Here is a 72,089-nt window from a genome sequence, read left to right as displayed (position 1 = left end):
CTTACCATAAGTGTATTTCTATCAGATTATAATTGAACATATATCTCCATATATCTTTGGAAGATTCATGGAATGGTATTTGTCAGCCTCCTTCACAGATATAAAGATGAAGTTATGATAATTTATTAACTAAAATTTCTTTGGCTACCAATGCTAATATTATGTAATATACATCCTTCTCCTAGTCATTCTTACATTAACGTACACCCAAAAGGGTTACTTAACCAAATAATTCCAGTTTTAATAGTTTGTTTTGTTTCCTGAGATACCATAACCCAAAGTATAAATGTAAATGTCCTGTTTATCTTTTGTTCACAGCTCTGCCAAGAGTTTTTTTTTTTTTACTATTCTTTTAATTTTTCCACTTGGTCATTGAATGCTATCTATGAAAATTATTTTAATACTAATGCCTTCCAGATTCTTTGACAAAATGCATTATTAATATATAATAACACAAAATTGACTTGCCTGTATAAAAGTAAATTAGTTACATATGGAAACTGACTCAGAAACAATTTTTATGTTACCAATTAAATTCATAATTATCTTATTTACAATACATGTGGACCCAAATGGCAACTTAGGGAAGCCATAAATAACACCTAATTAGCACAAATGACAGAAAAAGTGCATACTTTGCACAAATGACAGAACAAGTGCATACCCATATAAAACCCACCACCTATAGGTATAAGTAATTCAACCCTCATATAAAATGAATGAAAATTATCACAAAGATGGGTGTTATCATGAAACTAGAGCATCTTAGAGAATAATGTAGGGAAAATCTAGCTAGTATAGGGTTTTTAGGTGACTTAGGACAATGCCAAACTGATGATCCATATAAAAATGTGTATGATAGACTTTAGTAACTTGCCATAATTCATAGTGAAAAACACTGGCAAGAGACATGGACATTTTCAAAAATCTCTTTTATAAATTACTATCATTTTTAATATTCAACTAACTCTTCAGTTTGACAATGATTTTAAATAATCATTTTATTCATATTTACATAATGTACTTATTTTTAAATTATAACAAATTTACATTATTTTAGAAAATGATGCATTGTACTCAGACAACACCTCATAAAGGAGAATATGCACATCATATCCTCACAATACAGCCTCATTACATCACATGCATTATTTTAGTGTGAGAATTTACATGATAAATTATATGATACTGGTGCAAGCCAATAAAGAAAGTTATAAACTGCTATGTATCTGTAAGAATACTGAAAATACAGAGGAATGAGAAAACAAAACGATGAGGATGGGGAATTCAATTCTAAGGTTCTCTTCACTATTTATGAAAATGCAAATTGTAGTATGACCATACAAGACAGTCTGGTGATTTATTACAATATAAAACAAGTTCTTTATCCTGTCATTTAGCAGATAAGATATTTAGATGACCTGGTCTCAATCCACGCTGTTGTTTTTCTTGAAGACAGAGTCAATATCGCTTGCCATGCCAGTCTGAAAACAAGGAAACTTTCTTATCCATTAGTAAGACATCCAATCTTCAATCAAGAGTATCTTCAGGACTCAGTAGCAGTGGATCTGGGGCAGATTTCACTAATACATCAGTTCCTCACAGCTTGGGAACATGGTTACTTAATTCTTACAGTCTACAGCATCTGATTTGTTGACACAGCCATAAAAGTCATAAACCAAACCTCCCAAAAGTTCAGAGAGCAGACCTGATTTGGACTAGCTGCTCCCTCTAGTGACCACACCTCTTAATAATTTGTTTCATGCTCTGCTTTAAATGTCATTCATAGAATTGGAGAGGACTGTCAATATATCTGCACTAAATCTAACTGTCCTCTTGGGCCCAAGAGTTGACATATGACAAATTTCCTGAGTTTTCTTAAGAGATAGTGATCTTTTATGTATGTTTATGCAGAGAGTAATCCTGTAATGGACTAGCTGCTCCCCATAGTGCCAGCACCAGGTAATATTTTGTTCTTTGAAGTTCCGCTGTGCTTTTGGTCATTTGGCCTTTCCTTCTCCCCAACCACATTCTTCCAATTTCATCAGGTGTTCTTGTCTCTTTCCCCTTTCCAGGCAGATATATGGATGTTTTTCCTAGGATTCAGATTGTTACTTAGCCTCTCAAATGTCATGGACTCCTGGTTCTTTGATTTACCACTGACACCCAATCATGAGTGAGTACATACCATGTATATTTTTCTGTGTCTGGGTTACCTCACTCATGATGATTTTTGAGTTTCATCCATTTGTATGCACATTTCAAGATCTTTTTTTTTTCCATTGAGTAATACTCCATTGCGTACATCTTACACATTTTCTTTATCCATTCTTCAATTTAGGGGCCTCTAAGTTGTGTCCAGATTCAGGCTATTACAAATAATGCTGCTGTAAATATTGTTGAACGAATGTCCTTTTAGTATGATTGAGCATCTTTTGGCTATATGCCCAAGAGTGGTATTTCTGATTCCTGAGGTAGGTTGATTTCAAATTTCTTGAGAAACTACAATATTGATTTCCAGAGTGGTTATACAAATTGCCAATAGCAATGGTGGAGTATTCCTTTTAATTCACATATTCTCCAGCATTAGCTATCATTGGTGTTTTTTATCTTAGCCATTCTAACTGGCATAAGATAGTATCGGAGATGCATTTTGATTTGTATTTCTCTGATGGCTAAGGATGTTGAACATTCCCTAAAGTGTCTTCTAGTCATTTGAGATTCTGCTGTTGAGAATTCTTTGTTTAGTTCTGTACACCATTTTTAAGCTGATTATTTGAAATTTTGTTGTCTATTATCTTTTTTTATTTTTTATTTATTATTATTTTTTATTGAAAAAAAATTTTCGCCTCCTCCCCGCCTCCCATTTCCCTACCCATCCTCCCACTCCTCTCCCCCTCCCCCCTACTCCTCTCCCCCTCCCTCTCGAGTCTGAAGAGCAGTCAGGGTTCCCTGACCTGTGAAAGAAGTGTTGTCTATTTTCTTAAGTTTTTTTTTTTTTATATATTTTGGAGATCAGTCCTCTGTCTGATGAGGAGTTGGTGAATAATTTTTCTAAATCAGTAAGCTGACTTTTTGTCTTATTATCTGTGTCCTTTCCTTTACAGAACCTTCTCAGTTTCATGTAGTCCCACTTATTTATTGTTGTTCTCAGTGTCTGTGCTACTGGTGTTGGAGGGGAAAAAGGGAAGGGGGAGAACTTGTGGGAATGTGACAGTTGAAATGACAGATGTACAGAGATGAGGGCAAGGAAAGAGATAATTTGTTTGAGGGAGCAATTATAGCATTATGGGGATAGCAAGAAACCTAATACTAGAGAAATTCCAAGGAATCCACAAGAATGAATATAGCTAAAACCCTAAGCAATAGTGGAGTGTGTGCCTGGACTAGCCTTGCTCTGTAGTCAGAATGATGAATATCTTAAATGTCACCGTAGAACTTTTAACCAGCAACAGATGAAAATAAAAGCATAGTCCCTTAGTGGAGCATTGCATTGGACAATCAATGTCCAGTTGAAGAGTGTGAGGAGTGAGAATATGATGGGGACACCCACTGGAACAGCTTATCTGAGCTTATAGGGGTTCACTAACCTCAACCAGACAGGGAAGGACCCAGCATGTGGGTAACAGCAATATGATTGTGGCAGACTGCAAGACCAAGAATTATCCCTACTGCTTATACTGACATTTTGCGAACCTTTTCTCTTTGGATGGATACCATGCTCAACCTAGATAGGGTAGGGAGTACCTTGGACCTTCCCCAAAATAATGTGCCTTACCATTTCTGAGGAGTGAATTGGAGTGGGTAGTAGGGGAATGTAGAGGGAATGGGAGTAGGGGAGAGAGACGGAACTGGGATTAGTATGTAAAATGAAAAGAGAAAGTTTATCTTCTTTTTTAAAAAAATAAAAGAAAACAGTTTATTTGGAGAAATGATGGAGACTGTCATTATAGCCATTCTAAATCTAACTGTCTCCCTCTTAGGCCTAAGAGCTGACATATAAGAAATTTCCCCAGATGTTGCGCAGGAGCAATAATGATATTTTATTTATTAAAACATATAACATTTTTTCTGTTTTAATTTTAGACAAGAAAAGGGGAATATAGTTATATTTATTCAATAAAATATAAAAATAATTATAAAGAGCAATCTCTTTTATGACTTAGTAATCCTAGCTGTGCTATCCTTGTAAAGCATATAGAAAAACAACAGCTATAAGGATACTGCAGGAATGACTGTATTAATCCAAAAAAACTACTATCAAAAAATAACATGTTTATGGTGAGAGTCATACTATGATTTGATGACACAGTGTCTCATAAACTTTTATTTTAAACAATTAATCACAATCTTTGAAAACTATAGTTTTGTATTTCTTAATCATTATTTGTGTGTGCCTCAGATGGAAGAAATAGTTCAATGAGAGTTATATTGCCACTTTCAAATCTAGCTCTTGTTTTTATATTCACTGTGGTGTTAATGGAGTGATTCTAAGTGTCGTCCCTCTTTTATATCTTTCAAATTCAGAAATGTGGGCCATGATGAATCTGGCTTCTTTGATTTTTATTTCTGTTCGAGTGTGTGTGTGTGTGTGTGTGTGTGTGTGTGTGTGTGTGTGTGTGTGTCTGTATGTCTGTGTGTGTATGTGTGATGTTTTGGGTTTTATTTGGGAGGGGAGGGCTTTATGTTTTTGTTTTGTCTTATTTTGACCCAGAGTTTTATGTGTAACCCTGCCTGGCTTGTCACTCACTCTGTAGACAAGGCTGCCTTAAAACCCATAGATCCACCTACCTCTCCTCATGAGTGCTACGATTAAAGACACCTATTTCCATCACCAAGTTTTGTTGGTTATTTTCATCATGGTAATGCAATGAAAACAATCATTTTGAATCAATCATTTTAAGGAAATAGATATTAGAAGTACGGATTTTTTTAGTGCTCTTTCATAGTACATTGATCCACACCATCTTCTCTCCAGAAATGTTCAAAGAAACAAACAATGGCATCTTGATGTTCTTTTATCATTGAAACAGAACACTGCATTTTTCCAGCTTATACTCTAAAAGCCCTAGACACTTTTTGTGAAAGATTAAGAATTCCATGTTATGTACCAGGGGAGTGAATTGAGATTATTATAGAAAACAGGGTATGCTTAAATACAGTATTGGAAGTACTAGTAGTGAGGAGAGTTGAGAATAATTGATTTTTTTGATGAAGTCAATGATCATTTTTTTCTCATATTCTGCAGAAAAAAAGGAATTACTTTTATTATATGTATGACTTTTATAAATTTTTTATTTAATTAAAAGTGGCTTAATATTACATAATATAGCAGAAAGAATTCTTGTTTTTATTTTTAAAATGCTCACTCTTTACATAGATTAAAAGGTTTAGATTTATGGAATAATTGTGGGAATAAATTTGTTTTAGGTGTCATTTAATTGCCAATTAAGGAGCATTGTAATATGATTTGAGAATCACAAATCAAAATGTAAGTATGCAGTATCAATCAGTAACTACAATTCCACACCAGTTTGGACTTATTATTCAAAGGGTTATTTATTTGAGGGGAAAAGACTTAAAGAACACCGTCCTACATGACAGCCAGGAAAGCAGTCTAGTCGCTGTAACTGGAGACCTGAGCAAGAGTGAGAGAGTAAGCCTGTTGCTGCTTTTTAAAGAGAACGAGACCATGGCCCAGTGGGCTGATATCTCAGAGGCTATTGGCTGAATGAGTGGAAGGAGCTCCTGCAGCACATCCCCCTTTTGTTTAAGTAAGAGAGTTCTAAACCTACTACAAAATTATATACAATAAGAACAAATATACTATTCTAAATAGCTTGAGTCTTATATAATAAATAACTTGGCCATGTCATGAGAGAAACGTAACTACATTTATCTAGTCTTCAACCCCATCAAAGATCCGAGAAGGAAAATAGTGTGACCTGAGTAATTACAAACTGCAATCAAACAACTTCCAAAACATACAGCAAATCACAGAGACAACTGGCTCCCTAGGAAATCACCCAAAGTCACATATGCAATGTTGAAGCAACCAACTTTGGCTTAGGCCTACAATAACTGACAGATTATTTTTAAAGGCCAGAAATTTTTCAAACCCATTTCACTCTGTCTTGACATGATTTGACAGTTCTGCTTATCCATTTCTGGATACTATATATTTTCTCAGTAGTTAAAGTGTGGGCAGATCCTTGCCTAGAGGCTGATTTTTTCAAAAAGAAGACAGGCTCCAAGTGGAGTTTCTTTGGTGCTCAACAATCTCTTGGGAATAGATTGGTGTTGCCAGGAACGATTGTGTTTCACTATCACAAAACTCTAAATTAGATTAACTGCCATTTTCTACAGTTCTTTGAAGAAGCTGAAGATTATCTATTTATACAGAATATAATCTTTATGTATCTAAAGAACCTGATTAGTCTAAGTATAACTATGACAAACATAGATGACTATTGATCTACAAATCTTAATACCTATCTAACTTAAAGACTAAGAAAATAAACAACTGTACAATAATTGAGGATAATGACCTCCAAATGTAAACAATGTATAAGTATCTTAATCAGAGGTAGAAATGTACACTGCAATTTGGTAAATATATATATATATATATCAATACATAAAAATGTTTTAAACAGAAGTAGAAGCATGCATGCATACAATACTCAATATAATTTAACTTTGGATCCAAAGTAATTGACTATAAACAATAACTCACAAATATCAATCTATTATCCCATCATCCAATTTTCCTTTTATTCCCCCAAAAAGATCCCCGAGCTTCTAAATTTCCTCCCCCAACCCTCAAACGTATACCAATATTAGTAACCCCTAAATGATGTCCCTAAATCTGAGGACAAACTGTGCTGGGAGAGGGGATGTCTTCCTCTAGAATTCTTTCCAGCTGTCAAGGGGGTGACGTTCTTTCTAGGTGATCGCTTGAAAGTAAAATGATGGTTAAATTTCATGATCAATGTCTTTTAAAATTGCTAAAAAGTCTCTGAGTATTTTGTGAAGGTCCGGCCAGAATGTTGTACAAGATGTGCACCATTTCAGCTATCCAAGTTGGAACCATCTTGTGCAGCTGGTACCCGAAACAGGTCTTGTAGTAGTGCTATCAGTATCATGACATCATATCAAACAGGTGGAGTTTTTGTTATGGGACCCCATCTTCTTCCTGGAAACTTCAAATATCACTGCAGAATAAACTCATTGTTTATTATGGAAAACTTAAACATTATTTATTATGACATATACAGACATATATATTCAAGGAAAGACCTGAGAAAGACAAAAATTGATATGAAGAAAAGCAAAGATGATTTCTAAATTCAGTTTTCTTTCTTTCCCATATCATGGCTTTTGACATGAGACAGAAAAATACAGAAACTCTGGGTTTTTCTCTTAACAACAGGCTTGGAATTAGAGATTGACTGAGTCAGAGTCCAACTCCAAAGCCAGCTCTATAAATTAAGAAATATAAACATATAACTTAGATTTTTATAATTACAGAACCTATCCAGTTTTCTTGATAGTTCGTCTTGGGTAGTTATTTTTCCAACTGTCCATATTCAAACATCCAGGGTCCCTTGAATTTTCCTGCAGGGATAAGAACAGAACCCTTCCCCCATCCTATATATTTTTCTTACAACCTGTATGGTTATCATCATTGTGGATGAGCTGTCATTTTTCCTTTCCAAGTGCTTTCTTCTCTTCAAACTAAAATTTTATTAATTTTTATGGTATCCACAATTTTCCTCTTCTGTGGAAACAAGAGCAAAACCCCTTCCCCAGTGTAGCACATCTCCTGTCTTCCTTTGAGAGGTTAGCACATCCTTGAAATAAACCAGTTGATTTAGCTCAGCAGATTTTTCCATTATCCAATGTCTTTCTGCTACTGTTGTCCCATTCTCATTGGTGGTAAGAAAATTCAAGATTAAAAGGAATTATGTAATCTATGTCTTGGGTCATTTTCCACCACTTTTTGTTGTTTAACATATCCTTTATAGTTCGATTTGATCTTTCTATAACTGCTTGACCTGAAAGATTGTGAGGTATACCTGTAACATGCTTTATATTATAAGCAAAAAGTAGTCTCATTTTCCTAAAGACATAAGGTGGACTGTTATCTCTCTTTATTTGTGCAGGTATACACATGATGGCCATAACTTCTAATAAATATATTATTACTGAATTAGCTTTTTCTGAGCTTAACCGGTTGCCCACTGGAAGCCTGAAGAAGTGCCAATGGTTTGATGTACATATTTTAGTTTTCCAAATTCTGCAAAGTGGAACACATTCATGTGCCAGATTACATTCCTTTGAGTACCCTTTGGGTTAGTTCATGCAGGTAGTGGTATTTGGTTATATAAAGAGCAAGTAGAGCATCTCTTTATAATCTCATTAGCTTGCTGCCATGTAATAGAAAACTCTTTCTTTAAACCTTTGCTATTGATGTGATATTTTTTATAAAATTCTGAGGCCCATAACACTTTCAATCAATAACTGATCAGTTTCTGTATTTCCTTGTGCTAGAGGACCTAGCAGACACGTATAGGATCAAATATGTGTTATGTACATAGGAAAAGGCCTGATTATGTCTTCTACCTGGATAAACAATGAACTCATTTCTGTATCATCTGGTATAAATTCAGCAGTTTCAATATGCAAGATAACACTTTCTGCATACTGTTAATCAGTAACTATATTAACAGGTTCTTTAAAATCCCTTAGTCCTATAAGAATGGCATATAATTCTGCCTTCTGGACAGAATTATTATGTCTTTGTTCCACCTTATTCAATTTGTCTGATTTGTAACTTGCCTTCTCTGATTGATTAGCATCAGTATAAAATGTATGTGCTCCAGTTATTGGATCATCACACAAAATTCCAGGAATAGTACAAGAAGTTCTCTGTATAAGCTTTTGGGATAGATACTATTAATTTCTCCAAAAAAATTGCACAAATCCTTTGCCAGGGTTCATTGTCTTCCCATAATATTTTTTTTCATCAGTAGTGCGAGGCACTATAATTTCTGCTGGGTCTATACCTGCTAGTTGACAAAGTTTCACTTTACCTTTTATAATCAATTCAGAGACCTTCTCTGCATAAGTTTTTAATTTTTTACTAGGTTTGAGTGGTAAAAAGATCCATTCTAAAAGAATATATTCCCTCTGCATTAAAATTACTGTAGGATAAATTCTGGAGGGCTATATGTTACAGACACTTAATGACATTCAAAGATTGTTAGGAAACATTTCCAGGCTATGACTGGCTGTTGGGATAACACCTGATCTAGTAATTCATTTAAACTAAACTTTAGAGGGTGACAAAGATCTGAATAGTCCCAGAGATTTAACAACAGAAGCAAAAAGGAACTGACAATGGTTGAGGAAAAATTACAGGAGGCACATGTGGATAGCGTGAATCTAAATATTAGTTGTATTCTAGTCTTTGAATGTCATTAAGAGTCTGTAACTGGTATCACCTAGTTTGTGCCTTTAGTGTCCTAATTTTCTGTAAATGTATTCTGTAACCTAGATATTTAACAGAATCCCCTGTTTGAATCTTTTCATGAGTGATTTGTAATCTCCATTTAGGTAAAACTATCTTTAATTTCTTAAACATTCTTTCTAAAGTATCTATGTTTGAATTGGAGAGCAAAATGCCATCCATGTAATGGTAAACTATAGACTTAGTTAATTGCTTAGGTATTATTTCCAATAGCTGACTTACAAAGTATTGACACTGGCTGGGGCTATTGAGCATTCCCTTTGGTAGGATACTCAACTGGTATCTCCTAGTAGGCTGAGAGTTATTATAAGTAGACACTGTGAAGGCAAAGTTTTCTCTATCCTATTTTTGTAAAGGTATAGTGAAGAAGCAATCCTTCAAATCAATAACTATAAGAGGCCATTCTTTCCATAACAGTGAATGCAGAAGAATTCCAGAATGTAGAGTGCCCATAGTTTGAATTACCTTGTTGACAGCCCTTACATCTGTCACCATTCTCAATTTATCAAATTTCTTTTTTACAACAAACACAGGAGAATTCCAAGGGCTAGTTGACTCCTCAATGTTGAGCATCTAATTGCTCTTATACCAATTTTTCTAAAGCCTGCAATTTATCTTCAGCTAGAGACCATTGCTTAACCCATATTGGCTTCTCAGTTAGCCATTTTAAAGGTACGGCTGTTGGTACCTCTAAAGGTTTGTTAGCTACTTTATGTTCCTGCAAAGCATGAATGGCTAGTAACTTTGTGCATAGTACCTTATTACATCCTTCCCAGAGTTATGAGTTCCTGGGACTGCAGGAATGTTAATCTGGGTATTCCATTGCTGTAGCATGTCACGGCCCCATAAATTTATTGCAATATTTGCTACATATGGCCTTAGCTTTACTCTTTGACCTTCTGGCCCAATACAGTTAACGCATCTCATGCTTTATTTAACTCAAGATATGGTTCCAATTCCTAGTAATTGAACATCTGCCTCTTGAAGTGGCCAATTTGGATGCCAAGATTCTGGAGTGATGATACTCACATCTGCTCCTTTGTCTATCAAGACAACAATCACAATTACATTTATATGTACTCTCAGCTTTGATTTCTGGTCATTTTTAGAAGTTTACCAAAATATTCGCTTCTTATTGCCTAATTGAATTTCTGACTTATTGTCCAAATTTGAGCCATCATTTATACCTTTTGATTTTGCACAGAAGGTTCTAGAGTTTTTAAATTTTCTGGTGTGATATGTCCTCCACAGTTACTGGGAACAACTGCGCCAGTTTTTGTTTGGGGGCCTGTGAGAGGAACCTCAAGGAATCTCCCGATGGTATTGGGTTGCCTTATCTGTCTCTTGCACCAAACCTCCAACATATACCCGAAAGCCGAGGTTTCCTATTCCTGCCATTCCCAGATGAAGTGAGAAGAGACAGAGACCCACATTGGAGCACCAGGCAATATCTCAAGGTCCAAATCAGGAGCGGAAGGAGATAGAGCACGAGCAAGGAACTCAGGACCGCGAGGGGTGCAACCACACACTGAGACAAAGGGGATGTTCTGTCGGGAACTCACCAAGGCCAGCTGGCCTGGGTCTTAAAAGGCCTGGGATAAAACCAGACTCGCTGAACATAGCGGACAATGAGGACTACTGAGAACTCAAGAACAATGGCAATGGGTTTTTGATCCTACTGCACGTACTGGCTTTGTGGGAGCCTAGGCAGTTTGGATGCTCACCTTACTAGACCTGGATGGAGGTGGGTGGTCCTTGGACTTCCCACAGGGCAGGGAACCCTGATTGCTCTTTGGGCTGATGAGGGAGGGGTACTTTATTGGGGGATGGGTGGAAGGGGAGGCGGTGGCAGGGAAGAGACAGAAATTTTAAATAAATAAATAAATAAATAAATAAATAAATAAATAAATATTGAAACCTGCCATTTTACCTGTTAACCAGCAGATGGCACTGTTTCTGAGTCATGACCAGAATCAATTGAACAGTGTCAGGATAGATCCTGTGATACTTGAGAGGTTAGGTATAAAAATCTAGGGAGCACCCAGCAGCAGATAAACAGCATGGCTCACCATGGTCGCCCACCCTGCTCCTATCTGATGCTAGGAGTCTTGACACAGCTGCTGGGAGAACATCTGAATGCCTGCCCAGCATCCCTATACTGTTCAGCTGGGACAAAGTGTCATGGTGCAAATGCAAATGCTGTTGCAGGGATTTCAAACAGTGCTTCCTCCAGATGTGGCAAAGGCTTACTCCCTGAATTGCACTACCCAAGCGCTGCACTTAAAACCTTCTCAGACTTTCTGGGCCGTGGATCCTGGGAGGCTTGGAGTTTCCACAGCTGAGGGAGGGCTTGTGCCAAGCTTAGCTGGCAGCAAGCAGCCAAGCCAGGGCAGGTAGCTGAACGGGGGAGTAGTGGTTTGGGTAAGGTGGTTATAAAACCAAAGTTTGGGCACCAGATAAAGCGCGAAACAATCCCACACCAGTTTGGACTTATTATTCAAAGGGTTATTTATTTGAGGGGAAAAGACTTATAGAACACCGTCCTACATGACAACCAGAAAAGGAGTCTAGTCACTGGTACTTGAGTCGGGAGCAAGAGCAAGAGAGGAAGGCTGCTGCTGCTTTTTAAAGAGAAGAGACCATGCCCCAGTAGGCTGGTATCTCAAAAACCATTGGCTGAAGGAGTGGAAGAGCTCCCACAGTATAAAATCAGTTGTATTTATCAGTGTAATGATGATGGAGTCACCACATTGATCTATGAGGCAATATCAGCAGTTGATAGGTGAGCCCTGGATTCTAGGGAATAAGCAGACTCTTCTTACATATGCAACAATGTTGATGACTATCCATTACCAACATGTTTTAGCCAGTTAATGAATATAATATCGATTTGCCATCCTTTGTTAGAGTGATTCCAATTACTCAAGTCAAAAGTGTTTTCATTAGTTGTATAAGCCTAACTGATAACACTGTACTTATGCCTGATATACAGAGGCGTAAGTACTTATGAAATCATAAGCAGAATACATGTTTCTCTTCTACTGAAATAGAAAGGAGAAACACAGTGTTCACCTGCTGCTGCTACTAAAACCACGATATTCATTAAAACCAGGTTGTATCTTAGATTATTTTTAACTGATGTAGGTCACAGAGTGGCAGGAGTGGGATAACCTTCCTCACACTTCTGTGTTTCCCATTGTTTTATATTATGATTTGATATTTGAAGAAGAAATAAAACAATAGTGTCAACAATAATAAATCACAACATCTTCAGATTCCTATTTGCTGCTGATGAAGGTAAAATAAGTCCACAAACACTGAAGCTCAATAGAAACACATTTCCATTTGGAGGTATAGCTTAGATCAGGAATTTAGGAGATTTTTCTAGATTCTGCACATACAAGGGTAATTGGAAAGCAATGGCAACTTGCCCTCTGAGGTACAAAGTGGAAAGATTGAGTCTGAGTTACCGTGACATCACATCTAGAAACTGTCAATAAAGATACAAATAAAATATCCACAAGTTTGTATGCTACCCAAGAAACTACTTGAACAAACAGGGAGCCCTAATTGTAATGGATAAGTAAATTTACATTGTTTTCTTTCCTTAATAGGAAGGCAGAACATTAGGAAACCAAGGAATATAGTGACGAGACGACCACATGTCCATGATGTGTATCAAATGGAACTGTTTATCTCAGGGTATGACAAGCCTATGAAGGAATCCTCTTGGCTGATGAATGGATTCCAACACACACAAATGAGCAGCAGCCTGTACGGCTGAGCTCAGCTATACAACTTGTACCCCTCAATAACTCACCCTGCCTTAACATCCTCAGCTGTCCTATACTAGAACTGTGATGTATATTTTTCTACAAAAGAAGTTAATCTTGAATCCTGAGAATTTAGTCCTTTGAAAAACCCCAGGTCAGTGGATGAATTTCTTGAGTTCCTGTGACTTTTTCTCATGCTTTTTTCCCATGCTTTTCTGTTATCACACAGTCATTAACGACTGCATAACCTCAGAAGTGTAAGGAGCTCACAGGCGCTTTTTATTTTGGACTTATTATCCTCTTTGTTCCATTCCCTGCTATAAATAGTTAAAGATTAACAGTGCAATAATAATAGAGACTATCTAGTTAGGACTTTCCTCCTGTTTGATGGAAAAAAGACTAAGGTTCCCTAAGTTGTAGCCATCATTCCTTACCTTCTTGTGACTTAGATCTCTGTCAGATCTCCTCCCCAAATGATAAACATCTTCCATCTACTCTTGTTTTTCCTACATTTCCAGAGAGAAGGATACTGTGTTTCTCAGGCCTGGATACAATGTTTGATCTTCCTGCTGGTTCTTGCCATTCTTTGTTAGTATCTATTCACTGCCACATAACAATTTTCATTCAGTTGCTCCTGTTAGCTAACCTCATTCTTTTACGTGCTCTGAAAGGTTGATTGCTCTTACAGCCCTGTTCATCACCTCAAAATCTATCACAGAAAAATTCAATACCTTACCCAGTCCTGTGATCTAATCAAGCAGGCAACTCTGAAATTATCTTAATAGCCTAAGAGTAAAGAGCATATCTAAATATTATCGTGAGCACATGTCAACATCCTTTATGCCAAATGAACACACTTCAATCTATGCTCTATGAAATCATTGGATCTACTAAACCAAATAAGATGAACCCTCAAATTAGGGCTTTATGACTATGTTCATTCTGGCAGAAATAGAAAATACAGTCCTTAAGACTGGGAACCAAATAGATTTCATTCAGGAAGATAACCTCGTTTTGTCAAATTTGTTACTTGCTTATGAGGATCCATGACTACTATATCATTCTTATCTTGGACATTGATAAGAGGGATTCATATATTCTCTTTCATTTTTCCTGTCAGTTATAATATCACATTTAAAAAATCACCTAAGTATGGAGGACAGTCTTCTCAACTCTTAAGGAGACCTTGTAAAAACAACCTTTAAGGTTTCAAAACATAGAATGGATAATAAAGCTCCAAACCAAAGCAAAAATGGGTGAAACATCAAATGTTGGCTGCAGATTTATAACTCGGTCCTTTGTAGGGTAACACAGACAATGATATTTGCTTAGGTCTGGACTACTGGAGTCTGTTTTAATTGTGGCATCATGAGCCACTAGGAATATCTGTACAAAATCATAGTTATTACCCCAGACCTGTTCATTTAGAGAGAAAGGTTATGACATAAAAAAATAGCTCATGATAAATATGCCTACATCTCTCTATACACTCTCTGGGCTCAGATATTTCAGATTGTCAACATTCAACAACCAATAGAGACCAGCTGGCTCTGTTCTGGTCACCATCTCTATCACCATAACCATCATGATACTACAGCAATGTTGCTGTGTTAGTTCAAACTAAGAGCAGTATACCATTCTGATGGCTTTATTAGACTTTAATGAACCTCCCAATATAATTGCTGATTCTTAATATGCATAAGGAATTGTGTTGCATATAGAAACTTTTGAGCTTATTCCTGAAAAATCATAATCAAACTTTCTTATTTGTACAAATACAAAAAAAATCCAAGAGAGAAATTGTCCACTTAATATTACCCATGTTACAAATCATACTGAGTTGTCAGGGCCATTAGCAGGAAATGAAAGAAAGGAGAGAAATTGATCAATTATTAATAAGAAATATGTTTCTAGCCTCATAATTTTATAAGAAACACCATAATAAAAGAAGGGACTTAAAGAAAAAATTCCCATTACTAGAAAATAAGAAAGGAAAATTTAAAAGGTGATGGAGGAAGGTCATTGGTTAAAAAATGAAGAAATTGCCTTGGCCCTGTAGGTTAAAATTTAGACAGGCAAAGTAAACAGAACAGAATGCTGGGAGGAAGAGGAAGTGAGCTCATACTTGATAGGTCTCCTTTCTGGGTCAGACTTGATGAAGCTCTGACCCAGGAGTGGATGTAGGCTAGAATCTTCCCGGTAAGTGCACCTTGGGGTGCTACACACATTATTAGATATGGGCTAGTGCAGGTGCGAGAGTTAGCCAAGAAGAGGTTAGATATAATGGACAGATTCTATATTTACACATTTATTAAAAAAATGCCTATAATGGACATGCCAGTCCACATTAAGTCTGATATTGCCCTAGTTTATGTTTCCAGTAAAATATAGCAATTATTATACTACTACAACATAAAACAAGTTTTATCTGGAGATAATGGAAAATCTTAAGATAAAACCAGTTTTATATTCTCTATTTACAATGACAATGTTTTCTTAAGAATTGACTTACTAGGGGCTGGAGAGAGGGCTCAGTAGTTAAGAGCATTGCCTGCTCTTCCAAAGGTTCTAAGTTCAATTCCCAGCAACCACATGTACAACCATCTGTAATGAGGGCTGGTGCCCTCTTCTGGCCTGCAGACATACACACAGACAGAATATTGTATACATAATAAATAAATAAAATATAAAAAAGAATTGACTTACTAGAAGTAATTTTACAGACACACACACACACACACATTCACACACACACACAATTAGCTTAGAAAACAAAGAACTATGTCTTTCCTAAGAGGTAAATCTAGCTGTCTGCACCTCACTCAACACAGTCTGTCTCCTCATCTGCTAACACTCTTATTTTCCCACCACTTATGTCTCTCCAATCTGTCTGCACCCTGACCAGACACTCCATTTAAAAAGCACAATACAGTTTAAACACCTATGGTTCATTTTCAATGGCCATCACCACACTTAAAAAACATTTGAGTTGCTAGCAATATCACTGTATATTTAGTTCTTCGTCTAGCATCATTATTCTCTTCTTCTGTAGCTATAAATTAGTACAATTCTTCTTGAGCACTGGTTGGATATTGGTAATTTATATACATTGGTTCAGCTTAAAACATTAATATGCGATTATAACCTTGATATCCTTAATTTAAAATAATTTATAAATGTTATTCATTTTTCCTTTTCAAAATATATGTCAGACTCTTGTCTATTTTGCTATATTTTTAAATGTATTCAAAATGTAATTTTTAAAAATCTAAGGGGATTTCATATTGTGAGTAAAATACTTCTTGAATAACTGACATTTTTTTCTACCATTGAGTGGTATTTTCTTTAAGAATCTGGATGATATTTGATAATGATAATATATGCAAGTTAAGTATCAAACTACATTAAAATGTATGAATGAATGTTTAGGAGATTACATCAAGTTATGAATATGATAGTTGATCTAACATGATAGAAAAAAGCTTGTATGGTGAGGCATCAAGGAGAACATCATATATGTATATGTTCCTGGAAAGATGTTTTATTTTTATTTATTTTATTCATTTTAAAAAGAAAACAAACTATCCATTTTCATTATAGACACCAATCCAAGTTTCTACTCACACCTTCCCCACCCAACCACACAACCAGTTCACTCCTCAGAGAGGGTAAGGCACATTGACTCTCCCTACTGTATCTAGACTAAACAAGGTATCCATTCAATGAGAATGTGTTCCCCAAAAGCTAGCACTAGCAGTAGGGATAAGTTCTGGTGCTACTGTCATTGATTCTGCAGTCTGGTCCAAAAATACAAGGGTCACCCATATTCAGAGGGTCTAGTTTGGTTCTATGCTGGTTTCATTCCTGCTTGATTGCAAATGGTGAGTTCCCATTAGCTCAGGTAGTGGTTTCAGTGGGTGTCTCCATCATGATCATGACCATTTAGCTCATAGTCTCACTACTGCCTTCAGCTGGACTTTTGAGCTCAGCCCTGTGCCTTGCTGTGGATCTCTGCCTCTGTTTCTATCTGTTGCTGGATAAAGGCTCTATTATGACATTTAAGTTAATCATCAATATGGCAGCATGCCACGCCACGTCCAGTTGCTGGCACCCTCTCCATTATTAATTAGGATCTTAGCTGGGGTCATCCTTGTCCATTCCTGGAAATTTTTCAAGTGCTAAGTTTGTTGCCAGCCCCATAATGGCTCACACAATTAAAATACCTCTTTCATTGCTCTCCGTCTCTGTCTTTCCTCTATCACAACTCTCCCATTTCCTCAAGTTCTCCTTGCCTTCCCTTTCACCCCTCCTCTTTTCCTTCTGTTTCCACCCCCAGCCCCACGCCTCCAATTTTTTAAGAGATCTTGTCTATTTCCTCTTCCCTGATAGTCTATATATGTTTTCTTAAAGTTCATCTTGTTACTTAACTTGAGAGAAGCTGTTTTACCTCAGGTAAGAAGGGAGAATATGTACAAGTTTGTCTTCACATTTCAGAATTGGAACAATAATAATGGAAGACTCAGACTGATTACATTGCAATAGAAATTACAGGTTTGGCATGAAAGATCTTAATCAAAAATACTATGATGATCATGACTTGCTTTTATCTCTTAACTTATATACTTATACTTTACAGGACACATAGATATTTTAGGAAAAGGAATTACCACTGATCACAGAATTATTATTAAACTGTGCAGATTCAAGAGTTGTTAACTTTATTTATTGTGGTATTTGTGATTTTTGAAAGAAATGATGAGACATATTCTCATCCTGGAAGAGATCAGCATAATATTCTACTCATAGACACTAGTCAGATTGCTCTACTATTCACAAAAAAGGCATGTTCCCTGTGGAACATACAAATTATAAGAACTTCTCTTTGCAACTTTCCAAAAGCCGGATTGCACTCTGTTATCCAGACAGTGCAGTCTCTATCCTCCCTGTCTATGTCTCTGGAACAGTCACCAGCACTTTCTGAAACTAGTCAAAATATAGAAATACAAATGTCTTATTCAGCAAAAGCAGGGAATGCTCCTAATCCCCATGTCTGAAAGTCATCCAGTATACAGGACAGAATCCATCAGCATTCAATGATAGTGAGTCTGGAAAGAATAATTTGTCACCTTCAGCTGCCTAGGACCTGAAGTTGTCGCAACTTATTACTGTGTACCATGTAAAAAATTCTCTCTTACAGTGATGCAAGTAATAATATACATCATTCAGGGCAGCAGATTTATGAGCCTGGGATACCTAAGTTGCAAAATTCCTTTTTCCCTGAGATACAGAATTACTGGAATTGCAACAATGTATTTGTGTACCATGTGATATTTGGTATACACAATCAAGTGAGTGTGCCTCATTTGTAGGTACTTTTATTGAAGACTAAGAACGATTTTCTTCATTTTTTCATCTAATGAGCCCATTCACAGTTCTTTTCTCTAACAGAATAGGCAAGTCAAAATGATTAATTTTTTGACATACAAATGAGTTTAAAAGTGTGTATTGTAACTGTTGTGCTCAGGAGATTTGTCTCCACAGTTAAGGTAATTCTGTAACATAAACCTGAATTCTTTTCTCAGCACCCATGCTGAATATCTCAAAACTGTGTCTATAACTCCAAATCTCCTTTTACATTCTTGGGATGTATATTCTCATGCACACACTTAAATATTCACACACACACACACACATATACACACACACATAAAATTAAAATACTTAAGGTGAGCATGGACTGCTCTTATATAAAGTCTGAGATTTATTCCCAGATAATACTTCTACTTAAATATAAACTGCACAAAATTGAAAATGGAATAAGAATTTAAATATTAAAATAAACATACCACTGTACTCAAAAGGGTCCACACATGGAATGTAATAAGAATCATACTCAATCAAGCATTGTGATAGTGAAATATCATTTTAAGACCATGTTAGTTAATGCCATGAACCAGGGGTGAGAAAGTACCCATTATGGAATTGGGATGGCAGACATCAGATTGTTTGTTCTGGGTCTCTGAAGAAACACAGTGCTTTGGACTCTTGATCTTTTTAAGGACTTATTTTAATATTTTGTTTATATGCAATTGTAATAATGTATTGGGCATGCATGCAAGCATATGTATATATATATATATGCATGTATGCATTTATATATAACATGCATTCTCATGGATTATGATGATACCAAGGGATGGTATCAGATTGCCCACAATTAGGGTTACACAGAGTTGTGAGCTGTTGTATGAGTGCTGGAAATTGAATTCAGATCCTCTGAAAGAACAGTCAATGCTCATAATCACTGAATTATTATTCTTTCAATCTGGTCATATTGGTTACAGCTCAGTGTATATTCTTTCAGTCCATAGAACATTCATATGATCACATTGTGTTCTTTGAAGGTACTTGGGCTTTGGAAATAACTTATGACAACAATAGGGGATAGATACAAAGGAAGAAATTGGGTCACTTCTTTTCCCACAAAATACTTCACATTATTAGTTTTGTGTGTTTCGGCAGAGTAGTTTTACTATAAGGAAAGTTAGTGCTTGAGTTTTGTTTAGTTATGATTCTCTTGATAAGATGCTTTGATTAATTCTTTATATATTATCTACATAAAATCTTAGGATCCTCTTTTATGGCATCTGAGCAACAAGGAGATCTTGGCTAATTAATTGAATATTTATTTTCTTATTTGAGAAGCAGATTAGACTGACATTAACTCTTTTTTTTTTGGATATCTCATAGAATTTTGCACTAAAAAACTGTCCCTTTTTGTAGTACTTTTTGTTTGCTTGGAAGAATATTAATGCTTGCTTCTATTTCTTTATTTAGCAGATTCTTTTACATATTATTAATTGTTTTTTAAAACAATATTTTCTCATTTTATAAACCTTGTACAGTTTCCATTTTCTCTCCTCCTTCCTCTCTCCCTTCCTTCCCCATACCCTAGAGCACCATTTAATCCTCAGAGAGGGTAAGGCTTTTCATAGGAACTCACCAAATTCTAGTACAATGCCTTGACAGGATGGAGACTTTTCTCCACCATATCCAGAGTAACCAATGTATTCCCCCAAATGAATTGGTTCCAAAATGCCAGTTCAAGCATTAGGGATAAATCCTGATCCCACAGCCAGTACCCCACAGACTTCCCAAGACACAACTGTCACTCATATTTTGGGGGCCTAGTTTATTCCAATGCAGCTTCCCCTGCAGTCAGTTACTTGAAAGTAATAAGTTGCATTATCTTTATTCTTCATGCTGCTGATGGAGAGGGGAAAAATACCTGTCTCCTTTCCACTGTCACTGAACCTGGAGAGGACCCAGAGATGATCTGGGCCACATTCTGGATGCGTGGTTTACTTGAGTTTGTTTCTTTTTTATGTCTGGTAGCAATATGAGCTTGTTTAAAGCTCTGTAATGGATAGTCTTTACCCTGGAGTCAGAGCAGGAATGTTAGAGATGGGGTCACCACAATGTCACCCCTTGAGACTGAAGTGACAATATCTGGGTTTTGTGTAATTCCTCATTAAAGACTCATAATATCAACCCATAATCCTCTAGTCTAACACTGTGTAATCAACAGAAAATAACAACTCACCTTTTCTCCCAGGCCAAGAATTCTTGCTAGACATGTAGAAACTTACTTAATTGGATTTACTGATATCCTACCTACTTTTGATGCAAAAACAATGGTTGCTTTTCTTGCCAAAATACATTGGTAGTTTGGACACATTAGAGATCGTTGTTAGGATGGATATGTTAGCTCTAGTATTGGAACGTAATAGATGGACTTCATGGACAGGTGTGAAATCAAGTATACCTGAGTATGAAAGCATCTTTATTCCAAATAATAAATAACTAATACATATTCAGAATATGAAAGAAATGAAGATTTTCAGTAAATTTAGGTTCTGAGAAAGTATAGTTACCATCTAAATATAGGTCATATTTTGGAATTAGTAAAAATTGATTATTTTACACCTCAGCTATCCTCATGGTAGTCTACAGAGAAAACAAATATTAATCTAGTGGATATTCCAAACTGGTTTATTATCATTAGTCTCACTTAAAAGGAGAAGTAGAAGTGAAGTTACTTGAGCCTTGTATTTAGAACTAAGCTTTCAAAAGGTGAATTAGTGATTTCTGGGATTTAGTTATTAAACAAAAGTATATAACCACTGTGTAGCTATAGCACACAGAAATTTCACATGAACAAAGAGGTGTCTTTTTCACAAATCCTGATTCAAGTGTTCTATCCAGAGACTGACTTGTGCATGCTTCAACATGGGGAATGAAAGGTGATGGAGAAGAGGTTTCTGTGTGTTGGTGATGGAAAACTGGGTACATCACAGGTATCCAAGAATAACAGTGGGATTTTCATCTCCTGAGACATTTCTGTTGACATTAATATCACTAAATTTTTCTCAGTTAGCAAATAAAATTTTGTGTAATAATGAAAAGACAACATTAGATCCATTTTAAAACATAAACTGCTTTGCCTATCTGAAGTTTTTAATGACAGCTTAGATGTAAGCCACACGAAGGCTAATTCATACTGACAGGTTTTTAAACTGTCCTTTTAAAAAATGTTATGGATATGAATATTCTGTCTGCTAACATGCGAGTGTGTTATAATGCACTTGGAGGTCAGAAGAGGTAATTGTGTTTTTTTTATTTTAATTTTTTCAATATATTTAAAGAAAAATGTAAAACTATTTTTTTCAGAAGGATAGATGTGATTTTTTTCTTTTTTTAATTTATTTATTTTTTTATTGAAAATTTCCACCTAGTCCCCTCTTCCCACTTCCCTCCCCTCCCCCATTCTCCTTCCCCTCTTTCTCACTTCAAGGAGCAGTCAGGGTTCCCTACCCTAAGGGAAGTCCAAGGTCCTCCCTGCTTCCCCCAGGTCCAGGAAGGTGAGCATCCAAACAGACTAGGCTCACACAAAGCCCGTCCATGAAGTAAAATCAAAACCCAGCACCATTGTCCTTGGCTTCTCAGTCAGCCTCCACTGTCAGCCACATTCAGAGATTCCGGTTTGATCATATGCTCCATCAGTTCCAGTCCAACTGGCCTTGGTGATCTCCCATTAGATCAGTCCTGCCATCTTAGTGGGTGAACGTACCCTTAGCGGTCCTGACTTGCTGGGTTATGTCCGCCCTCCTTCTGCTCTTCATATGAGCCTTGGAAACTCAGTCCGGTGCTCCAATGTGGCTCTCTGTCTCTATCTCTATCCATCACCGGATGATATGCAAGATATTCATCAGTGTGGCTATATGATAAGGCCAATTCAGGCACCCTCTCCTCTGCTGCCCAAGGAACAAGCTGGGGACATATCCTTGGACATCTAGGAACCCCTCTAGTGTCAAGTCTTTTGCCAACCTTAAAATGGCTCCCTTAATTAAGATATCTACTTCCCTGCTGTTGATTTTCTCCAGAAACCAACTTTTTGTTTCATTGATTCTTTGGATTGTTTTCTGTGTTTCTATTTTGTTGATTTCAGCCCTCAGTTTGATTATTTCCAGTCTTCTACTCCTCCTGGGTGAATCTGCTTCTTTTTTTTTTCCGAGAGTTTTCAGATATGCTGTTAAGTGTCTAATGTGTGCTTTCTTTGTTTTCTTTATGTGGGCACTTAGTGCTATGAACTTTCCTCTTGGCACTGCTTTCATAGTGTCCCATAGGTTTTTTATGATGTGTCTTTATTTTCATTGAATTGAAGGAAAACTTTAATTTCTTTCTTTATTTCTTCTTTGACCCAGGGGTTGTTCAGGGCTTGACTGTTCAGTTTCCATGAGTTTGTAGGCTTTCCGGGGTTAGAATTGTTGTTGAATTCTAACTTTATTCCATGGTGATCTGATAGTACACAGGTGGTTATTGCAATTTCTTTTTATCTATGGATGTTTGCTTTGTTACCTATTAAGTGATCAATTTTTGAGAAGGTTCCATGAGATGCTGAGAAGAAGGTATATTCTTTTCTGTTTGGGTGGAATGTTCTATAGATGTCTGTTAAGTCCATTTGTTTCATTACATCTGATAGTTCTCTTATTTCTTTGTTAAGTTTCTGTCTGGTTGACCTGCACATTGGTGAGAATGGAATGCTGAAATGTACTAGTATTAGAGTGTGTGGTTTGATGTATCCTTTGAGTTTTATTAATGTTTCTTTTACATATACATGTTCTTTTATATTAGGGGCATAAATATTCAGGATAGAGACTTCCTTCTGATGAATTGATCCTGTTACGAGTATAAAGTATCCATCTCCATCTCTTCTGATTGTTTTTAGTTTGACATCAATTTTGTTAGATATTAGTATAGGGACACCAGATTGTTTCTTTGGACCATTTGATTGGAAAACCTTTTCCCAACCCTTTACTCTGAGGTAGTGTCTGCCTTTGAGTTTGAGGTGTGTTTCTTGGGACAGCAGAATGTTGGATCCTGGTTTCGTATCCATTCTCTTAACCTGTGCCTTTTTATAGGTGAATTGAGTCCACCTATATGGATGCTTCTTGTACCTTCATAGGAATATCCTTCTTTGGGTTGGGAAAGTTTTCTTCTATAATTTTCTTGAATATATTTTCTGGGCCTTTAAGCTGTAATTCTTCTCATTCTTCTACCCCTATTATTAATAGGTTTAGTCTTTTCACTGTGTCCCAGATTTCCTGGATGTTTTGTGTTAAGAATTTGTTGGATTTGTTTTGTTCATTAAACAGTGAATTTATTTCCTTTATAGTGTCTTCAGCATCTGAGATTCTTTCTTCTACCTCTTGTATTCTGTTGTTAATACTTGTCTCAGTAGTTCCTGTTCGTTTACCCAGATTTTCCATATCCAGCCTTCCCTCGGTTTGTGTTTTCTTCATTGTATCCATTTTATTTTTTAAGTCTTGAACTGTTTCCCTTACCTGTTTGATTGTTTTTTCTTGTATTTCTTGGGAATCTTTGAGAGATTTATTCATTTTTGTCTACCTTTTTGTTTGTCATCTCTATTTCTTTATGGCAGTTTTTCACCTCTGGTTAAGTTCCTCTATTATTTTCATGATGTTCTGTTTAATGTTGATACCTTCTATTTCTTCTGGAGTAGGGTGTTCAGTTCTTCTTGTTTTGTGATCCCTGGATTCTGGTGATGTCATGTTGCCTTTCAGGTTGTTGGAGGTGTTCTTGTATTGGCACCTGCCCATCTCTTCCTTCAAATGGAGCTAGGAGAGTCTTGGTGTTTTGGTACAGTCTTTGCTGTGACTGACTCTCTGGGTGGATCCCCTCAGTGCAGAAGCAGAAACTGTTCCAGTCTGGATGGAACTCCTTAGCACAGACACAGGGTCTCCTGGTACTCCAAGGACACTGCAGACAAAAGGGCGAACATGGAGGCAGAGGAGGGTGGAGTCGAACACAGAAGACCCTGGAGCAGGAACTGGCGGGAAGGGCCTGTGCTCTCTTCTGGGACAGTCCACCCATGGATAGCACACACTCACCCCTCTGGATGGAACTTCTCACCACTGAAACAGGGATACCTGGTAGTGCAAAGATGCCACAGACAAAAGGGCAAATGTGGGGGCAGGGCAGGGTGGAGTGGAACACAGAAGACCCTGCAGCAGGAGCTGAGGGGGAGGGGCTTTGCCCCAGGATAGCACATACTCACCCATCTGGATGGAACTCCTCTCAGATGTGATATTTTTAAAGTTCTATCTTATTCTGTTATTCTGGACTAAGCATGTTGATTATTTACATATTTAATTCACTCACACATGACATTAATTAATGTCTTATTTGATTGTTTTCTGGTTATAGTAGATACAAAATATAATTGTATTTTTTGTTTTTAAGATTTATTTTGTGGTGTATAATACTTTATATTTTAGACCATGTCTCTTTTACTAATAGGAATAAGGTATTCTCTAAAACAAATGTGAAAATTTTGCATAAATATTTGTTAGGAATTTTTGGTCAGTAGTGTTCACTTACACAACCTTTATTTCTTGGTGAAACTTAATTAAAGGGAAATACCAGACATTCCTCTTCCATTGTATGGGAATCCGTGTCTCACCGTAGATTCTGAAATATTTTCCTTACTGTCAATTTTGTAGTTGTGCAAAGTATGTAAATATCCTCATAAAGAGTCTAGAAGTACTCTCTTAACTTTTTATATTGACTGCTTAGTTGTAACACACTAAACACAATGTATCACTTGGATTTTTCCTAAACCTTAGAAAATAATCCAAGTGCTTCCTTTTAATTGAATCTCCACGTAGCATCAGTGAACTTCATGCTGTAGTGCATTTCATTTGTATTTTAATAAATGAATGTTTCCTTGAAGATCAGACACTTAAAACAGTTACATTAGCTGGACTTACAAACCAGAAAGCAGTGGCACAAACCTTTTATTACAGTAGCCACAATGACCCACACCTTTAATCCCAGTATCCACACTAATTTGTCATAGAAGCCAGATCATAGTGGTGAATGCACTTAATGCTGAAACTATACAAATTATAAAATGTAAGGAGATGGCTCTCATTCTCCATCTCTTTCTGAGGACTTGAGGATTCCTGTAAGTAGGATCACCATTTCTGGACTGAAGTCAAGGTAAGAGCCAGAAGTTGGCTGCATTGATTTTCTGGTCTTCGGGTTGAATCCCAATATCTGTATCTGAATTTTTATTAATTTTACTTCATTATGCAATTCAGATGACCTCTTGTGGATTATAATTATCATTATTCATAAAAATTCATGACTTATATTCCATTTTCTCAATGTTTGTTCCTATGTTTAATATATTTTGGAGGAACTGTGAATCACCTGTACAAGAAAACATTACTTTCTTTGTTTTCTTTTTTCTTTTTACTTTAAAAAATATCAATCCAAATTCTCACTCCCTCCTCTTCTCTTAGTCCACTACCTTTCCCTGCACAGACCCTCCCCACAACCCCTCCACTCTAAGGGAGTGTCATACACCCTCCCTTTGGAAAGTCCAAGGCCTTCCCTACTACATCTAGGTTGAGCAAGGTTAACAGCCAAAGAGAATAGGATCCCATGAAGCCAGTATCTACAGTAGAAATACATCCCAGTGTCACCATCAATGGCAGCTCAGTGTGTCCCACTTGTCAACCCCCCTACAGAGAGGCTTGGTTGTTCCCATGCTCCTTCACTCCCAGTGCAGTTGGAGTGGTGAGCTCCAATTAACACAAAAAAAAAAAAAAAGAAAAAAGAAAACTGTCTAAGTGGATGACCCCCTTCATGGTCTTGAATTCCTTGCTCATACTCTCACTCTTTCCACTCTTCAACTGGATCTTGGGAGCTCAGTCCAGTGCTCCGATGTGGGTCATTGCCTCTGTTCCCATCTGTTGTTGGATGAACAGTTGGAAGAAAACATTAATTGAAAACTTGCCTACTTGACTCTTATTATTACTGAACAAAACCCCATATTTCACCATCAATCATCAGAAATATGTAACAGGGAAGAAAACTACTATTTAAAATTAATGATAGAAGGGAGGAATGGATGGAGATGGAGTAGAGAGAGAATTAAAAATCTTTTTAATAGATGACAGGGACAACTTTTATACAGAAATGAATTCCTAAAGGCGAATGACAACCTTGCATTAAGGTTGTGATCATCAAAGTCTGTGGCTATCTAAAAAACAACTGCATAAAAGTGAAGATATGAAAATAGGAGGGTGACTTGTTGGGGATAATTAGGTCAGCATTTTTAAAAAGAGTGTAAGATGGGACTTGTAAACTTGTATACATATGTATAATTGTCAGGAGAAAGACGGAGACAAAGACTATGAGATAGATGAGAGATCATAAAAGATGAGTGATATGTAGATAGATGGATGATAGACAGATAGATAGATAGATAGATAGATAGATAGATAGATAGATAGACATTGATTGAAGGTAACAGAGAGATGACTTACAAAGTTTCTTGGCGTCCTCCAGGATAATGACTGATGCCATCTCTGCTTACTAACACTAAAGATGCAGGACCAACAATAAATACTGTCCAACTATATATATATATATATCATTGAGATAAAACAACAAAGTGAAATAAGACAGCATCAAGATGCTAAACTACTTAAACAAATCAAATGTTCTTGTAATGATATGAAGTACCTTGTATCTAATAACCCATTGTCATATGACCTCAACATGAAAGCAAATGTGCCTTTTGTAGTTGTAATACATAAGTATAATAATGTATAAGTGCATTCTGTGACAGTCTCTACATCTTCCTCAGAAGTGTTTGTTGTGGCACATCTTTTTCACAGGCACTGCATGGAACTGCTGCAAAGTTCTCACTCTTTACTTCTTCATAGAAAGCATGAAATCAATATTGTTCTCTTATTTTTCAAAAATTATTTCCATGTGTAATATCAGGTTTACCCTAAGGCACAGAGAAATAATGCTCTTCCACAGATTGAAAATCATCAAATAAACACGAAAAGACTGTGGTAACACTGACATCCTGGCCCATAACTACTTTTAACAGGAAAGCAAATAATACACCAGACAGAGAAGACCCACATACTAATAGGTATACAAGACCTCAGTGTTCAAGCTCATAACATGGTAGCATTTGCAGGTTTTGAAGATGTTGAGTACAACTAAAAAATTACGCAGATTGAAAAAATGCACACTGTAAACTAAGCACAGCCTACAGTAGACAGGTTAAATCATAGGTATATTTTCATGAGAAACTCAGTACAGAAACCAGAAATAAAATTTCCACAGACAACATTTACAAATAGCAATATCTATCTATCTATCTATCTATCTATCTATCTATCTATCATCTGTCTATCTCTCTAAATGAGCATGGCTATTATCTGGTTGCATGTCCCTAAGAAAACACACAAAAAATTATAAAGATATCCAAAATAATCCTCTCAAGTCTACCTAGAAAGAAAAAAGAAATTATGGAAAGACTTTTAAGGATTTTAAAAGTGGAAAGAGAATATAATAAATTGGTATACATCATTAAAAAGGAAGCTTTAAAAATGAAGCTCAAGAAAATGATGAAAATTTATAAATGCATACAAATTGGTAACACTAAACTGAAATAATGATATGAACTCATGACTACACAGACGCAATACCATGGCTGTTACAGAATGAAAGACAAGAAATTTGTGTCACATGAGGACTAGCTAAACCACAAAACCAACTAGATGAGTTTAGCTAGAGTTCTCAGGTGCAAACAATTGCACTGGTTGGTTCCCTTGCATCTGCACCTCACAGTGATGCAGAGTGAAATGTTCTTCTCTAGTCAAGCAGAACATTGCAGCTGAACCTCTCCAAGCAAGGAAGTTTTTGTTAGCATCTGTATCACTGTGAGAGGAACATGTGTATCTTGGGAGCAGTAATAAACTCCTAAATCCTCAGCCTCTACTCTGCTGATTTTGAGTGTGAAATCTGTCCCTGATCCACTGCCACTGAACCTGTCAGGGACTCCAGAGTTACGTTTGGACACCAAATAGATTAGGTTCTGTGGAGACTGGCCTGGCCTCTGTAGGTACCAACTCAAATAGGTATTTCCACTACTATGTAAGAGACTCTGACTTGACCGGCAAGAGATGGAGGCTGATTGTCCAATGGTAACCGACAAAAGGAGTGGAGTCTGGGTCATCACAACATCACCATTGGTTCCTGAAATTAAAATAGAATAGTACAAAGTCCATGTAAATCAGAATCTCCATCTTAGCACAGATTATGTTTCTTTAGTTTCTCATCATCACATAACTAAGCCTCACATTCCCATCCAGAACAACAGGACCTGCCTAATTACACATGGACAGCACACATAGGCAATTAGATGGTTCACTTTAACCTCATTCTTGCTTTCATCTAACACTTTTCTTACCTAGAATGCAGAAAATTAGCAGAAAGAGGGACTGAACAGGAAACCTCATTTTGACGAGATAAACTAAGTAGAGTTATCAGTGAAGGCAAGACTACAGTTGAGCTTTTATTTAGTCCAACAAGGCAGGGACCTCCCTGGGGAGCAATATGCAAATAGCATGGACTGCATAATAGTGTACATAGAGAACACAGTTGTGTGGGCTTCTTAAATTTAAAGATGACGCAAAGAAGTCTTCTTATAGAACAGGAGTGAAAATATTTGAAAAAATGTGGTGACCGATGGGAGACAAGCAGGACGATGAAAAAAATGATAAAGCATTTCAAATCAGTTGTAAATATGGGTTAACAATGTAGTCTTGTCCAATTTGAAATTTATTTAAAATTTGTATAAACACACACAGTTAAATTGAAAGGAACTATGGGAATTTAGTGAAAATCATAGTTTATTATCCTCCAGGATGAAATGAGCTCCCAGAACTTTGTGCTCATAGTCTCTAGTGCACAACAAAAATACAAGATGGAAGCAAATCATTCAACTAAGTCTTCACATTATTGACTATGTTCTTATTCAGGTTAGAATATAGACTTCTGGTTACATTCAAGGTGATTCAGTTAGGTTATATATGTTTTACAAATAGACAAGTATACAATAATCATTACTGTATGATTACTCATAAATACTATACACTCACATTGAAATGCATGCATAAAACCATCACCAAACTTACCCTATATAAATATACACCTTGTTTTCATAGCATTGAAATTTTTTATTAGATCAAATTCTCTTAACCTTTCATATCAGAAAAAAAAATCTGAACTTACTATTTAAAGCACATGTTATGTACTTTTTCACTCTCCAATCTCATTAAATGAAATCATTGAGCATATATCATTCATTTTCTTTTGTTCATCTTTAAGACATAAATATTTCTTTAATAGTTCACTTATATTCTGTGAGTAAAAATATCTCTATTGCTGAATATTCTACTAATGATAGCATTCATCCTTTCATAAAGATATTTATATTTTTAACTGTAAGAAGTTGAAAACAAACTTACCATAAGTGTATTTGTATCAGATTATGATTGAACATATATCTCCATTTATTTTAGGCAAATTCATAGGATTGTATTTTTAGCCTCCTTCTCAGATATACTGATGAAGTTATTATAGTTTATTAACTATAAATTTCTTTGACTAGCAATGGAATATTATGTAATATACATCCTTCTCCCAGTCATTCTTACATTAATGTATACACAAAAGTGTTACTTAACCTTTTAATTCCAGTTTTAGTAGTTTGTTTTGTTTACTGAGATACCATGGCCCAAAGTATAAATGTACATGTATTGCTTATCCTTTGTTCACAGCTCTGCCAGTAGTTTTTTTGCTATTCTTTTAATTTTTCTACTTGCTCATTGAATTCTAGTTATGAAAATTATTTTGATATTAATGCCTTCCAGATTCTTTGACAAAGTGTGGTATTAATAAATAAATGATACAAAATTGACTTGCCTGTATAGAAGGAAATCAGTTACATGTGGAAACTGACTCAGTAACATTTTTTATGGTAGGAATTAATTTCATAATTCTCTTATTTACAATACACAGGAACCCAAATGGCAACTCAGGAAAGCCATAAATTACACCTAATTAGCACAAATGACAAAAAAAGGGAATAATTTGCAAAAAGACAAAAGGGAATACCAATATAAAACCCACAACCTACAGGCATAAGTAATTCAGCCCTCATATAAAACAACTGAAAAATATCACTAAGATGGATGTAATCATGAAACTAGAACGTATTAGAGAATAATATAGGGAAAGTCTAGCTAGTATAAGGATTTTAGGTGAATTAGTACAATGACAAATTGAAGATCCATGTATGAAAGTATATGATAGACTTTAATAACGTGCCTTAGTTCATCTGTAAAAAACACTGGCAAGATACATGCACATTTTAAAAAATCTATTTCATAAATTATTACCATCTTAAATATTCAATTAACTCTTCAGTTTAACAATGATTTCAAATAACCATTTTATTCATATTTACATAATGTACTTATTTTTAAATTATGATAAATTTACAACATTTTAGAAAATGATGCAATGTACTCAGACTACACCTCATAAAGGAGAATATGCACATCATATCCTCACAATACAGCCTCATTACATCACATTCATTATTTTAGTGTGAGAAAATATATAATAAATTATATGGTACTGGTGCAACTAAATAAAGAAAATTTTAAACTGCTATGTATCTGTAAGAATACTGAAAATACAGAAGACTGAGAAAACAAAATGACGAGTGTGGGAAATTTAATTCTGAGTTTCCCTTCACTATTTATAAAAATGCAAATTGTGGTATGACCATACAAGACAGATTTATTACAATATAAAAGTTCTTTATCCTGTCTTTCAACAGGTAGGATACTTAGATGACCTGGTCTAAATCTATGCTATCTGTTTTTCTTGGACAGAGTTAATATCGCTTGCCATGCCAGTCTGAAAACAAGGAATCTTTCTAAATCATTAGTAAGGCATCCTATCTTCAATCAAAGCATCATCAGGACTCAGTGGCAGTGGATTTGACACAGATTTCCCTCTTACATCAGCTCCTAGGAGCCTGGGAACATGGTCACTTAGTATTTGCTGTCTACAGCTTCTGAATTGTTGACACAGCCATACAAGTCATAAACCAAACCTCCCAAAAGTTCAGAGAGTAGACCTGATTTGGACTAGCTGCTCCCTCTAGTGACTGCAACTGCTAATATTTTGTTTTCATGTTCTGCTCTACTTTCAATGTATTTCATATAATTGGAGGGTACTGTCAATATATCTGCTTTAAATCTAACTGTCCTCTTGTGCCCAAGAGTTGACATATGATAAATTTCCAGATTTTTCTGAAGAGATTGTGATGATTTATATATGTTTATACAGAGATTAATCCTGAAGTGGACTAGCTTCTCGGTATAGTGTCGGCACCAGCTAATATATTGTTTTCTGAAGTTCTGCTGTGCTTTTGGTCATTTGGCCTTCTCTTCTCCCCCAACCACATTCTCGCAATTATGTTAGGTGATCATGTCTCTTTCCTCTTTCCAGGTGGATATATGGATGTTTTTCCTAGGTTTCAGATTGTTACTTAGCTTCTCAAATGTCATGGACTCCTTGTTCTTTGATTTAACACTGACACCCAATCATGAGTAAGTACATACCATGTACATCTTTCTGGTTCTAGGTTACCTAACTCATGATGATTTTTGAATTTCATCCATTTGCATGCAAATTTCTAGATGTTTTTTTTCCATTGAGTAATACTCTATTGTGTACATGTTCTACATTTTCTTTATCCATTTTTCAGTTGAGGGTCATCTAAATTGTTTAAAGATTCAGTCTATAACACATAATGCTCCTATAAATATTCTTGAACAAATGTCCATTTAGTATGCTTGAGCATCCTTTGGCTGTATGCCCAAGAGTGATATTGCTGGGTTTAGAGGTAGGTTAATTTCCAATTTCCTGAGAAACAACCATACTGATTTCCAGAGTGCCTGTACAAATTGGCATTGCCAATAGCAATGGAGGAGTGTTCCCCTTAATCCACACCCTCTCCAGCATTAGCTATAATTGGTGTTTTTGATCTTAGCCATTCTGACTGGTATAAGATAGTATCTGAGACTCATCTTGATTTGCATTTCCCTGATGGCTAAGGGTGTTGAACATTCCCTTAAGTGTCTTCTGTCTGTTTGAGATTATGCTTTTGAAAATACTTTGTTTAGTTCTGTACACCATTTTTAAGCTGATTATTTGAAATTTTGTTGTCTATTTTCTTAAGTTCTTTGTATATTTTGGAGATCAGACCTCTGTCTCATGTGGGGTTGGTGAATAATTTTTATAAATCAGTAGGCTGTCTATTGTCATGTTATCTGTGTCCTTTCCTTTACAGAAGCTTCTCAGTTTCAGGTAGTCCCATTTATTTTTTGTTATTGGTGTTGGAGGCAAAAAGGGGACAGGGGAGAACTTGTGAGAATGGGATAGTTGAAATGAAAGTTATAAAGAAATGAGGGCAAGGAAAGAGATATTTTATTTGAGGGAGCAATTATGACATTATGGGGATAGCAAGAAACCTAATACTAGAGAGATTCTAAGGAATCCATAAAAATGAATAGAGCTAAAACTCTAAGCAATAGAGGAGAGGGTGCGCTGGCTATCATTGCTCTGTATTAAGAATGATGAATATCTTAAATGTCACCATAGAACTTTCATCCAGCAACAGATGGAAATAGAAGCAGAGACCCTCAGTGAAGCATGGCGTTGAACTCTCAATGTCCAGTTGTAGAGAGGGAGGAATGAGGAATATGATGGGTACACACACTGAAACAGCTTATCTGATCTAATAGTGGTTCATTAACTTCAACCAGACAGGGAAGGAACCAGCACAGAACCAAACAAGAGCCTCTGAATGTGGGTGACAGCAGTATGGCTGGGGCAGACTGAAAGATGACTGGTGCTGGCACCAGGATTTATCACTACTGCTTATACTAAGCTTTTGGGAACCTATTGTCTTTGGATGGATACCATGTCCAACCTAGGTAGGGTAGGGATTGTTTTGGAACTTCCACAAAGCAATGTGCCTTACAATCTCTGATGAGGGAATGAGAGTGGGTAGTGGGGGAATGTGGAGGGAATGGGAGGAGGGGAGAAAGAGGGAACTGAGATTAGTATGTAAAATGAAAAGAGAAAGTTTTTTTTTTCTTGTTAAAAAAATAAATGATAAAAGTTCATTTGGAGAAATGAAGGGGACTGTCATTATAGCCACTCTAATTCTAACTGTCTCCCTCTTCGGACTAAGAGCTGACATATGATAAATTTCTACAAATTTTGCTCAAGAGGTATAATGATATTTTCTTTATTAAAACATAAATAGAGTATCAGTTATTTTATATTTTTATTTTACACAAAAGGGGGATATAGTTATAATTTATTCAATAAAATATAAAAATCACTATAAAGAGCAATCTCTTTTATGATTTAGTAACCCTAGCTGTGCTATTCTTATAAAGCATACAGAAAAATAACAGCCCTAAGAATACTGCAAGAAAGACTGTATTAAATCAGGAAACTGCTATAAAAAAAAACACATGTTTGTGGTGAGAGTCATGTTATGATTTGGTGATACAGTTTCTCATAAACTTTTATTTTAAACAATGAATCACAATCTTTGAACAGCATAATTTTGCATTCTATACTCTTTATTTGTGTGTGCATGAATGGAAGAAATTGTTCAATGAGGGTAACACTGCCTCTTTCAAATCTAGCACTTGTTTTCATATTCACAGTGGTGTTAATGGAGTGACTCCAAGTGTTGTCCATTTTTATATCCTGAAAATTCTGAAATGTGGAGCACAGTGAATCTGGCTTCTTTGTTTTTTTTTTTATTTCTGTTTAAATGTGTGTGTGTGTGTGTGTGTGTGTGTATGTGTGTCTATGTGTGATGTTTTGTTTTGTGTTTTTTTTTGTTTTGTTTTTTTTGGGGGGAAGGTTTTCATGTTTTTGTTTTGTTTTGTTTTCACCCAGAGTTTTCTGTGTAACCCTGCCTGGCCTGTAACTCATTCTGTAGAAAAGACTGTTGTAATATGCATAGATCCACTTATCTCTGCCTCATAAGTTCTGGGATTAAGGCCACCTTTTATCATCACCAAGTTATGTTGGTTATTTTCATCATGGAAATGCAATGGTAACAATCATTTTAAGGAAATAGATATTAGAAGTAGGGAATTTTTAGTGCTCATTCATAAGACATTGATCCCCACCATGCTCTCTCCAGAAATGTTCAAGAAACAAACAATGGGATCTTGATGGTCTTTGCTCACTGAAACAGAACACTGTATGTATTTTTCCAGCTTATACTCTAAAAACCCTAGAAACTTTTTTTTTGAAAGATCAAGAATTAATTAAGAGAGTGAATTGGGAATAGAAAACAGGGTATGCTTAAATACAGTATTGGAAGTACTGGTAGTGAGGAGAGTTGAGAATAAATGATTTTTTGATGAAGTCAATGATCATTGTGTCTCATATTCAGCACAAAAAGAAGAAATACATTGATTATATGGTTGAGTTTTATAAATTTTCTTTTATTTAATGAAACATTGGCTTGACACTCAAATAATCTAGCAGGAAGAATTCTAGTTTTTATCTTTAAAATGTTTACTCTTTACATAAATTAAACGATGTCGATTTATGTAATACTTGTGGGAATTAATTTGGTTTTTTGGGGTATGACTATTAAATTGCCAATTAAGGAGCCTTGTAATGTGATTTGAGAATCAAAATAAAAGTATGCAGTATCAACCAGTACCTGCAATTAAAGCTTGAAACAATCCCACACCAGTTTGGACTTATTTTTCAAAGGGTTATTTATTTGAGGGGGAAAGACGTACAGAACTCCGTCCTACATGACAGCCAGGAAAGGAGTCTAGTTGCTGGAACTGGAGTCATGAGCAAGACTGAGAAAAGAAAGAGAGTAGTTGCGTGTGGTGATACACACCTTTAATCCCAATATTTGGGAGGTAGATTGACCTCTGAGACTTCAAGGGGAAGAAGGAGATTGACCTCTGAGAGTTCAAGATTTGGTAGGACACACCTTTAATCCCAATGCCTGGGAAGCAGAGACAGAAGGATCTCTGACAGTTCTAGGACAGCCTGGAATTATAACTCTACAGAGTTATTCCAGAACAAAGATATACAAGAACCTGTCTCAAAAAATAAAAGTAAAAGTAAAAGAGATAAAAGTTAAAATAAAGCTGCATAAAGATGGAAAATACAAAGAGAATCTTGATACTATATGCTATTATGCTCTCTTTCTATTGTTGGAATGCTGAGGAAAGAGCAATAGCTGCTAAAAGATATTTGTTTAGAAATTCTACTGAACTAATCCAAGATAGATATTTTGAAAATACCTTGATTTTAAAATTTGGATCTAAGGACATGATGCTTTTGGAAAGGAGTTTCTTCTTTTGTTTTCACAGAGGATAAGACCCTGTGGATTGCTTTTATCCCAATATGGTATGAAGGACCATGCCCTCCTGAAGCATCGAAGAGGCTCCTTATGGAGTTTGATAGCCATTTGGGCAAGAAACTGCTCTTGCCTGGACTATTGCATAAAATGGACACAGAGATGCCCATCTTCCTTTTGAGATAGATTGGTGCTGCCAGGAGCAGATGTGTCTCACTGTCATGAAAAGCCCTAAGTTATTAAAACATTTAAAATCCCATATTCTGTAGTCTTTGAAAGATATGAAAAATGCCTATCTAACTGAAATATATCTCTATATATCTAGAAAATCTAACTACCATGACTACAAGCTTGATTATTATTGATGGTTATCCATTAACAACCTATATTTCCTAATTAAACAGTACATTCTTAAATGAACTACACAATCACAATACCTTAGTCAAGGTCAGAAATACATATACATATAAAAAGATTGACCTTAAATTAGTACCAGTAAACTATGATTCTTATCAATACAAATTATTCATATCTATATCATCTCCCCCTTTACATGTAAAAGAACATTTATAAACAATATTTGGGAATATGGGTGCAGTTTTTTCTCTCCAAACTGCTTCATGCTGAATGGGGGCATTGTTATTTAGTTCTTTCATGGTATTATCTGTGTGCTAGATTCCTCTCAGTTGGCAGTTGAGCAAAGTAATTTTTTGAGGGTGTTCACAGCAACCTTTTAGGAGGGTGTGGTCTATCATACCATTTTGGGATAGAAGCAATCCACAGCGTCTCATCCTCTGTGAAAACAAAAGAGGAACTTTTCTGAAGCATCATAAACTTAGATCCAAATTTTGAAGTTAAGGTATTTTCAAAATATCTATCATGGATTGGTTCAGTAGCATTTATAAACACATATCTTTTAGCAGCTGTTGTTCCTTCCTCAGCATTCAAACAATTCAAAGAGAGCATAATAGCATACAGTATCAAGATTCTCTGTGTATTTTTCATCTTTGTGCAGCTTTATTTTAACATCTATTTCTTTTATTTTTACTTTTACTTTTTGAGACAGGTTCTCTGTATATCTTTGTCCTGGAATAATTCTGTAAACCAGGCTGTCCTTGAACTCACAGAGATCTCTGTCACCCAGCTATTGAGATTAAAGGTTTGTGATACTACACCTTCAAGTCACAGAGGTCAATCTACCTCTGCTCATTGAACTCTCAGAGATCAATTTACCTCTGTCTACCAAGTGTTGGGATTAAAGGTGTGTACCACCACACCCAACTACTCTCTTTTTTAACTTTAACAACTTTGACTTTTAGCCTATATATATATTTAACACACTGTAAATCATTTAGAGGTTTTGTTTGTTTTGGAATCTCTCTTTACTATATCTCTTTGTTTCTGACTACATGAGTCTTTTTGGAGAGGATTAAAGCCATGACTTTGATGGCTAGATCCAGCCCATTCCTTAGTTTTACAGCATCAAGGCAGAGGTACTGACTCTAGCCATTTCTATTGCCACAACTTTATGGCATTTCAAGGTCCCTGACAGCAAGCAAGCTGCAGCATTCAGCTCACAGACCACACTCAGTCAGACTGCCTGCCTGAAAGAGTCAGAGTTTGCCCTGGCAGGATGTCCCAGAAAACTGGCATTTTAAACCAGCACAGCTTTTTTCCTGCTATGGCTGAAAACCGAAAAGCATGCATTCAGCTTTTCATCAATACCATTTAAGTGTTTCATGGAAGGACCTCTTAAAAGAGCTGCAAGGATTTGCAGCTAAAGCTGAGTCAAGAAGCCTCTATTAGATGAGAGTGCTTGCTTGCCTCTAGCAAGCAGAGCAGACCCGAGAAATTGCTGCTACCAAGAAAACATGCTTTACTCTATTTTTCCCAAGCTTTTCTCATGTTTTCAGTGGCTTCAGTTACCCACATTGGGCAGCCATTTTTAAAGAGGGGGTGAGCAGGCCTGCTTTTCGTCCCACCCAGCTCCTGCATGGCTAGCTTTACACCTGAAATAACAACACACAAATTGTATTCTTTTAAACACTGCTAGGCCAATTAGCTCTAACCTCTTACTGGCTAACTCTCACATCTTGATTAACTTTTTCTAATAACTCCAGGAAAGATTCAGCATGTCTGATCTGGTGGCTGGCTCCATGACATCTGGCCCAGAGAAGAGAGGCAGGATGATTGCCTCACTTCCCTCTTCCTCCCAGCATTCTGTTCTGTCTACTCCTCCTACCTATGTTCTGACCTATCAGGACAAGCAGTTTCTTTATTAATTAACCAATGAAAGCAACAGATAGACAGATGACCTTCCCACATCAAATAAGTGATAGATAGATAGATAGATAGATAGATAGATAGATAGATAGAAGATAGATGGATAGATGGATAGATGGATAGATGGATAGATGGATAGATAGATGATATATAGATAGACAGCCAGACAAACAGAGAGAGAGAGAGAGAGAGAGAGAGAGAGAGAGAGAGAGAGATACTGATTGAAGGTAACAGAGAGATGATCTACAAAGTTTCCTGGCATCCTCTTGAATAATGACTGATGCCTTCCCTGCTTACTAACACTAAAGTAGCAGGACCAATGATAAATACTGTCCAACTAATATATATGAAATAAAACAGCAAAGTGAAATAAGACACCCTCAAAATACTAAACTACTTAAACATATCAAATGTTCTTGTAAGGATAAAAAGTACATTGTGTGTAATAACACGTTATTATATGAGATCAATATGAAAGCAAATGTGCCCTCTATAGCCGTAAGAATGTATAAGTGTGTTCTGTGTCAGTCCCTACAACTTCCTCAGAAGTATTTATTGCTGGTGAATCTTTTTCACAGGCACTGCATGGAACTGCTGCAAAGTTCTCACTCTTTATTTTTTCATAGAAAGCATTAAAATCATGTTGTTCTCTTGTTTTTCAAAAGGTTATGTCCAAGTGTAATATTATGCTCACACTAAAGCACAGAAGAATAAGACTCTTCCAAATATTGATAATCATCAAAGAAACCCGAAAAAACTGTAGAAATGCTGATATCCTGCCCCACACCTGTTATTCACAGGAAAGCAGGTAACACACCAGATGGAGAGACCCACATACCAGTAGGTAGACAAGACCTCAGTATTGAAGGCTAGACCATGGTAACATTTGCAGGTTTTGATGATGTTGAGTACAATTAATAAATTACACATATTGCAACACAATGCACACTGTGAACTAAGCACAGCCTACAGTAGGCAGGTTAAATTATAGGCATATTTTCATGAGAAACTCAGTACAGAAACCAGAAATAAAATTTTCACAGACAACATTTATGCTAGGCTCACAAATAACCATCTCTCTGTCTCTCTTGGTCTCTCTCTCTCTTTCTCTGTCCCTGTCTCTTTCTCTCTGGTAAATGAGCATGACAAAGGTCTGTTTGCATGCCCCTAAGAAAACCTACAGAAAAAATTAATAAAGATATCCAAAATAATCCTATCAAGTCTACTTAGAAAGATAAAAGGAATATAGATAGACTTTTAAGGATTTTAGAAGTAGAAAGAGAATCTAACAAATGGGTATACATCATCAAAAGGAAAATGAAGTTCAAGAAAATAATTAAAAATTTATAAATGCATAAATTTTTTTAGCAGTAAACTGAAATAATGATATGAAATTATTATGATTACCATGGTTGTTACAGAATGAAAGACAAGAAATTTGTGTCACATGAGGACTAGCCAGAAAATTCAACCAACTAAATGAATTTGGCTAGATCTCAGGTGCAAAGAGTTGCACTAGTCCCCTTGCACTTGCATCTAACAGTGACGCAGGGTGAACTGTTCTCTAGTCAAGCAGCACATTGAAGCTGAACCTCTCCAAGCAAGGAAGTTTTTGTTAGCGTCTGTATCACTGTGGGAGGAGCATGTGTAGCTTGGAAACAGTAATAAACTCCTAAATCCTCAGGCTCCACTCTGCTGATTTTGAGTGTGAAATCTGTCCCTGATCCACTGTCACTGAACCTGTCAGGAACTCCAGAGTTACGTTTGGACACTAAATAGATTAGGGACTGTGGAGACTGACCTGGCCTCTGTAGGAACCAATACAAATAGGTATTTCCATTACTATGTAAGAGACTCTGACTTGACCGGCAAGAGATGGAGGCTGATTGTCCAATGGTAACTGACAAAGAGAGTGGAGTCTGGGTCATCACAACATCACCATAGGTTCCTGAAATTAAAACAGAATAGTACAAAGTCCATGTAAATCAGAATCTCCATGTTAGCACAGATTATGTCTCTTTAGTTTCTCATCATCACATAACTAAGCCTCACATGCCCATCTAGAAAAACAGGACCTGCCTCATTACAAATGGATAGCACACATAGACAAACAGACAGTTCACTTTATCCTCACTCCTGCTTTCATCTATCACTATTCTTACCCACAATGCAGAAAATTAGCAGAAAGAGGGACTGAACAGGAAACCTCATTTTGACGAGATAAACTAAGTAGAGTTATCAGTGAAGGAAAGAATACGGTTGAGCTTTTATTTAGTCCAACAAGGCAGGGACCTCCCTGGGGAGCAATATGCAAATACCATGGACTGTATAACAGTGTACATAGAGAAGACAGTCATATGGGCTTCTTAAATTTAAAGATGACTCAAATAAATCTTCTTATAGAGCAGGAGTAAAGTATTAAAACAAAATGTGGTGACAGATGGGACACAAGGAGGATGATGAAAAATTAATAAAGCATTTCGAATCAGTTGTAAATATGGATTAACAATGTAGTCTTGTTATCTAATTTAAAATTTATTTAAAATTTGTCTAAAATCACACAGTTAAATTGTAAGGAACTATGGGAATTTATTGAATACTCATAGTTCATTATGCTCCAGGATGAAATGAGCTCCCAGAAATTTGTGCTCATAGTCTCTAGTGCACAACAAAAGTACATATTGGAAGCAAATCATTCAACTAAGTTATGTGATGTTGAGAAACTAAAGAGACATGTGGACCCAAATGACAACTCAGGGAATCCTTAAGTTACACCTAATTAGCACAAATGACAGAACAGTGCATACCTTGCACAAAAGACAAAACAAGTGCATACCCATATAAAACCCACCACCTATAGGCATAAATAATTCAATCCTCATATAAAATGACTAAAAACTATCACAAAGATGGATGTAATCATGAAACTAGAGCATCTTAGAGAATAATGTGGGGAAACTCTAGCTTGTATAAGGTTTTTAGGTGTCTTAGTACAATGCTAAACAAATGATTCATGTATGAAAGTATATGTTAGAACTTAATAACATGCCATAATTCATTTGTAAAAAACACTGGCAAGAGACATGCACATTTTCAAAAATCTCTCTCATAAATTACTATCATCTTAAATATACAACTAATTCTTCAGTTTGACAATGATTTCAAACAATCATTTTATTCATATTTACATAATGTATTTATGGTTAAATTATAATAAATGTTCATTATTTTAGAAATGATGCAATATACTAGGATTACACCTCATTAAGGAGACTATGCACATCATATCCTCACAATACAGCCTCATTACATCACATTCATTATTTTAGTGTGAGAAAATATATGATAAATTATATAGTACTGGTGTAAGTAAATAAAGATTGTTATAAACTGCTATGTATCTGTAAGAATACTGAAAATATTAAAGACTGACAAATCAAAATGATTAGTGTAGGAAATTCAATTCTGAGTTTGTCTTCATTTTTTATGAAAATGCAAATTGTGGTATGACTATATAAGAGTCTGGTGATTTATTACAATATAAAGCAAGTTCTTTATCCTGTCATGAAGCAGATATGATATTTAGATGACCAGGTCTCAATCCACCCTGTCTGTTTTTCTTGGAGACAGAGTCAGTATTGCTTGCCATGACATTCTGAAAACAGGGAATCTTTCTAAGCCCTTAGTAAGTCATCCAATCTTCAATCAAGAGTATCATCAGGACTCAGTGGCAGTGGATCTGGGACAGATTCCACTCTTACATCAGCTCCTACAAGCCTGGGAACATGGTTACTTAATACTTACAGTCTACAGCTTCTGAATTGTTGACATAGTCATATGAGTCATCAAACCAAACCTCCCAAAAGTTTGAAGAGTAGACCTGATTTGGACTAGCTGCTCCCTCTAGTGACTGTACCTGTAATATTTTGTATTCATGTTCTGCTCTGCCTTAAATATAATTCATAGAATTGGAAGGGACTGTCAATAGATCTACTATAAATCTAACTGTCCTCTTGTGCCCAAGAGTTGAGATATGACAAATTTCCAGAGTTTTATAAATGATAGTGATCTATTATTTATGTTTATGCAGAGTAATCCTGAAGTGGATTAGATACTCCCCATAGTGCCGGTACCAGCAAATATTTTGGTTTTTTAAGTTCTTCTGTCACTTGGCCTTCTCTTCTCCCCCAGCCACATTCTCCCAGTTTTGTTAGGTGATCTTGTCTCTTTCCCCTTTACAGGTGGATATATGGATGTTTTTCCTAGGATTCAGATTGTTATTTAGTATCTGAAAGGTCAGGGACTCATTGTTCTTTGATTTACAGCTAATACCCAGTCGTGAGTGAGTACATATCAAGCACATCTTTCTGGGTCTGGGTTACCTCACTCAGGATGATTTTTGAGTTTCATCCATTTGCATGCAAATTTCAAGATGTTGTTTTTTACCATTGAGTAATACTCCATTGTGTACATGTTCTACATTTTCTTTATCCATTCTTCAGTTGAGGGGCATCTAAGTTTTTTCTAGATTAAGGCTATTGCAAATATTGCTGCTATAACTATTGTTGAACAAATGTCCTTTTAGTATGATTGAACATCCTGGCTATGATTGTGCATCCTTTGGCTACATGCCCAAAGTGGTATTGATGCGTTTTGGGGTGGGTTGATTTTCAATTTCCTGAGATACCACCATATTGATTTCCAGAATGGTTATACAAATTGGCATTGCCAATAGCAATGGAGGAGTGTTCCCCTAAATCCACATCCTCTCCAGAATAAGCTATCATTGGTGTTTTTGTTCTTAGCTGTTCTGACTGGTTTGAGATAGTATCTGAGACTCATTTTGATTTTCATTTCCCTGATTGCTAAGGATGGTGAACATTCCCTAAAGTGTCTTCTGGCCATATGAGATTCTGCTGTTGAGAATTCTTTGTTTAGTTCTGTACACGATTTTTAAGCTGATTATTTGGAATATTGTTGTCTATTTTCTTGAGTTATATATTTTGAAGAGCAGTCCTCTGTCTGATATGGGGTTGGTGAATAATTTTTCTAAATCAGTAGGCTGCCTTTTTGTCTTATAATCTGTGTCCTTTCCTTTACAGAAGCTTCTCAGTTTCAGGTAGTCCCATTTATTTATTGTTGTTCTCAGTGTCTGTGCTACTGGTGTTGGAGGGGAAAAAGGGAGTGGAGAGAACCTGCAGGAATGGGATAGTTGAAATAAAAGATGTACAGAGATGAATGCAAGAAAAGAGGTATTTTGCTTGAGGGAGCAATTATGACATTATGGGGATAGCAAGAAATCTAATACTAGAGACATTACAAGGAATTGACAAGAATGAATACAGCTAAAATTGAAAGTGATAGAGTAGTGTGTGCCCATACTAGCCTTGCCCTCTAGTCAGAATGATGAATATCTTAAAGGTCACCATAGAACTTTCATCCAGCAATAGATAGAAATAGAAGCAGAGTCCAGCAGTGGAGCATTGCATTGAACAATCAATGTCCAGTTGAAGAGTGTGAGGAGTGAGAATATGATGGGGACACCCACTGGAACAGCTTATTTGAGCTAATAGTTGTTCACTAACCTCAACCAGATAGGGAAGGATTCAGCATAGAACCAAACAAGACCCTCTAATGTGAGTGACAGCAGTATGATTGGGGCAGACTGCAGGACCACTGGCAATGGCACCAGCATTTATCCCCTACTGCTTGTACTGATCTTTTGTGAAAATGTTCTGTTTTGATGGATACCATACTCAGCCTAGAAAGGGTAGGGAATATCTTAGACCTTCCCCAAAGCAATGTGCCTTACCATCTCTGAGGAATGAAAGGGAGTGAGTAGTGGGGGAATGTGGAAGAATTGGGAGGAGGGGAGAAAGAGGGAACTGGGATTAATACGTAAAATGAAAAGAGAAAGTTTTTTTTCTTGTTAAAAAAATAAATAACAAAAGTTCATTTAGAGAAATAATGGGGACTGTCATTATAGCCACTTTAATTCTAACTGTCTCCTTCTTAAACCTAAGAGCTGACATATGAGAAATTTCCACAGATTTTGCTTAAGGGCTATAATGATATTTTATTGATTAAAACATAAATATAATATCAATGTTTTTTCTATTTTTATGTTAGACAAGTACTGGGAATATAGTAATAATTTATTCAATAAAATATAAAAATCACTATAAAGAGCATTCTCTTTTATGATTTAGTAATCCTAGCTGTACTATCCTTGTAAAGAATACAGAAAAAAACAGCCCTACGGATTAGTGATTTCTGGGATTTAGTTATTAAACAAAAGTATACAACCACTGTGTAGCTATAGCACACAGAAATTTCACATGAACAAAGAGGTGTCTTTTTCACAAATCCTGATTCAAGTGGTCTATCCAGAGACTGACTTGTGCATGCTTCAACATGGGGAGTGAAAGGTGATGGAGAAGAGGTTTCTGTGTGTTGGTGATGGAAAACTGGGTACATCACAGGTATCCAAGAAGAACAGTGGGGTTTTCATTTCCTGAGACATTTCTGTTGACATTAATATTTCTAAATTTTTCTCAGTTAGCAAATAAAACTTTGCGTAATGATGAAAAGACAATTAGAGCCATTTTAATGCATAAACAGCTTTGCCTATCTGAGGTTTTTAATGACTGCTTAGGCATAAGCCACACCAAGGCTAACTCATACTGACAGGTTTTTAAAATGTCCCTTTAATAATGTTATGGATATGAATATTGTGTCTGCTTACACTTGAGTGTGTTATGATGCCCTTGGAGGTCAGAAGAGGGCATTATATCCCCTGGAGCTACACATACACACGGTTTTCAGCTGCCATGTTGATGTTGAGAAACTAACCCAGGGTTTTTGTCAATAAAAAAAAAATGCTCTTGACACTGAAAGATCTCTCCATCCCCTGTTCCATTTTTGTAAAACTTATGTTATTTGTGTATTTTTTTCCTATAGAATTTATTCATCCCAGCTATCTATCACCATGACCTTCAGAGTAGAATAAATATGCAAATTCATCTTCATAATCTGAAGTTGATGACATATATTACTAAAGAAATGAGATTTTTCTAGCCTTTGCAAAATAGATGTTTAAAGAGCAACAAAGTTAATGAGTTGAAAGAATGGCAACAAAACCATTGGGATTACAGAAAGCCTGGTCCTGAGCTAGGGTGAGCAGAGGAGGAGGCACTATGGCAGGCTGCCCAGTACTGTGGAGCAAAGCCAAAGTGCTTGCGCTATTGCCTAGCAGCCGCCAGAGCCTGCAGGAAGCACCCTGGGAGTGGTGATGGCATGTGCAAGTGGCCTTGTACAGGAAGCGGTGCAGGAGCTGCGTGGAAAGCAGCTGGTTAGGGTGGGCGTCATCATGGAGGAGAAATTGTTCACCAAGGAGCTGGACCAGTGGATCGAGCAGCTGTAGGAGTGCAAGCAGCTCTCTGAGTCCCAGGTTAAGAGCCTCTGTGAGAAGGCTAAAGAAATCCTGACAAAGGAATCCAAAGTTCAAGTTCAAGAGGTTCAGTGTCCAGTCACTGTGTATGGAGATATACATGGGCAATTTCATGACCTCATGGAACTCTTTAGAATTGGTGATAAATCACTAGATACAAATTACTTGTTTATGGGAGACTATGCGGACTCAGTTGAAACAGTTACACTGCCTGTAGCTCTTAAAGGATTCATGAGAGCAGATCACACAGATTTATGGTTTCTACGATGAGTATTTAAGGAGATATGGAAATGCAAACGTTTGGAAATTCTTCACAGACGTTTTTGACTACCTTCCTCTCACTGCCTTGGTGGATGGGCATATCTTTTCTACGTGGTGGTCTGTCACCATCCATAGACACACTGGATCACATCTGAGCACTTGATTACCTACAAGAAGTTCTCATGAGGGTCCAATGTGTGACTTGCTGTTGTCAGATCCAGACGGCCATGGTGGCTGGGGGATATCTCCTCGAGTAGCTGATTATGCCTTTGGATAAGATATTTCTGAGACATTTAATCATGCCAATGGACTCACATTGGTGTCCAGAGCTCACCAGCTGGTAATGGAGGATTATAACTGGTACCATGACAGGAATGTAGTAACAATTTTCAGTGTTCCAAACTATTGCTATCTTTGGGATAACCAAGCTGCAATCATGGAACTTGACTACACTCTTAAGTATTCTTTCTTGCAGTTTGATCCAGCACCTCGTAGAGGCAAGCCACACGTTGCTCATTGTACCCCAGACTACTTCCTGTAATGGAAATTTAAACTTGTACAACATTGCCATGAACCGTATATTGACCTAATGGAAATGGGAAGAGCAATGGTAACTTCAAAGTGTCAGAAAATAGTTAACATACAAAACCATGTTTTCACACAGACCAAAAGATGTGCCATATAAAAATACAAAAACCCTCTTGTGATCAACAGCCGTGACCACTTTAGAATGAACCAGTTCATTGCATGCCGACTTGACATTGTTGGTCAAGAATCCAGTTTCTGGCATAGTGCTATTTGTACTTACTTTTGCTTTGTAGAAGGAGCGGTGGGCTTCTTCCAGCCATCCAGCTAGCTTTACACCGGAAATAATTACACGGAAACTGTATTCATTTAAACACTGCCTGGCCCATTAGTTTCATCCCGTTATTGGCTTATTCTCACATCTTGTTTGAACCCATATTTAGTAATCTGTGTAGCACCACGAGGAGGTGGCTTAACAGGAAAAATCTTAACCTGCCTCTGTCTCAGAGAGGAGAGGCATGGCATCTGATTCACTTCCATTCTTCCCAGCATTCTGCTCTGTCTTCCCTCCCTACTTATGTTCTGACCTATCAGGCCAAGCAGTTTTCTTTATTAATTAACCAATGAAAGCAACAGAGAGATATAAGACACTCCTACATCATTGCTTTCTTGAGAGACTGTGGAAATAGGATGTAAACATTAACACCCACAAGTCCAGTTGACTTCCCCTTAGCTGTAGCTTACTCAGCATGTCTGAGATAAGGATAGCAAACAGTCATTGGAGATTAATGAACATTTATAAATAAGTACCAAGGCCTCCCCTCTTGTTTTGTTTCTTTTCAGAGAGACTGTGTAATTTAATTGTATGATTTGTCTGCAGTTGGTTTATTCCCCTCTCCAAACTAAGCCCCACATTGTACTTTGCTGGTGAGTTGTTTTGAATAGAACTGTTTCCCCTCCTGTAAGATGATGTTACTGCATAGTCAACACGGTATTTTAATAATAAACTTGAGAACGCTAAATGAGCATGGCATCTATCTGGTTGCATGTCCCTAAGAAAACATACAAAAATTTATAAAGATATTCAAAATAATCTTCCAAAGTCTACTTAGAAAGAAAAAAGGAGATATATATATATATATATATATATATATATATATATATATATATATATATATAGAGAGAGAGAGAGAGAGAGAGAGAGAGAGAGAGAGAGACTTTTAAGGATTTTAAGAGTGGAAATAGAATCTAACAAATGGGCATATATCATTAAATAAACTTTAAAAATGAAGTTCAAGAAAATAATGAAAATTGATAAATGCATAAAAATTTTTAACAATAAACTAAAAAAATGATATGAAATCATGATTACATAGAAGTAATACCATGGCTGTTACAGAATGAAAGATAAGAAATACATGTCACAGGAAGATTAGCCAAACCACACACCCAGCTAGAAGAGTTTAGTTAGTGTTCTCAGATGCAACTACGGCACTGGTTCCGTTCCACCTGCACCTCACAGTGATGCAGAGTGAACTGTTCTTCTCCAGCCAAGCAGAACATTGCAGCTGAACCTCTCCAAGCAAGGAGGTTTTTGTTAGGGTCTGTATCACTGTGAGAGGGGCATGTGTACCTTGTAAACAGTAATAAACTCCCAAATCCTCAGCCTCTACTCTGCTGATTTTGAGTGTGAAATCTGTCCCTGACCCACTGCCACTAAACCTGTCAGGAACTCCAGAGTAACGGTTGGACACTGCATAAATTAGGGGCTGTGGAGACTGGCCTGGCCTCTGTAGGAACCAATACAAATAGGTATTTCCATTACTATGTAAGAGACTCTGACTTGACCGGCAAGAGATGGAGGCTGATTGTCCAATGGTAACCGACAAAGAGAGTGGAGTTTGGGTCATCACAACATCTCCATTGGTTCCTGAAATTAAAACAGAATAGGAAAAATTCAATGTAAATTAGAAAATCTATGTTAGCACAGATTATGTCTCTTTAGTTTCTCATCATTACATAACTAAGCCTCACATGCCCATCCAGAACAACAGAACCTGCCTCATTACACATGGACAGCACACACAGGCAACCAGACGGTTCACTTTTCCTTATTCCTGCTTTCATTTATCACTCTTCTTACCCAGAAAGTAGAAAATTAGCAGAAACAAGGGCTGGACAGGAATCCTCATTTTGACGAGATAAATTGAGTTATCAGTGAAGGCAAGAATACAGTTGAGCTTTTATTTAGGCCATCAAGGCAGGGACCTCCCTGGGGAGCAATATGTAAATACCATGGACTGCATAACAGTGTACATAGAGAAGACAGTTATGTGGGCTTCTTAAATTTAAAGATGAGACAAATGAATCTTATAGAACAGGAGTGAAAATATTAAAACAAAATGTGGTGACAGATGGGAGACAAGAAGGATGATGAAAAATTTATAAAGCATTAAAATCAGTTGTAAATATGGGATAACAATGTAGTCTAGTCTTGTCTAATTTGAAATTTATTTAAATTTTGTCTAAAATCACAAAGTTAAATTGTAAGGAACTGTGGGAATTTAGTGAAAACTCATACTTCATTATCTTCCAGGATTAAATGAGCTCCCAGAATTTTGTGCTCATAGTCTCTAGTGTAGAAAAATATTACAAGATGGAAGCAAAACATTCAACTAAGTCTTCAAATTATTGACTATGTTCTCATTCAGGTTTAGAATCTAGACTTATGGTTACATTCTAGGTGATTCAGTTGGTTTATATATGTTTTTCAAATAGAAAACATACAATAATCAATACTGTATGATTACTCATACATACTATACACTCACATTGGAATGCCTAAAACCATTACCATACTTATCCTATATAAATATACACATTGTTCTCAGAGCATTGAAATTTTTTATTAGATCAAATTCTCTTAAGCTTACATATCAGGCAAACTCTGAACTTACTGCTGTAAGTATAGTTTATGTATTTTTTCACTCTCCAATCTCATTAAATGAAATCATAGAGCATATATCATTCATTATCTTTTCTTTATCTTCAAGGCACAAATGTTGCTTTAATGCTTCTTTAAAAGTTCCCTCATATTCTGTGAGTATATAAATATCTCTATTGCTGAATCCTCTACTAATGATAGCATTCATACTTTCATATAGATATTTATATTTTTAACTGTAAGATGTTTAGATCAAACTTACCATATGTGTATTTCTATCAGATTATAATTGAACATATATCTCCATTTATTTTGGGAAGATTCATGGGATTGTATTTGTCAGGGTCCTTCTTAGATATACAGATGAAGTTATTATAGTTTAGTAACTATAAATTTTTTTGACTAGCAATGGGAATATTTTGTAATGCACATCCTTCTCCCAGTCATTCTTACATTAATGTATACTCAAAAGGGTTACTTAACCATTTAATTTCAGTTTTAATAGTTTGTTTTGTTTCCTGAGATACCATGCCCCAAAGTATAAATGTAAATATATTGCTTATCTTTAGTTCACACTTCTGCCAGTAGTTTTTTACTATTCTTTTAATTTTTCCACTTTGTCACTGAATGCTAGGTATGAAAATTATTTTAATACTAATGTCTTGCAGATTCTTTGAAAAAAATGTGTTATTAATTAAAAAATGATACAAAATTAACTTGTGAATATAAAAAATTAGATACATATGGAAACTGACTCAGTAATATTTTTTTTTATTTTAGCAAATAACTAGGGCATCTTACAGAATACTGTAGGGAAAGTCTAGCTAGTATGGGGTTTTTAGGTAACTTTGTACAATGCCAAACTGATGAACCATGTATGAAAAGATATGATAGACTTCAATAACATGCCATAATTCATCTGTGAAAAACATTGGCAAGAGACATGGACATTTTCAAAAATCTCTTTCATAAATTACTATCATCTTAATTATTCAATTAACTCTTCAGTTTAACAATGACTTCAAATAATCATTGTATTCATATTTATATATGTATTACTAAATTATAATAAATTTATATTATTTTAGAAAATGATGCAATGTACTCAGACTACACCTCATAAAGGAGAATATGCACATCATATCCTCTCAATACAGCCTCATTACATTACATGCATTATTTTAGTGTGAGAAAATATATGATAAATTATATGGTACTGGTGCAAGTAAATAAAGAAATGTATAAATTGCTATTTATCTGTCTGGTGATTTATTACAATTTAAAACAAGTCCTTTATCCTGTCTTTCAGCAGATGAGATATTTAGATGACCTGTTCTCAATACATGCTGTCTGATTTTCTTGGAGACAGTGTCAATATCGCTTGCCATGCCAGTCTGAAAACAAGGAATCTTTCTAAACCATAAATAAGGCATCCAGTCTTCAATCAAGAGTATCATCAGGACACAATGGCAGTGGATCTGAGACAGATTTCACTCTTACATCAGCTCCTAGCAGCCTGGGAACAAGGTCACTTAGTACTTACTGTCTACAGCATCTGAATTGTTGATTAGCCATACAAGACAAAAGCCAAACTTCCCGAAAGTTCAGAGTAGACCTGATTCCATCTAGCTGCTCCCTCTAGTGACTGCACCTGCTAATATTTTGTTTTCATGTTCTGCTCTTATTTAAAGGTCATTCATAGAAGTGGAGGGGACTGTCAATAGATCTGCTCTAAATTGCACTGTCCTCTTGGGTCCAAGTGTTGAATATGACAAATTTTCAGAGTTTTCTTAAGAGAGAGTGATCTTTTATATATGTTTATGCAGAGAGCAATCCAGAACTGAACTATCTTCTCTCCATAGTGCCAGAAACAACTAATATTTTGTGTTTTGAGGTTCTGCTGTGCTTTTGGTCATTTGGCCTTCACTTCTCCCCCAAAAATATTCTCCCAATTATGTTAGGTGATCTTGACTCTTTCCTCTTTCCAGGTGGATATATGGATGTTTTTCCTGGATTCAGATTGTTACTTAGTGTCTCAAATATCATGGACTCCTTGTTCTTTGATTTACAGCTAATATCCAAGTGTGAGTGAGAAGATACCATGTATATTTTTCTGGCTCTGGATTACCTCTCTCAGGATGATTTTTGAGTTTCATCCATTTGCATGCAAATTTCAAGATGTTGGTTTTTGCCATTGAGTAATATTCTGTTGTGTACATGTTCCACATTTTCTTTCTGTTGTGTTTAGTTGATGGTCATCTAAGTTGATTCCAGACTCAGGCTATTACAAATAATGCTGCTATAAATATTGTTTAAGAATGTCCTTTAGATATGATTGAGCATCTTTTGGCTATATGCCCAAGAGTGGTATTTCTGAGTCCTGAGTTAGGTTGATTTCAAGTTCCTGAGAAACCACCATATTGATTTCCAGAGTGGTTGTACAAATTGCATTGCCAATAGCAATGGAGGAGTGTTCCGCTTAATCCACATCCTCTCCAGCATAAGCTATCATTGGTGTGTTTGATCTTAGTTGTTCTGAATCATATAAGATAATATCTGAGACCCATTTTGATTTGTATTTCCCTGATGGCTAAGGATGTTGAATATTCCCTGAAGTGTCTTCTGGCCATTTGAGATTCTGCTGTTGAGAATTCTTTGTTTAGTTATGTACACCATTGTAAATTTGATTATTTGGAATATAGTTGTCTATTTTCTTAAGTTCTTTATATATTTTGGAGATCAGTCCTATGTGTGATGGGGGGGTTGATGAATAAATTTTCGAAATCAGTAGGCTGCCTTTTTGTCTTATTATCTGTGTCCTTTCCTTTACATAAGCTTCTCAGTTTCAGGTAGTCCAATTTATTAATTGTTGTTCTCAGTGGAGAAAAAGAGGGGAGAGAACTTGTGGGAATGTGATAGTTGAAATGAAAGATGTACAGAGATGAGGGCAAGGAAAGAGATATTTTGTTTGAGAGAGCAATCATGGCATTATGGGGATAGCAAGGAAGCTAACACTAGATTCAAGGAATCCATAGGAATGAATGCAGCTAAAACCCTAAAAAAGAGAGGAGTGTGTTCCTGTACTAGCCTTGCTCTGTAGTCAGAATGATGAATATCTAAAATGTCACCATAGAACTTTCATCCAGCAACAGATGGAAATAGAAGCAGAAACCCTCAGTGGAGCATGGCACTGAACTCTCAATGTACATTTGAAGAGTGGGAGGACTGAGAATATGATGGGGACACCCACTGAGCTAATAGGACACTTATCTGAGCTAATAGGGGTTCACTAACCTCAACCAGACAGGGAAGGAACCAGCATAGAACCAAAGAAGACCCTCTGAATGTGGGTGACAGCAGTATGGTTGGGGCAGACTGAAAGATGACTGGCAGTGGCACAAGGAGTTATCCCTACTGCTTGTACTGACATTGTGTGAACCTATTCTCTTTGGATGGATACCATCCTCACCCTAGATAAGAAGTGCCTTGGACCTTCCCCAAAGCAATGTGCCTTACCATTTCTGAGGAGTGAATGGGAGTGGATAGTGGGGGAATGTGGAGGGAATGGGAGGAGGGGAGAGAGCAGAAACTGGGATTATTGTAAATTGAAAATAGAAAATTTAACCCTGTCTCGAAAAACCAAAAAAAAAAAAAAAAGAAAATAGAAAATTTATATTCTTTATAAAGAATAAAAGAAAAGAGTTCATTTGGAGAAATGATGGGGACTGTCATTATAGCCACTCTAATTCTAACTGTCTCCCTTTTAGGCCTAAGAGCTGACATATGAGAAATTTCCACAGATTTTTCTCAAGAGGTATAAGGGTATTTTATTTATTAAAAAATAAATACAATACCAATGCATTTTTCTATTTTTTCTTTTAGAAAAGAAAGGGGAAATATAATTTATTCAATAAAATATTATATATATACATATATATATATGAGTGTATATATATACATCCTGATATATATATCATATATATATATCAGGATGTATACACACACACACACACACACATATATATATATATATATATATATATATATATATATATATATATATCAGGAGAGGGAGTTGAGAATAGAAAACGGGATGTGCTTAAATACAGTATTGGAATTACTGGTAGTGAGGAGAGTTGAGAATAAATGATTTTTTTTGTCAAGTGTATTATTGTTATGTCTCATATTCAACAGAAAAAGTTATAAGGATGCCTGATATACAGAGGCCTATGTACTAATGAAATCATAAGCAGAATACATGGTTTTTATTCTACTGAAAAAGGAGAGCATAGAGTTCACCTGCTGCTGCTACTAAAATCACAATGTTCATTAAAACCAGGTTGTATCTGAAATTATTTTTAATCTATGTAAGTTACAGAGTCCAGGAGGGGTAGGACAATCCTTCTACACAGTTTGTGCTTCTCAGTGTTTTATATTATGATTTAACCTTTGAAGAAGAAATATAATAGTGTCAGCAATAATAAATCACAACATCTTTAGATTTCTTTTCGTTTCTGATCTTGTTAATTTGTGTGTTCTCTCTCTGCTGTTTGATTACTTTGGATAGAGGTTTTTCAATCTTGTTGACTTTCTCAAAGAATCAACTTTTTGTTTCATTGACTTTTTGGATTGTTTTTTGTGTTTTTATTTTGTTAATTTCAGCCCTCAGTTTGACTATTTCCAGTCTTCTCCTCCTCCTGGGTGAGTCTGTATCTTTTTTTTTCTAGAGCTTTCAGCTGTGCTGTTAAAACTCTAATGTGAGCTTTCTCCATTTTCTTTATGTGGGCACTTAGTGCTATGAATTTTCCTCTTGGCACTGCTTTCATAGTATCCCATCGGTGTGAGTATGTTGTGTCTCTATTTTTGTTTAATTCAAGGAAGATTTCAATTTCTTTCTTTACTTCTTCTTTGACCCAGGGGTAATTCAGTAGTTGACTTCAGTTTCCATGAGCTTGTAAGCTTTCTGAGTGTAGAATTGTTGGTGAATTCTAATTTTATTCCATGGTGATCAGATAGTACACAGGTGGTTACTAAATTTTTTTCTATCTGTGAATGTTTGCTCTGTTACTGAGTATGTGATAATTTTTTGAGAAAGTTCCATGAGATGCTGAGAAGAAGGTATATTCTTTTCTGTTTTTGTGGAATGTTCTATAGATGTCTGTTAACTCCATTTGCTTCATTACATCTGCTAGTTCTCTTATTTCTATGTTAAATTTCTATCTAATGACATATCTATTGGCGAGAGAGGAGTGTTGAAATCACCTATTAGAGTTTGGGGTTTGATGTATGCTTTGTGTCCTAATAATGTTTCTTTTATATTTGTGGGTGCTTATATATTATGGGCGTAGATATTCAGGATTGAGACTTCCTCCTGATGAATTGTTCCTGTTATGAGTATAAAGTGTCCTTCTCCATCTCTTCTGATTGAATTGCATTCAATATTTTTTTTAGATATTAGTATAGCCACATGCTTGTTTCTTTGGACCATTCGATTGGAAAACCTTTTCCCAACCCTTTACTTTATGGTAGTGTCTGTCTTTGCATTTGAGGTGTGTTCATTGTAAACAGCAGAATGTTGGATCCTATTTTCATATCCCTTCTCTTAACCTGTGCCTTTTATAGGTGAATTGAGTCAATTGATATTAAGTGATATTAAATGACCAGTGGTTGTAAACTCCAGGTATTTTTTCTGGTGGTAGAGTTTGTGTGTTTTTCTTCGTTGAGTTCTGCTGGTGGAGGTTTGTCAGATGCTTGCATTATTATGGGTGTTGTTGGCTTCATTGGTTTGTGATTTTCCTTTTAGTCTTTTCTGTAAGGCTTGGTTTGTGGCTACGTATTGTTTAATTTTTTTTTCTTGGAATATCTTGTTTTCTCCATTGATGGTGAATGCAAGCTTTGCTGGGCCTAGTAGCCTAGGCTCACATCCATGGTATTTTAGTGTGTGCAGCACATTTATCCAAGACCTTCTGGCTTTCATGGTTTCCATGGAGAAGTCAGGTGTAATTCTGATAGGTTTCCCTTTTTATGTTACTTGACCTTTTTCCTTTGTAGCCCTTAATATTCTTTCTTTATTCTGTATGTTTTGTGCTTTGTTTTATATGGCAAAAAGAATTTTTTTTTGATCCAGTCTATTTGGTATTCTGAATGCTTCTTGTACCTTGTTGTACCTTCTTGTATCCTTCGTTAGGTTCGGAAAGTTTTCTTCTATAATTTTGTTGAATACATTTTCTAGGCCTTTGAGCTGCAATTCTTCTCCTTCTTCTACCTCTATTATTCTTAGGTTTGGGCTTTTCATGGTGTCCCACATTTCCTGAATGTTTTGTGTTAAGAATTTGTTGGATTTGTTATTTTCTTTAATCAATGAGTTTATTTTTTCTATAATATCTTCAGTGTCTGAAATTCTTTCTTCTGTGTTGTACTCTACTGGTTTTACTTTTCTCTGTAGTTTCTGTTCATTTACCCAGATTTTCCATATTCAGCCTTCCCTCAGTTTGTATTTTCTTCATTATTTCCATTTCATTTTTCATGTCTTGAACTGTTTTCATTACCTGTTTGATTGCTTTTTCTTGTTTTTCTTGGGCATCTTTGAGAGATTTATTCGTTTCTTCTACCTTTTTATTTGTCTTCTCCGTTTCTTTAAAGCTGTTTTGCAAACCCTGTTTAACGTCCTTTATTATTTTTATAGTGTTATGTTTAAAGTCGATTTCTTCTACTTCTTCTGGAATAGGGTGTTCAAGTTTTCTTGTTGCCTGATCCCTGGATTCTGGTGTCCTCGTGTTGCCTTTCAGGATGTTGGAAGAATTTTTGCATTGGCGCCTGTCCATTTCTTCCTTCATATGCAGCCAGAAGTGTCTTGGTGTCTTGGTCTAATCTTTGCTGTGACTGACTCTCTGGGTGGATCTCCTCAGTGTTGTTGCAGGAAGTATTCCTGGGCCAAGAACCTAGCAGATAATAGGGCAGGCTTAGGGGAGGCATGGTCATGTGGAAGAAAGATGCCCCTGCAGTAGAAGCTGGAGGGGACCTGTTCTCTGTTCTCGGATCGTCTGCCCCGGAATGGCACACATTCACCCATCTGGATGGATCTCCTCAGCACAGGATCAGGGACTCTTGGTAGTCCAACGACTTTTCAGACAAAAGGGCAAACTTGGGTGGAAGGCAGGGACATGTGGACCAATAAAGCCCCTGCAGTGGGAGTTGGAATAATCCTGCAATCCTTTCCGGGGACCTTCAGGCCGGGAAGGCACACACTCACCCATCTTGGTGGATAGCCTCACTCTCTTGATTATTTTTTAACAAGACAAAGATTACTATTAAGTCTCATGGTAGTGGAAACAGATCATTGATATTAACTATATGGCAGCCTTTAATAAATTTTCTTTTCCTTAGTAAAACAGTTACTTGGTACTCAAATAATCTAGAAGGCAGAGCACTAGTTTTGTTTTTTTTTTTTTTTTCTAAAAGACTTCCTGGCTATATAGAATAAAAAGTGTAGATTTATGGATTTTTTTCTAACACTAATTTGATATTTCTTGGATGATTTTCAAATTGTTCAATTAATGGTCTTGTAAGGTGATTTGATAATCAAAATAGAAGTATGCAGTGTCAGCCAGCAACTACAATCATGCATATATAATTATACAATGACTTAAAGTTCATCATTATCACCTTATTGATCTAAGTTTCAGGAGTTGACAGGTGAGACCTAGCTGCAGGGAATAAGCAGACTCTTTCCTACATCGAGTAAAAACATTGCAGACAATCTGTTACAAATTTGTTTAAGCAAGTTAATGGACAGAATATAAATTTACTACCCCTTGTTAGAGTGATTCCAATTTCTCATGTTTAAAGTGCCTTCATTTTGTTATATAAGCCTAAATGATGACACAGTTTAGATGTCTAATATATAAAGTCTTATGTACTTATGAAATGGTGATCAGAATACTTGTGCTACTAAAATAGAAAGAAAAACACAGGGTTGTAATGCTCTTGCTACTAAAACCTTAAGTGTTCCATAAAGCCAGGTTATATCTGCAAATGTTTTAACTGGTATAGACTACAAAGTTCAGGAGGACTGGCACAATACTGTCTCATACTTGTGCATCTCTGAGTAGTATAAGTTTTAATTTGATGACTGTAAAGAAATATAACAATATTGTCAACAATAATAATTTATAAATTCTCCAGACTCCTGGCTGTTGATGGTGAAGGTAAAATAAGTCTACCACTAATGAACCTCAAAAGATACTCATGTTATAGATGGAATTACTTCTTAGGTCAGGAATTCAAGAGATTTTTTTTTTTAGATTCTGCTCCTACATGGGAAACTCAAACAGTAGTTCAAAGAGTAATGATTAATTCTCATTTAATCACATCTGGAAACTATCCTTAAAGAGGTGAATAAAATATCCACAGGGTTAATCATGTTATCCAAGAAATTCCTTGAGCAACCAGGCAGTTGCTTTATTTAACATAAAGGTTAAGTAACTTTACATTACTTTCTTTTCTTTAACAAGAAGGCAGGGCATTAGGAAACCAAGAAATAGAGTGAGAGCCTCATTTTTATGTTGTGTATTTACTTAAACTGACTCCTCTCAGGGTGTGACCATCCAATGAAGGAGACCTATTGTCTGAGGATTGGATTCCAGCACATGCAAATGAGCAGCATCCTGTGATGCTGAACACAGTTAAAGAGCTTTCTGCCCTCAATAACTCACCCTGTCTCAATATGTGCAGCTGTCGTGGCTAGAACTGTGATGCATATATTTTCTACAGATGTAAAAGCTTAATCTTAAGTCTTGAAAGAATAGTGTTTTGAAAACATACAAGGTGAGTGCATGAATTTTGCAATTTCTATGTTTTTTTCTCACTTTTTTTCCAATTCTTTCCCCTTAGAACAGTGTATACAACACTACATAGCCCCTGAAGTGTAAGTAAGCTGCCAGGCTCTTTTCATTGTTGATTTATTGTCTTCTTTGTGCCATTCCCTGTAATACTTGGTAAAGGACTAGAAGTGCAATAATAAGAGCTACAGATTGGTGAGAAGTTTTCTACATCTCATTGAAAAATAGACTGAGGTTTCCTACATTGTATCCCTCTGGATTTGCCTTCTTCTTGTAACTTAGATCTCAGTTCTGCCATTATCTCCTCCAAATTGTAACCTTTTTTCTCTGTTCTTGGTCTTCCTACAATCCAGTCCAGAAGGATACTGTGTTTCTCAAGCCTGGCTACAATGTTTGATCCACCTACTGGTTCCTGCTTTAATATTGGTGGTCTCCCCCTTCACTGCCAAGTATCAATTCTCATTTTATACAGTGCTTACTCTTAGCTAATCTCACTCTTTTTTTATGTAATCATTAGATGTACCAAGCCAAATCAGATAATCCTTCCAAACAGGACTTTAACATTACATTCTTCCTGACAGAAATAGAAAATGTTACCTTTAAACAGACACTTGGAACCAAACAAAATCATTCAGGAAGCAAAACAAAATTTCATCTTATTTGTGGCTTTCTTATGAGAACCCATGGCAAAATGTATCAGTCTTATCTCAGGCATTGATAACAGGAGGTTATATATTCTCCTTCCTTCTCCTTGACAGTCATAATACTGTTATAAATCAAATCTCCTAAGTTTAAAGAACAACCTTCTCAGCCCTCAAAAAGACCTTATAAAAGTAGTCTTAAAAATCTCAAAAAACAGATAAAACCCTAAAACTCAAAACATAAACAAAAATAGGTGAAATATTAAGTGTTGACTTAAGATTTACAACAGGGTCCATTGTAGTGTACCAAAGACAATGTTCTCTGCTTTGTTCTGGTCTACATGGGTCATCTTGCAATGTGCCCCATGACAAAATTGGAATATATGTCACAAATCATAGTTAGGGGCAAACTAACTCAGTCCTGTTCTCTTAGGGATGAAGGTAATGATATTAAAAAAAAAGACAGTTCATGAGAATAATGTCAGCTCCTCTCTAGTTTCTCTCTGGGCTCAAATGGTTGAGATATCAATAGCCAGCAACCTATGAGGACCAACTGGCATTGGTCACCATCAATTGGTCTCCATCACTATCACCACAAACATCAAGAAATCCACAGAAATGTTGCTGTGCCAGTTCAAAATCAGAGTTGTCATTGTGGTGATTTTATTAGACTTTAAAGGATTTCTCAAAATCATTGTTGATTCTCAATATGCATAAAGAGTTGTATTTCATGTTGAAAGTGTTAAAGTTATTCCTGGTAAATAAGAACTAACTTTATTATTTGTACAACTTCAAAAGACAATTCAAAAAAAAATTGTTCACTTTATCTTTCCCATATTTGATGCAATACTGGGTTGCCTGGTCCATTAACAGAAGGAAATGCAGAAATCAATCAATTATTAATCAGAAATGTGTTGTGTGTTGGAAGCCTTAGAATTTTATAAGGAACAACAGGTTAATAGAAGAGGTTTAAAGAAAAAAATCCTTCCTTGGCAACAAGGTAAGGAAATTATTAAAAACCTGGTTCTGTTCTTTTTATAATGAAATTCTTTTACCTGAAGGAATTGATCATAACAGTATGTAAATGAATGAAATTTGGCAAGTGAATGTATTTCTTTTAATGGATTTTGAAAAATTAAAAGTTTTTATCATAACATTGGCACTTATTCTGGGTTTCAATGGGCATGTGACTTATGTTCTGAAAGGACAGATTCTATATTTTCACATTGGTTACAATACAATACCTGTAATGGGCATGCCAGCACAAGTTAAGTCTAATATTGTGCTAGTTTATGTTTCCAGTAAAAGGAAGCAAATTTTATATCACTAAAACATAAAACAAGTTTCATTTTGTGACAATGGAAAGTCTTAAGATAAAACCAGCATCAGATTCTCTATTTACATGACAATGTTTCCTTAAGAACTGACTTACTAGAAGTAATTTTAAACACACACACACACACACACACACACACACACACACACACAATTAGCTTAGAAAACAAAGAATTATGTCCTTCCGAAGAGGTAGATCTTCACTAATAGCTCTAGCTCTCTGCACCTCATTCAAAAGAGTCTGTCTCTTCATCTGCTAACACTCTTATTCTCCCATCACTTATGTCTCTTCAATCTGTCTGTACCATGACCAAACACTCCACATAAAAAGCACAGCATAGTTTAAATACCTCTTGTTGATTTTCAGTGGCCATCACCATATTTATAAAACATTTGAGTTGCTAGCAATATCACTGTATATTTAGTTCTTCATCTGTCTTCATTATTCTCTTCTCCTGTAGCTTTTATCTACTTCAATTCTTCTTGAGCACTGGTTGGATATTGGTAATTTATATGCAGTGGTACAGCTTAAAACATCAATATTAGATTATAACCTTGATATTTTTAAATTAAAATGCTTTAGAAATGTTGTTTATTTTTCCTTTTGAAATATATGTCCGACTCTTGTCTATTTTGCTATATTTATAAATGTATTCAAAATGCAATTTTTAAAAGTCTAAGGGGATTTCATATTGTGAGTAAAATACATCTTGAATAACTGACATTTTTTCTACCATTGAGTGGTATTTTCTTTAAGAAACTGAATGATATTTGATAATGATAATCTTTGCAATTTAAATATCAAAGTGCATTAAAATGTATGAATGAATATTTGTTTAGGAGATTACATCAAGTTATGAATATGATAGTTGATCTAACATGATAGAAAAAAGCTAGTATGATGAGACACCAAGAAAAACATCATGCATGGTTATTTTCTGGGATTAAGTTGTCTTATTTTTCATTGATTTAATTTATTTTTTTAAAAAGTAAACAAACCATCTGTTTTCATTTTAAATACCAACCCAAGTTTCCACTCCCTCACTTTCTCTTATTCCTTCCACCACACAACCAATTCACTCCTTAGAGAGTGTAAGGCACATTGATTTGAAGAAAATCCAAGATTCTCACTGCTATGTCTAGGCTGAACAAGGTACACATTCAATGAGAATGTGTTCCCCAAAAGCCAGCACTAGCAGAAAGGATAAATTCTGGTGCCACTGTCATTGATCCTGCAGTCTGCTCCAGCCATACAAATGTCATCCATATTCGGAGGGTCTAGTTTTGTTCTATGCTGGTTTCTTTGCTGTTTGATTGCAATTGGTGAGTTCCCATTAGCTGAGGTAGAGTGTTTCAGTGAGTGTCTCCATCATGGTCATGACCTTTTAGCTCATAGTCTCATTACTCCCTTCAAAAGGACTTTGGGAGCTCAGCCCTCTGCTCTGCTATTGGTCTCTGCTTCTGTTTCTATTTGGTGCTGGATGAAGGCTCTTTTATGACATGTAAGTTAATCATCAATATGACAAGATGCCAAGGCCAGTTCCTGGGACCCTCTCCATTATTGCTTAGGGTCTTAGCTGGGGTCATCCTGTCCATTCCTGGAAATTTTTCTAGTGCTAAGTTTCTTTTTTTTTTTTTTTTTTGGCTTTTCGACACAGGGTTTCTCTGTGGCTTTGGAGCCTGTCCTGGAACTAGCTCTTGTAGACCAGGCTGGTCTCGAACTCACAGAGATCCGCCTGCCTCTGCCTCCCGAGTGCTGGGATTAAAGGCGTGTGCCACCACCGCCCAGCTAGTGCTAAGTTTCTTGTCAGTCCCATAATGGCTTGTTCAATTAAAATATCTCTTTCATTGTTTTCTGTCTCTCTCTTTCCTCCATCTCAACTCTCCCATTCCCTCAAGTTCCCCTTGCCTTCCCTTTCACCCCTCCTCTTTTCCTTCTGCCTTCTCTCCCCCCAACCACATGATTCCAATTTTTTTCAAGAGATCTCGTCTATTTCCTCTTCCCTGATTGTCAATATATGTTTTTCTTAGAGTTCCCCTTGTTACTTAACTTGAGAAAAGCTGTTTTACCTCAGGTAAGAAGGGAGAATATGCTCTCTTTTTTCCATTGTATACTTTTAGCTCCTTTATCGAAGATCAGGTGTTCATAGGTTTGTGGGTTAATGTCAGGGTCTTCTATTCGATTCCATTGGTGAACCTGATAGAAGAGAAAGTGGGAAGTACTCTACAGCACATGGGCACAGGAGACCACTTCCTATGTATAACCCCAGCAGCACAGACACTAAGGGCATCATTGAATAAATGGGACTTCCTGAGGCTGAGAAGCTTCTGTAAAGCAAAGGACACTGTCACTAAGACAAAAAGACAACCCACTGACTGGGAGAAGATCTTCACCAACCCTGCAACTGACAAAGGTTTGATCTCCAAAATATATAAAGAACTCAAGAAACTAGACCGTAAAAGGCTAATCAACCCAATTATAAAATGGGGCACTGATCTGAACAGAGAATTCTCAACAGAAGAACTTCAAATGGCCAAAAGACACTTAAGGTCATGCTCAACTTCCTTAGCGATCAGGGAAATGCAAATCAAGACAACTTTAAGATACCACCTTACACCTGTCAGAATGGCTAAAATAAAAAACACCAATGATAGCCTTTGCTGGAGAGGTTGTGGAGAAAGGGGTACACTCACCCATTGCTGGTGGGAATGCAAACTTGTGCAACCACTCTGGAAAACAGTGTTTCGGTTCTCAGGAAATTCGGGATCAACCTACCCCTGGATCCAGCAATACCACTCTTGGGAATATACCCAAGAGAGGCCCTATTATACAACAAAAGTATATGCTCAACTATCTTCATGGCAGCATTGTTTGTAATAGCCAGAACCTGGAAACAACCTAGATGCCCTTCAACGGAAGAATGGATGAAGAAAGTATGGAATATATACATATTAGAGTATTACTCAGCAGTAAAAAAACAAGGACTTCTTGAATTTTGCATACAAATGGATGGAAATAGAAAACACTATCCTGAGTGAGGTAAGCCAGACCCAAAAAGAGGAACATGGGATGTACTCACTCATATTTGGTTTCTAGCCATAAATAAAGGACATTGAGCCTATAATTCATGTTCCTAGAGAAGCTAAATAAGGTGAATCCAAAGACAAACACATAGGCATCCTCAGGAATATTAACCTTCTTCAGGCGATGAAAGGAGACAGAGACAGAGACCCACACAGGAGCACCGGACAGAAATCTCAAGGTCCAAATCAGGAGCAGAAGGAGACGGAGCACGAGCAAGGAACTCAGGACCACGAGGGGTGCACCCACACACTAAGACTATGGGGATGTTCTATTGGGATCTCACCAAGGCCAGCTGGCCTAGGTCTGAAAAAGCATGGGATAAATCCGGACTAGCTGAACATAGCGGACAATGAGGAATACTGAGAATTCAAGAACAATTGCAGTGGGTTTTTGATCCTACTGCACGTACTGGCTTTGTGGGAGCCTAGGCAGTTTGAATGCTCACCTTACGAGACCTGGATAGAGGTGGGCAGTCCTTGGGCTTCTCACAGGTCAGGGAACCCTGATTGCTCTTCGAGCAGATGAGGGGGGGGGGGGACTTGATCGGGGGAGGGGGAGGGAAATGGGAAGCGGTTGTGGGGACGAGGCAGAAATCCTTAATAAATAAATAAATTAAAAAAAAAAGAAGGGAGAATATGCACAAGTTTGTCCACACATATCAGAATTGGTACAATAATAATGGAAGACTCAGATTGATTACATTGCACTAGAAATTACAGGTTTGGCATGAAAGATCTTAATCAAAAATACTATGATGATCATGACTTGGTTTTATTTCTTAACTTGTATACTTATACTTTACAGAACACATGGATATTTTAGGAAAAGGAATTACCACTTATCACAGAATTAGTATTAAGCTGTGCAGATTCAAGAGTTGTTAACTTTATTTATTGTGTTTGTGATTTTGGAATGAAGTGATGAGACATATTCTCAACCCGGAAGAGATCAACATAATATGCTACTCATAGACACTAGTCTGATTGCTTGACTGTTCACAATAAAGGCATGTTCTCTGTGGAACACACTTCCCTGCATTGGTAAGATTAAAATGTTTAAAAGACACTGATTTTTTTTGAGGAATTGAGAAGAGACATTTTTGCACTGTGCCAAGTTCTGTGACAACCTTGATGATTTGCAAATTCACATGAAACAATTTACTTCTCTAACATTTTCTGAATAGGCTGGACACCTTATATAGTCTGTCCAAGTCAGCATTCAGGATGTATCAAGATCATGAAAGTGTCTATATCTTCTATAGTTCTGGTTTTTGTTGGAGTTTTATATTTAATTAAAAAAAAACATTTTGGTCATTGTACCTTATCACCCAGATAAATGTGACAATGCAAATTATAAGAACATCTGCTTTCAACTTCCCAAAAGTAGGAATACACTCTGTTATGCAGACAGTGCAGTCTCTATCTTCCCTGTCTATGTGTGTTATGCAACACAGAATCTATCAGTGTTCAGTGATAGTGTGTCTGGACAGAATAATTTGTCACCTTCAGCTGCACAGGACCTGAAGTTGTGGCAACTTATTGCTGTGTACCATGTAAAAAATTCTCTTCTACAGTGATGCAAGTAATAATATAAACCATTCAGGGCAGCAGATTTATGAGCCTGGGATACCTAAGTTGCAATATTCCTTTTTCCCTGAGTTACAGAATTATTGGAGTTTGCAACAATGTATCTGTGTACCATGTGATCTCTGGTATACACAATCAAGTGAATGTACTTCATTCTTAGGTACTTTTATTGAAGAGTATTTCCCATTTCCTTCATTTTTTCTATCTAATGAGCCTATTAACAATTCTTTTCTCTAACAGAATAGGCAAGTCAAAATGATTAATTTTTTGGCATACAAATGAGTTTAAATGTCTGTATTGTAACTGTTGTGCTGGAGATATGTCTCCATAGTTAAGTAATACTGTAACATAAACCTGAATTCTTATTTCAACACCCATGCTGGATGTCTCAAAACTGTGTCTATACCTTCAATTCTCCTTTAACATCTTTGGGATGTGTATTCTCATGCACACACTTAAATATTCACACACATACACACACACACAGCAATACACACACATAAAAATAAAATACTTAAGCTGAGCATGGACTGCTCTTACATAAAGTCTTAGATTCATTCCCAGATAATACTTCTACTTAAATATAAACTGCACAAAATTGAAAATGGAATAAGAAATTTAATATACCGCTGGGCGATGGTGGCGCACGCCTTTAATCCCAGCACTCGGGAGGCAGAGGCAGGCGGATCTCTGTGAGTTCGAGACCGGCCTGGTCTACAGAGCTAGTTCCAGGGTAGGCTCCAAAGCCACAGAGAAACCCTGTCTCGAAAAAGCAAAAAAAAAAAAAAGAAAGAAATTTAATATTAAAAGTAGCATACCACTGTACTCATAAGGGTCCCCACATTGAATGGAATAACAATCATATTCAATCAAGCATTGTGAAATATCATTTTAAGATCATGGCAGTTGATGTCATGCATCAGGGATGGGAAAGTGTCCATCTTGGAATTGCAATGGCAGAAATCAATTTGTTCCTGATCTCCGAAGGAACACAGTACTTTGAACTCTTAATCTTTTTAAGGACTTATTTTTATATATTGTTGATATGCAATTTTGCATGTATTGTGCATGCATGCAAATATATATATATCATGAGCACTCATGGATTATTGTAATAGCAAAAGATGATATCCAATTGCCCAAAATTAGGGTTACACAGAGTTGTAAGCCATCACCACATTTATAAAACATTTGACTTGTTAACAATATAACAGTATATTTAGTTCTTCATCTAGCATCATTTTTCTCTTCTTCTGTAGCTTTATCTAGTTCAATTCTTCTTGAGTACTAGTTGGATATTGGTAATTTATATGCAGTGGTACATCTTAAAATATCCATATTAGATTATAAACTTGATATTTTAATTTAAATTAATTTAGATATGTTGTTGATTTTTTCCTTTTTGAAATATATGTCAGACCCTTGTCTATTTTGCTATATTTATAAATGTATTCAAAATGCAATTATTAAAAATTTAAGGTGATTGCATATTGTGAGTAAAATACATCTTGAATAACTGACATTTTTCTACCATTGAGTGGTATTTCCTTTAAGAAACTCCCCCCAACCCATCCAACCATAAGGGAGTAATGTGGGAATGTCATATATCAATCTGTTGCTTTCATTGTTTAATTAATAAAGAAACTGCTTGGCCTGATAGGTTAGAACACAGGTGGGTGGAGTAAACAGAATAGAATGCTGGGAAGAAGGGAAGTGAGGCAGATGTCATGCCTCTCCTCTCTGGGCAGACACGATGAAGCTCCAGTCCAAGATGGATGTAGGCTTGAATCTTCCTGGTAAGTCACCACCTCGTGGTGCTACACACATTAATAAAAATGGCCCAACCAGTGTTTATATGAATACAGTTTGTGTGTTGTTATTTGGGGGCATAAGCTAGCCAGTCAGGTGGGAGCTGGGTGGCAGGAACACAGCCCACAGCTCCTACTACAGAATGGTACCCAACGTGGATAACTGAATCTACAGCAAACCTGAGAAAGCTTGGGAAAGAATAAAGTAAAGCATATTTTCTTGGTAGCAGCAATTTCTCAGGTCTGCTCTGCTAGAGGCAAGCAAGCGCTCTCATCTAAGAGAGGCTTCCTGACTCAGCTTTAGCTGCAAAACCCTGCAGGTCTCTTAAGTGGTCCTGCTATGAAACACTTAAATGGTGTTGATAAAAGCCGACTGTATGCGTGTTTGTTTTCAGCTGTAGCAGGAAAAAAGTTGTGCAGTTTTAAAATGCTGGTGTTCAGCAGGTTGGCACAGACATCCCAGTGCTGGAGAGATGTCTGGCGGTGATTATCCTGCAACCATGAAGATAAAGGAGACCAAATCAAGGCCAAAGCCACCAAGCTGTGATGTATTTCAGACGAAGGGCATCAAAGTGGTGGGGAAGTGGAAGCAGGTGAAGATCGACCCAAATCTGTTTGTGGATGGACAGATGGATGACTTGGTGTGCTTAGAGGAACTGACAGATTACCGTTTAGTCTCCCCTGCCAAAAACCCCTCTGGTTTCTTCTCAAAGGAGGAGCCCAAGAAGAGAAAGGCCCAGGCTGTTTCGGAAGAGGAGGAGGAGGATGAAGAAGAGTCTAGCTCCCCGAAGAAAAAGACCAAACTGAAGAAACGGAAAGATGTGTTAGTGGCTGCCAGAGGAAGTACTGCCCAGGATGAAGTCAAAGATTCTGAGCCAGAGACTGTTTGGATCAAAAGGTAGGGAAATCAGCCTCGGGAAGCCTGGCACAGGCTGTTCCAAAAAAAAAAAAAAAAAAAAAAAGAAGAAGAAGAAGAAAAACAAAGGAAAAAAAATAGATCTTTCCCAGAGCACCACTTCTAAAAGTGCCCAAGAAAGCAAAGACCTGGATGTCTGAAGCGCACGGCCAGAAGGCAGACGTGTCCACCTGGAGGGACCTGTTTGTGCCCAAGGCCATTTTCCGAGCACTCAGCTTTCTAGGCTTCTCTGCACCACCCCAATCCAGGCTTTGACCTTGGCCCCTGCCATCCGGAACAAGCTGGACATCCTTGGAGCTGCTGAGACAGGAAGCGGGAAAACTCTTGCGTTTGCCATCCCGATGATTCATGCAGTGCTGCAGTGGCATAAGATGAAGGCTCCACCTATCCTGCATAGCACTGGGATACCACCGAGGGAGAGCAGGGTAGGAGCCGCTGCTGATCTGGGGTCACCTCGCACGGATGGGACTGAATCTGGAGTGTTGCTTGATGAGGCCAGAACTGAGAATGAAGCGCAGCCCAGTGAGGTTGGGGCAAAGGCCGAACCAGAGACTAGTGCCTCTACGTCAGCCCGGGCACTGCTCTCCCATGATGATGATGATGATGATGATGATGATGATGATGATGATGATGATGATGATGATGATGATGATGGTGAAGGACCTTCTTCCTTGGTTGAGGACAAGCTTATCCCCAAGCAAAATGAGAATGGTGGAGAAAAGCTTGATGAAGAGCAGTCTGGGAAGTTAAGACAGGAGCTGTGTAACCATGTTGCTGTTTATAACGTACACTCACGGCGCCCCCTGCTGAGACTCATCCTGACGCCCACTCGAGAGCTGCCCATCCAGGTCAGACAACACATTGATGCTGTTGCCAGGTTTACAGGGATTAAGACAGCAATTTTAGTTGGTGGAATGTCCACACAAAAGCAGCAGAGGATGCTGAATCGCCATTCAGAGATTGTGATCGCCACCCCTGGTCGACTCTGGGAGTTAGTTAAAGAAAAACATCCTCATTTAAGCAACCTTCGGCAGCTCACGTGCCTCGTGATAGATTAGGCTGATCGAATGGTTGAGAAAGGCCATTTTGCTTAGTTCTCCCAGCTTCTAGTGATGTTAAATGACTCCCTGGTACAACCCTAATCGACAAACTCTTGTTTTTTCTGCCACACTGACCCTGGTACACCAAGCTCCTGCTCGAATCCTTCATAAGAAGCATTTGAAGGAAATAGATAAAACCACCAAACTTGACCTTCTCATGCAGAAGATTGGCATGCGGGGCAAGCCAAAAGTTATTGACCTCACGAGGAACGAGGGAACAGTGGAGACCCTGACAGAGACCAAGATCCACTGTAAGACAGATGAGAAAGACTTGTATCTCTACTATTTCCTCATGCAGTATTCAGGCCGCAGCCTGGTGTTTGCCAACAGCTTCTCCTGCATCAAATTCCTGCATGCACCAGAAACAGAGGCTCAGAAACCTGGAGAAGTTTGCCCGTCTGGAAGACTGTGTTCTCTTGGCAACAGATGTGACAGCTCGGGGTCTGGATATTCCTAAAGTTCAACTTGTCATCCATTACCAGGTGCCCTGCACCTCAGAGATTTATATCCACTGGAGTGGTCGGACTGCACGTGCTACCAGTGAAGGCCTCAGCTTCATGCTGATTGGGCCCGAGGATGTGATGAACTTCAAGAAGATTTACAAAACTCTGAAGAAAGATGAGGACGTCCCACTGTTCCCAGTGCAGTCAAAGTACATGGATGTGGTCAAGGAGCGGATCCGTCTAGCCCGGCAGATTGAAAAGGCTGAGTACCGGGAACTTCCAGGCTTGTCTGCACAACTCCTTGATTGAGCAGGCACCAGCAGCCCTCGAGATCGAGCTGGAAGAAGACATGTAAAAAGGAGGAAAAGCCGACCAGCAGGAAGAGCGTTGGAGACAGAAGCAGATGAAGATCCTGAAGCAGGAGCTACACCATCTGCTCTCCCAGCCCCTCTTCCAGGAGAACGTGATGACCAGGTACCCCACACAGTCTGGCAGGCTGCCTCAGCTTGTGGTGCCCCCCAGGAATGGAGAGTCTGCGCTGAGATGCCTCTCCAGACAGAAGAAGAGGAGGAAGAAGCCAAAAGATGCATCAGGCACCGCCACAGCCAAGTTCAAGCACAAGCTAACTGCCCCCAGCATGGTGACCGCTTAGTGGTACCTCTCCTTTAGCTGTCTGTGAAAGCCTTCCTAGCCTGTGCTTCACTCGGCCATCCACACGGGAAAATGTCTCACTCTTCCATCTTTTAGCCAAAAAGATCTGGTGCACATGTGTGTTGTGGAGTAAGTGTAGTAGCCAGCAGCTGTGTCTCTGCATCCAGTTTATGCAGGCTTTTCTTGTGTACACCTTGGTTTCCCAATTTAAAAAAAAAAGTGGAAGCAGAGAGAAAAAAAATAAAATGCTGGCGTTCTGGTCTGTACTGCCAGGGCAAACTCTTACTCTTTCAGGCAGGCGATCTGACTACAGAGTGTTTGAGTGTGATTTCTGAGTGCAGTGCTGCAGCTTGCTTGTTGGCAGGGACTTTGAAATGCCACAGAGTTGTGGCAATAAAAATGGCTCCAGCAGTACCTCTGCCATGAGGCTGGAAAGCTAAGGAAGGGGCTGGATCTAGCCAACAAAACCAAACCACGGCTTTAATCCTACCCATATTGCTCAGTAATTTAAAGGCTCATGTGGTCAGAAAAAAAGAGAGAGAGATACAGTAAAGAGAGATTCAAAGACAAAGAAAATTTCTAAATGTTTTATCGTGTGTTAAAAATATATGCAGGCTGAAGGTTCAAGTTCTTAAAAGTAAAAAAAAAAAAGGAAGAAAAAGAGTATTTGAGTGTGGCAGTACACACCTTTCATCCCAACCCTTGGGAGACAGAAGTAGATTAACCTCTGTGACTTCAAGGTGTGGTAGGACGTGCCTTTAATTCCAATGCCTGGGAGGCAGAGACAGATGGATAACTGAGAGTTCAAGGACAGCCTGGTCTACAGAGTTATTCCAGGACAAAGATATACAAAGAACCTGTCTCAAAAAATAAAAATATAAATGAAATAGAGGTTAAAATAAAGCCACAGAAATATGGAAAACACTCAGAGAATCTTGATACTGTATGCTATTATGCTCTCTGTGAATTGTTTGAATTCTGAGGAAGGAGCAACAGCTGCTAAAAGATATTTGCTTAAAAATAAATGCAGCTGAACCAATCCAAGATAGATATTTTGAAAATACCTTGACTTTAAAATTTGAATCTAAGGACATGATGCTTTGGAAAGGAGTTTCTTCTTTTGTTTTCACAGAGGGAGAGACCCTGTGGATTGCTACTATCCCAATATGGTATAATAGACCAGGCCCTCCTTAAAGGTTGCTGTGAACACCTTCAGAAAATTACTTCACTGAACTGCCAACTGAGATGAACCTTGCACACAGGTTACACCATGAAAGACCTAAATAACAGCGTATCCTTCGGCACGAAGCAGTTTGTAGAGAAATAACTGCGCCCATATTCACAAAAATTGTTTATAAATGTTCTATTACATTTAAAGAGGGGATATAATAGAAATATGAATAATTTGCATTGCTATGGATTTGACTTTATTGATATAAATTTATGGTCAATCTTGTTATGTGTATATGTATTTCTGACCTTGACTAAGGTATTGTGATTGTGTAGTTCATGTAAAAATGTAATGTGTAAAGGTTGTTAATGGATAATCATTAATAATAATCAAGCTTGTAGTCATGTTACTTAGATTTTCTAGATATGCATAGAAATGCACAGAATATGGCATTTAATGTTTTCATAATTTAGGGATTTTCATGACAATGAGACACATCTGCTCCTAGCAGCACCAATCTACTTCAAAAGGAAGATGGGCATCGAAGAGGCTCCTTAACGAGTTTGATAGGCATTTGGGCAAGAAACTACTCTTGCCTGGACTACTGCATAAACTGGACACAGAGAACATGCAGAGAGAGGACTGATGAACTTGCCTAAAGGTGAGATGAACTTTCGGGGTTCCTGATTCATAAATGAGTCTGTGAGACATTCAGCAGGACACAGTGGATAGTGACTGAACTGCCTTTGAAATTTCCTGCTTCATGCAAATGTCTCCTGGAAACTATGGGCCTGTAGGCCGAAGATGGATGCCCCAATGGTACAGAGGAACTTTGGGTCACTGTACAGGCAGCA

At 36.9% G+C, this 72,089-nt stretch overlaps 2 pseudogenes and 3 gene segments (V, D, J or C); 2 read left to right on the top strand and 3 right to left on the bottom strand.

Moving 5' to 3' along the window:
- Positions 1-26,838: 26,838 nt before the first annotated feature.
- On the bottom strand, positions 26,839-29,216 carry LOC121432883. The segment is given in 3 exon segments: positions 26,839-26,904; positions 28,664-28,953; positions 29,168-29,216. Coding segments are annotated over 3 exon segments (405 nt in total).
- A 10,831-nt stretch (positions 29,217-40,047) lies between these two features.
- On the bottom strand, positions 40,048-40,690 carry LOC121432878. The segment is given in 2 exon segments: positions 40,048-40,427; positions 40,642-40,690. Coding segments are annotated over 2 exon segments (429 nt in total).
- Positions 40,691-45,848: 5,158 nt separating this feature from the next.
- On the top strand, positions 45,849-46,731 carry LOC121465897 (annotated as a pseudogene).
- Positions 46,732-48,178: 1,447 nt separating this feature from the next.
- Positions 48,179-48,907, bottom strand: LOC121432871. The segment is given in 2 exon segments: positions 48,179-48,645; positions 48,859-48,907. Coding segments are annotated over 2 exon segments (516 nt in total).
- An 18,547-nt stretch (positions 48,908-67,454) lies between these two features.
- LOC121465886 lies at positions 67,455-70,039 on the top strand (annotated as a pseudogene).
- Positions 70,040-72,089: the final 2,050 nt, after the last annotated feature.

The sequence above is a fragment of the Microtus oregoni genome, unplaced genomic scaffold (assembly GCF_018167655.1).
Source record: "Microtus oregoni isolate MIOR12 unplaced genomic scaffold, Mior012 000002F_ref0000024, whole genome shotgun sequence".
NCBI classification, from domain to species: Eukaryota; Metazoa; Chordata; class Mammalia; order Rodentia; family Cricetidae; genus Microtus; species Microtus oregoni.
This window is presented reverse-complemented; position numbering and strand designations above follow the sequence as displayed.